This window comes from Oryza brachyantha, chromosome 2 (assembly GCF_000231095.2).
Source record: "Oryza brachyantha chromosome 2, ObraRS2, whole genome shotgun sequence".
In the NCBI taxonomy this organism is placed as follows: domain Eukaryota; kingdom Viridiplantae; phylum Streptophyta; class Magnoliopsida; order Poales; family Poaceae; genus Oryza; species Oryza brachyantha.
The window spans coordinates 19,359,597-19,431,685 of record NC_023164.2 but is presented as its reverse complement, the minus strand read 5'-3'; the positions used below and the strand labels follow the sequence as shown (position 1 = coordinate 19,431,685).

The window sequence follows — 72,089 nt, the reverse complement described above, 5'->3', positions numbered from 1 at the left end:
AAAATAGCAACGTCCAAGGTACTTCATATTGGTTTTTAATTCTTTAGTATATGAACAATAGGTTTGAAATAGTGTATCATTAAACTACATCTTTAGTAGTAAATTTATAACGAAAGTATTTGTGATAAAGTATCATAAAATTACAAATTTAATAAAAAAAGTGTCACAAAACTTTAAGTTTATGACCAATCACAAAACTACAATGTTTAGAGCAATTATTATTATTATTTGATTATTTTTATTTTTAAAACTAAAGCCTCATAAAACTTATTTCTAGATCCAAGTCACATGCCACCTCAGTTGAAGCCAAATAACATGTCACACGATGAGTAGTTGGTATCGTAGTATTTTGCTGTTGAGCTAATCTCACTAGCGTAGCCAAATAGCATTGCCATGCCAGCGAGTATCATGCCAGAAGAACACTATTGTGCCATCCAGACTAACGTGGTAGGGTTATTTGGCCACGTCAGACCGGGTGCACGACCAAAAAATTTATACGTGAAAACAAGTTGTTGAAGTTCAATTTTAAAATGGAAAAATAAAAAGGTTTAGCAAATAAAAAAAATCTCGAATATAACAACAGGGGTAGGGATTTAAGATTAAAACATATAGTTTTACAATAAGTGCAATATTATATCACTACACTGGACGTAGTCACCTGTAACGGGCTCAAACCCTCACCTGTGACGGTTTTGGCTATGGTCAGTAATCAATGGTCACTGGTGAGTGGAGTCACCTCTGACGGGTAGAAAGCCGTCAGAGGTGACTCCCATCTCTAACGGGTGTATATTTGTCCGCCCATCAGAGGTGTTGATCGTCGGTACCCTTAGACCAGTTAGGACCCGTCACAAGTAACTCACATGTGACGGGCCCAAAGGGTAGTACCCGTCATAGGTAACACACCTGTGACGGTCCGTTAGTGAGAACACGCCAGAGGAGTCACTACCTATGGCGGATTTTACCACAAACCCGTCAGTGATGAGTTAAATTAAAAAAAATAAAATAAATGCTAGCCATGCCCTCTGAATACACAGATACATGGCAGTAAAAAATTTACAAGCATAGCTAGTCGCAGACTTTCATTTGGCATTCATAAATCACAAAAAATAATCACATTCACAATCATTTAGACACAAAATAGAATCACAAGAAACATCACAATCATAATCATTTGGGCACAAAACAAAATAAAAAAATCATCACCACTATCAGATCTAGCGGTTGGGGCCCGGATCCGCCCAGGAGCTGCAAATCTGGCTGGCGCATGCAAGCTTGGGCCAGTCGAGGTGTAGGCAGAGGCACGGGCGGTAGTAGAGACGGTGGAGCCTGTGGGTGGTGGCGTAGGCAGCAACCGGAGCTCGAGCAGGCGGAGGTGGAGGGCGCCGCCATCAGGCCGCCACCGCCTCCCCTAGCTCCCATCATTGGCAGCCACCGCGCCACGGCTCCAGATCTGTCCGATCCCACCACGCTTCCCCTCCTGCCCCTGTCGGATTAGTGGAGGGGGGCGCCGGCGCCGCCCCTACTTGGCCGCCACTCACGCACATAGAGAGAGGGGGCAGAGATAGAGTGAAATGAGGAATGGGAGAGAGAACCGAGAGATCGGCCGACCTTATCTCCTCCTGTTGTGGGCCTGCTGGGAGAAAATAAAATCTCCTCCCTCACCTCAAACGGTTGAGAGCTTAAACCTGTTTGAGGTGAGTAAATCTCATCTCTGACGGGTCCCACTGGGACAAAATAAAATGTCCTCCCTCACTGTTATGACCTCATCTGTGACGGGCCGGAAAACAAATCCGTCACAGGTGGCGGCCCATCACCTGTGACAGCTTATAATGTCGTGGCTCGTCACAGGTGAGACGATACCAGTGACGGGTTGGTCTGAAAATCCGTCACTAAGTCATCTCTGACGGGTTGGCACGGCTATTCGAATAGGTTATACTCTGATCAGAGGTGTACTACTGTACCCACGAGACACGACTCCACTACACTAGAACGTGCGCCGACTACCACCATGGCATACCGGAAAGGAGACCGTGATAGGACCCATCACATAACCCTCCCTATTTAATCGCACCGCACTTCAGGTTTCACCCCCTTCTTCACACCAAGTCGGGCAGTCCCCTCTTGTGCCTTGGTAGATCCGGAAGCAGCAGAGGCTTTCATTACACCACGATTGTCCGTCCATACTCCATCACGCCTACCCTTGCCTTGGTACGTCAAATAGTTCGAAGCCATGCTTCAAATCCTACCTTACCCATTTCGGCATGTGGTTAGCACTAAATTACTTCCAGGGTTTCCCATGAACGGGTCCTTAATTGCCATGGGTGTGACTCTCAAAACCATGCACCCACAGCCCACCATTAGCAATGTTTTAATTGACATTAGCCCGAACCGGGTAATGAATCATTATTACAGCTATTCAGAACTAACCATGATTAAATGTGATCCCATGAACTACTTGTTCTAAGCACAGCTAAGCATTAACCTAGTTCTAACTCTAATCAAGTTACCCTTGGTCTAGCATTAAATAAAGTTGGATAATCAACGGCATAATAATAAGGATTACCCAAAAAAATAAATACAGTAAATACTTTAATTAAAACAATGCATATTTAAATAAAAAAGCGGGAATTTGCAATAATGGGTTCAATATGATCAAAGATGAGTGCCACTTGTCTTGCTTTGGCCCCTGGGGTACTTCGGCGACGATCTCGAAGTAAACCGGCTCTTCGGTGGGGTCCGAATCTAAGCGACAAAGCACGAAAATAAATAAAACAGGCACCAACTCTACTGCAACAGCAAAAGAAAGTATTTTTAATGGATTCTTGACAATTTTAGAAATTTAATGAAATTTGAATGGGCCTAAACGGAGACTAGATGAATTAGTTATGAATTTTAGAAGATTATCTGGGTTTTTAAACTAAACAGAAAAGTCCTAAATCAATTATTGTGCAATTAATGGGGCTGCTGACGTCAGCGGAGGAGAGAGGGGCTGACAGCTGACAGGTGGGGTCCACCTGTCGGCGGGTGAGAGAGGAGAAGGGGACTGACAGCTGGGCCCAAGGGGAGAGAGAGGAGGGGGGAGACCGGGCTGACGTCTGGGACCCGCCTGTCGGCGGCCTTGGAACAGAGAGGATGGGGAGCGGAGTTCGGCCGGGAGAGGAGGGAAGCAGCGGGCGGCCGAGCGGGCAGCGGTTGGTGGCGACGGCGGGAACAAGTTGCGCCGGCGGAGAGCGGCGACGGCGACGCGACAGCCGGCGACGGAGACGCCGACCGCGCCGAGAGGACGGCGGCTCGAGAAGGGCGATGTCGGCGGCGCGACAGGAGGGCGACGGCGCTCCGGCGACGATGGGGTTGCGTCGGCGACGGCGAGGCGGGGGCGACGGCAAGCGGAGGGGCAACGGCAATGGCCAAGGCGCGCACACACACGGCGGCAGCGGCGGCCTCGGTGGTATCCCGCGGAGAGGAAAAGAGGGAAGGAGGGGAGCGGAGAGGCTCACCAACGATGAGAACGACGGCGACGGGTCGGCGAGGTGGCGGGACAGGTGGCGACGTCCGACGGCGTGGACGGCGACGACCGAGCGATGGGATCGGGGGTGGCGGCGGTGAGACCGGGTGCGGCGGCGAACGAGTGGCGAGAGGAAGCGAGGGCGCTGGGGATGCCCGCCGGCGACGACAGGGGCGGCAGCAAGTCGGCGACGGTGAGGCGGAGGTGGTGACGGCACTCCGCGGTGGCGACCGGCGGCGTGACACGAGATTGGACGCGACGGCGACGGAGGTGGGGGGCGGCGGCGGAACGGGAACGAGTGCGGCGGCGCGCGGCGACTAGGCTTTATAGGGGACACGGCGCGGCTAGGGCGGAGGCGGTTGGAGACCGAGTCGGGCGCGACAAGGTCGGCGGCAGCCGTTGCGGGCGGCCGTTGCGGCGGCGCGGCGAAGGCGGGGCGGAGGCGGACTCGGTTTGGCCGGCGCAGGGAGGTTGACCGGACTTCGGCGGCGCGAGCGAGCGGGCGCGGAGGCTGTGCCGAGGCGGCCCGGCCCAAGAGGGAGGGAGGAGGCGCGCGCGGGAGAGGCCGGCTCGACTGGGCCGGCCTAGAGGGAGAGGTGGGCCGGCTCGGCTGGGCCGGCCTGGAAAGGAAGAGGGGAAAAAAGAAAAACTTCGGCCCAATTTGAGGAGAAAGGGAAAAGAAAGGAAAAAGGAGGGAAAAAAGGAAAGCCCCAATTTTGCCGAGTTTTAAATTAATTTGCTTGGCCAAATTTTATACTTCTTCAATTTGAGTTTAAATCCAGTTAATCGATTTGCAAACCTCGATTTAATTAAATTAATTTCTTTTAGAGGGATTTTCCTGAGTTAATTAAGCCAATTATTATTTACGAATTTCTTTTACAAATTTAGTCTTGGGACAAAACTCTGGGTGTGACAAACCTACCCCCTTAAACGGAGTCTCGACCCCGAGATTCGGAGGTACTGGCAAAGAGGTGCGGATGGGCGGCCTTGAGCTCATCTTCTCTTTCCCATGTCGCTTCTTCCTCTGAGTGGTGACTCCACTGAACTCTGCAGAATCTGATCACACGGTTCCGAGTCTTCCTTTCACCGGTTTCTAGAACCCGTGCTGGTTTCTCCACACACGTCAGATCTTCTTGTAAATCGATGTGCTCGGAGTTGGTCTGTTCTTCAGGCACGCGGAGACACTTCTTGAGCTGCGACACATGGAACACGTCATGGATTCCGGCCATGTTAGTAGGGAGTTCTAACTGATATGCAACTTCTCCCCTGTGTTCCACTATTCGGTATGGTCCCACGAAACATGGTGCCAACTTTCCTTTGGTTAGAAACCGGTGTACTCCTCGCAAAGGTGTGACGCGGAGGTACACATAGTCTCCTACTTCGAAGGCTAAGTCCCTTCGACGATTATCTGCATAACTTTTCTGTCTGGTTTGGGCTGTTTTCAACCTTTCACGGATTATTCTGACTTTTTATTCCGCCTGACTTAAAACTTCAGTCCCAAAAACTTGACGTTCTCTGGTTTGATCCCAGAAGAGGGGGATACGACACTTCCGACCATACAGAGCTTCAAAAGGTGGCATCTGCAAACTGGCTTGATAATTGTTGTTGTATGAGAACTTTGCATACGACAAATTCTTATCCCAAGTTCCACCAAAGTCAAGAGTGCAAGTTCTGAGCATGTCTTCAATAATCTAGTTTACCTTTTCCGTCTAACCATCTGTCTGCGGATGATAAGCTGTACTGAAATTCAGTCGGATTCCCAATTCTTCCTGCAGCTTCTGCCAAAATTTCGAAGTAAACTGACTACCTCGGTCCGAAACAATCTTTTTAGGTACTCCATGTAGACACATGGTCCTAACCAAGTAAATCTCAGCTAGTCTTTTCCCTGAGTAGGTTGTGTGAACTGGTATAAAATGGACGACCTTCGTCAAATGATCGACGATTACCCAAATCGAGTCATGACTGGCAGCGGTCCTCGGTAAACCAGTGATGAAATCCATCCCGATTTCTTCCCATTTCCATTCTGGAATCTGAAGGGGCTATAGCAGTCCTGCTGGCCTTTGGTGTTCCGCTTTGACTCGTTGACAAACATCGCACAAGGCGACATACTCTGCAATCTCTCTCTTCGTACCAACCCACCAAAACTTTTCTTTGAGGTCTTGATACATCTTGGTACTCCCGGGGTGAATAGAATACTAGGTTTGATGAGCTTCTTGGAGTATCAACTCCTTTAACTCCTTGTTATCCGGTATAGACAACCTGTTTCCCATCCAGATTGTCCCATGTTCATCTTTCGAAAAATCTCGAGCTTTACCAACTCGCATATTTTTCTTTAGCTCGGCTATCTCCGGATCATTTGCTTGGGATTGGCGAACTTGATCCACCAATGTTGGCTGCGCTTCTAGGGCTGCCACAAAACCTTCTTCGACTAAACCCAAATTTAGTCGTTCAAACTCCTATCGTAACTGCTCACAAACTTTCGTTGATACAACAGCATTACAGTAATTCTTTCGGCTCAAAGCATCTGCAACCACATTTGCTTTGCCTGGGTAATAATGGATACTCAGATCATAATCCTTGATTAACTCTAACCATCTTCGCTGGCGGAGGTTCAAATCCGGCTGTGTAAAGATATACTTTAGACTCTTATGATCCGTATACACTTCACACTTGTTACCAATTAAGTAGTGTCGCCAGATTTTTAGGGCATGCATTACAGCTGCTAGTTCCAAATCATGAGTCAGTTAGTTACCCTCATGCGGTCTCAACTGCAGAAAGGCATAAGCAACCACCTTTCCTTCTTGCATCAGCACACATCCAAGCCCTGACCCAGAGGTATCACAGTAAACCTGGAAGTCTTTCGTTTGATCTGGCAAAATCAACATGGGTGCTGACACCAATCTTTGCTTGAGCTCTTCAAAACTCTTGCCGCACTCGATAGACCATCTGAACTTCTCTTCCTTTTTCAACAGCTGTGTCATTGGTTTAGCAATCTTCGAGAAATTCTCAATGAACCGGCGGTAATAGCCCGCAAGTCCTAAGAAACTCCTGATCTGGGAAACCATCTTAGGCGGGGTCCACTTGATCACTGACTCCACATTACTGGGGTTCACAGCAACTCCTTGAGCATTGATCACATGACCTAAAAACTTCACTTCACGAAACCAGAAATCACACTTACTGAACTTGGTATACAACTGATGCTCTCTTAGCGTTTTTAGCACTATCCGTAGATGTTGCTCGTGCTCTTCTTCTGACTTGGAGTAGATAAGAATGTCATCAATGAAGACAACCACAAACTTATCCAGGTATTCCATGAACACCTTATTCATGAGATTCATGAAGAATGCTGGGGCATTAGTAAGTCAAACGACATTACCGTACATTCATACAAGCCATAGCGAGTAGTGAATGCCATCTTGGGAATATCTTCTTCCCGAATTCTCAACTGGTGATACCCTGATCTCAAATCGATCTTGGAGAAAACTTTGGCTCCCTTCAACTGATCAAACAGATCATCAATCCTTGGCAGAGGATACTTATTCTTGATGGTGACATCGTTCAAAGCACGATAGTCTACACACATTCTCTTAGTTTTGTCCTTCTTCTCAACAAAGATAACCGGGGCACCCCAAGGCGAGGTACTCAGTCGGATGTAACATTTCTGAAGCTGTTCATCCACTTGCTTCTTCACTTCTGCCATCTCATTAGCTGCCATCCTATAGGGTCTCTTATAGATCGGTGCAGTTCCTGGTACCAAGTCGATATGGAACTCGATCTCTCTTTCTGGCAGCATCGTTGTGAGATCATCTGGAAACACCTCCGGATACTCACAAACCACTGGTATGTCTTCCAACTTCTTCAGATCTTTGACTGTTTCCGAGGGTTGCTCTTCAGCTTCCATCTGATTCAAACTAGTCCTAATTATCACTGACTCCGGTGACTGATACGTCATGGCTTCACCACCTTCACTAGTTAGGGTGACGCTACGCTTGGCACAATCAATCACTCCTTGATACTTGGTAAGCCAGTCCATTCCCAAAATGACATCTAGGTTGTTGGATTCGAGAAGGATGAGATTGGCTAGAAAGGATGTCCCTTGGATCTCTATGGGCACATTAGGGCTATAGAGGTCCGAAATCATACTATGCCCTGGAGTACTAACCCGCATCGGGTTTCTTAACTCTTCCCTTCTTAACCCAAGCAATCCCACAAACTTTCTTGAAATAAAAGAGTGGGTAGCACCAGAATCAAAAAGTACTGTAGTAGGTACGGAGTTGACAGGAAACATACCCAGTATTACTTCTGGCGCAGCCTGTGCTTCTTCTGCGGTGATGTGGTTCACGCGAGCTTGCACGAACCTCTGCCCGCTACGCTTCGGCTTCGGGCACTTGTCGGCAAAGTGACCTGGGTCACCACAGTTGTAGCACACCCCAGGCTTAGAACCTGTATCCTTCCTAACGGGAGGAGGCTGAGCTATTGGTGGAGGTGCATTCTGTTGCCGAGGAGCTGGTGCAGGGAGAGCACGCTGAGGTGGAGCACGATGGGACGAGCCACCACTGTAGAAGTTATTGGGGTTGTAGGGACGGTGTTGGCGGACAATAAAGGTCGATTGCCCGTGCTACTGATTCTGAGGATGGGGGCCGGTGTGGAACTAGGGCTTCTGCGGGTGCGGCTGGTCCTCCTTTTCTTATCCGTCTGGAGGTGCTGGTCCTCCTGACGGATGGTCTTGTCGACCAGCCTCTCAAAGTCAATATAGTCGCCCGAAAGCAACTGCTTCTTCAACTCATCATCCAAACCTCTGAGGAATTTCTCTTGCCTTTCGGCGTCAGTGCGGACGTCCTCGGGGGCATATCGCGCTAGGCGATTGAACTCATGAAGGTACTCTGTCACCGTCTTGGTACCTTGCTGCAAAGCGCGGAACTCATGCTTCTTCTGTGTGACTACTCCATCAGGGATATGAGCTTTGCGGAAGTTAAGACAGAACTCCGCCCATGTCACTTCTATGGTAGCGGTGCGGGTAACCAGGAAGTTATCCCACCAAGCAGAGGCGGGACCCATCAGTTGATGTGTGGCGAAGGAGACCTTCTCTTGGTCAGTGCACTGCAGTAAGTTGAGCTTCTTTTCAATGGCATGGAGCCAATCATTTGCCTCCATGGGGTTGGTGGTGCTTGAGAAGGTTGGGGGACGGACGCGGAGGAACTCTGGTAACTTTGACTGCACAGGGGGTGGTCCATGCTGCTGTTGGTTGTTCTGGTGCTGGTTCAAGAGCTGTTGTAGCACTTGCTGGTGCTGCTGTTGCTGTTGTTGCATCTGCTGCATCATGAGGGTGAGCATCTGTGTCTAGCTAGCGTGATCTGAGCAAGCGACGGGTTCTCTGGTGGAGGAGGTGGAGGTCCTCCAGTGCTGGACTGGTCGGTGTCGCGGTTATCGTTTCGAGTGTTCCCCATCTGCAGGAGCGGGAAGGAACAGAAAGAGAAAGAAGAAAAAGAAATGCCTAAGCAAACGGGGGCTTTATTTAATTAATGAACTGTAATTGTCTTGCTTAAGAAACACGCTTAAAAACCACACAACTCCTGGCGGTACAACCATAACCCCACTACTGCTATGGTTCACCACTAGCCCCAAGTGAAGCAAACCTAACACACCAAAACTAGCACACAACGACTAAGAATGAAGCTAAAGGTGACGTCTAGTGCGCGGAGGGAGAGCGACGATTGACGGCAGGAGACGGGTCTTCTTCCTCGTCTTTGGATCGGCTCCTAGAGTTGTTGGGGAGACCGTCTTCATCTTCACCAGAGATGGACTCACTGTTGCTAGAGACTGAGACGGTGCCATTGCGGTTTCTTGCAGTGTTGAAAGGGGAGACACCTTCCTCAGGCACAGGGGTCGGAGAGGTTGGTATCATCTGCATCAGTGGTCTTGGTTCATCCGGGGCACCGGGGTAAGACTGAACTCTTGGTGGCTCACGGGTTCACTTCCTTGCCGTGGTGCGAAGCCTTGTACCACCGGGCTCTGAAAGTCCCTTGAGTCTGGCATTCTCCTTCTTCAAACGGTCGATCTCATCCTGCAGCCGAACGATCTGGGTGAGCTTGGCGTCGTTCAATGCCTTGGACGTTTCATGGAGGTCGTGATACATCTGGTCGAGGCCTTGCAGCACCGTGCACATCCTACCGAAGGTAGGGTCTTGCTCACTCCGGGCAGACCGAAACCTACTGACCATGGAATTGGGTCCACGACCAGGGTGATACCGGTAAGCCGAATGCCGAAACGTCAGGTCGTGCCTGGCCCTGAGCGTTGTCATCAGACTGTAGGCGGCCTCCTGGTAGGCATGCTCATGCGAGCCTCTAGCTCCTTCTGCTTCCAAGTTAGGGAGGTAATCGGGGATTCCGTGTAGCTCCAACCTGACACGGTGGGGAAACTCGCCTTCGAGAGGGTGGATTGTGGTGTACTCTGGCTCATAGGGGTATCCCGCCGTGAAGGATACTCTTGCCAACTCTGCCATAAATCCAGCCATTCCAAGTCCACGATCATACAAGGGGTGGTTGGCCATCTAAAGAATACAAAGATTTGGAATCAATGGATGCAAAATTTTGTTTCAAGATAAATAAATCCTAAAAGAAACAAAGTAAATAAGGTTTTACCCGTAAATCAACTTACTCACGCTTTTTAACCACAGGGGTTTTGTCTTTTTAAATAACTCACGCTTTTGAAAAGCACTAACCCATTTTCAAAGCAACTCTAACTTTCACAAGCTATGCACAAACATGAAAAGCAGAGGGCGCTTAGGGTTTCCATTGGGCTGATCCTACGGTCAAATCTGGCTCTGATACCAACTTGTCATGCCCAGAAATTGCTCACACGAATTTCTGAACTTAATTGTGTATTAAAAGCCCTGTCCAGGACCAGCCAGGGTACACAAAAAGACAATGTTGATTACATAACCATCGTTCTTAGAAACAACTGAAAATAACACTTATTCTAACGAAAATGTAGCAGAAAGAAAGGTAGACTAGCTCCAGCGGGTACGGCTCCAGTCCACAGGCAAAGCTTCAACGGTAGACCAGCTCACTCCTGAGAGTCACCTCCATCGGACTCAACTTCTAGCTCTGGAGGGGGAAATTGAGCAAGGCTGAGTACAAACCACCGTACTCAACAAGTAACACGGAAAAGAGGGTAATAAATGATGCATAAGGATCATCAAGGACAGGCTTAGGGTTAGTTGCAATAAAGCAGCACTTAAATAAATAACAGAGAATAAACCGAATAAAGGTAATTAAATACATTAAAGGATAAGTAAATAACAGTTGTAAAATACCACAATACTGTCAAACGTTACACCACGTTACGACAGGCCCAACCACTACTCAACGTTACACCACGTTGCAGTAGTCCCAAGTGAAAACCAGTTTACCCAAGTTATTAAAGGCTCAGTAATCATAGTGAAGCTGGGAGCTCGCCCTTAACCGTGGGCACGGCTATTCGAATAGGTTATACTCTGATCAGAGGTGTATTACTGTACCCACAAGACACGACTCCACTACACTAAAACGTGCGCCGACATACCACCATGGCATACCGGAAAGGAGACCGTGATAGGACCCGTCACATAACCCTCCCTATTTAATCGCACCGCACTTCAGGTTTCACCCACTCCTTTACACCAAGTCGGGCAGTCCCCTCTTGTGCCTTGGTAGATCTGGAAGCAGCAGAGGCTTTCGTTACACCACGATTGCCCGTTCATACTCCATCACGCCTACCCTTGCCTTGGTACGTCAAATAGTTCAAAGCCATGCTTCAAATCCCACCTTACCCATTTAGGCATGTGGTTAGCACTAAATTACTTCCAAGGTTTCCCGTGAACCGGTCCTTAATTGCCATGGGTGCGACTCTCAAAACCATGCACCCACAGCCCACCATTAGTAATGTTTTAGTTGACATTAGCCTGAACCGGGTAATGAATCATTATTACAGTTATTCAGAACTAACCATGATTAAATGTGATCACATGAGCTACTTGTTCTAAGCACGGCTAAACATTAACCTAGGCCTAACTCTAATCATGTTACCCTTGGTCTAGCATGAATAAAGTTGGATAATCAACGGCATAATAATAAGGATTACCCGAAAAAATAAATACAGTAAATACTTTAATTAAAACAATGCATATTTGAATAAACAAAGCGGGGAATTTATAATAATGGGTTCAATATGATCAAAGATGAGTGCCACTTGCCTTGCTCTGGCCCCTGGGGTACTTCAGCGACGATCTCGAAGTAAACCGGCTCTTCGGTGGGGTCCGAATCTAAGCGACAAATCACAAAAATAAATAAAACAGACACCAACTCTACTGCAACAACAAAAGAAAGTATTTTTAATGGATTCTTGACAATTTTATGAATTTAATGAAATTTGAATGGGCCTAAACGGAGACTAGATGAATTAGTTATGAATTTTAGAAGATTATCTGGGTTTTTTAAACTAAACGGAAAAGTCCTAAATCAATTATTGTGCAATTAATGGGGCTGCTGACGTCAGCGGAGGAGAGAGGGGCTGACAGCTGACAGGTGGGGTCCACCTGTCGGCGGGTGAGAGAGGAGAAGGGGACTGACAGCTGGGCCCGAGGGGAGAGAGAGGACGGGGGAGACCGGGCTGACGTCTGGGACCTGCCTGTCGGCGGCCTTGGAACAGAGAGGAGGGGGAGCGGAGTTTGGCCGGGAGAGGAGGGAAGCAGCGGCCGGCCGAGCGGGCGGCGGTGGGTGGCGATGGCGGGAACGAGCGGCGCCGGCGGAAAGCGACGATGGCGACGACCCGGCGAGCGACGACGCGACAGCCGGCGGCGGAGACGCCGACCGCGCCGAGAGGAGGGTGGCTTGGGAAGGGCGATGTCGGCGGCGCGACAGGAGGGCGGCGGTGCTCCGGCGATGATGGGGTTGCGTCGGCGACGGTGAGGCAGGGGCGACGACAACGTCTAAGGCGCGCACGCGCACGGCGGCAGCAGTGGCCTCGGCGGTATCCCGCGGAGAGGAAAAGAGGGAAGGAGGGGAGCGGAGAGGCTCACCGGCGATGGGAACCACGGCAACGAGTCGGCGAGGTGGCGGGACAGGTGGCGACGTCTGACGGCGCGGACGGCGACGACCGGGCGATGGGATCGGAGGTGGCGGTGGTGAGACCGGGTGCGGCGGCGAACGAGTGGCGAGAAGAAGCGAGGGCGCTGGGGATGCCCGCCGGCGACGACAGGGGCGGCAGCAAGTCGGTGACGGCGAGGCGGAGGTGGTGACGGCGCTCCGCGGTGGCGACCTGCGGCGAGACGCGAGATTGGACGCGACAGAACGAGAACGAGTGCGGCGGCGCGCGGCGACTACGCTTTATAGGGGACACGGCGCGGCTAGGGTGGAGGCGGTTGGAGACCGAGTCGGGCGCGGCAAGGTCGGCAGCGGCCGTTGCGGGCGGCGGTTGCGGCGGTCGTTGCGGTGGCGCGGCGAAGGCGGACTCGGTTCGGCCGACGCGGGGAGGGTGACCGGACTTCGGCGGCGTGAGCGAGCGGGCGCGGAGGCTGGGCCGAGGCGGCCCGGCCCAGGAGAGAGGGAGGAGGCGCGCGCGGGAGAGGCCGGCTCGGCTAGGCCAGCCTGGAGAGAGAGGTGGGCCAGCTCGGCTGGGCCGGCCCGGAAAGGAAGAGGGGAAAAAAAAAGAAAAAGAGAGAGAGGAGGAAAATTGGACTTCGGCCCAATTTAAGGAGGAAGGGAAAAGAAAGGAAAAAGGAGGGGAAAAAGGAAAGCCCCACTTTTGCCATTTTTAAATTAATTTGCTTGGCCAAATTTTATACTTCTTCAATTTGAGTTTAAATCCAGTTAATCAATTTGCGAACCTCGATTTAATTAAATTAATTTCTTTTAGAGGGATTTTTCCTGAGTTAATTAAGCCAATTATTATTTACGAATTTCTTTTACAAATTTAGGCTTGGGACAAAACTCCGGGTGTGACATCATCTCTGACCAATCCTTAGGTTTGTCGCTATTGTTCCGACATAGATGTAGGGTTCTGGCGTAGTGTATATGTAGTTATGAGATACTCCTTTCGTATTTTAGTATATAATGTCAATGTCTTTTTGTTGCTTAATTAATCATTCGTCTTAGAACTTAATTCCTTAATTATCAAATATTTGGTTGTGATTGAATTATTTCTAATTTTAATTATAACATGTATTTTCACATATTTAAAAAATAATAGGAAAAGTTGTTATATATGTGCCAAAAAATCAACATTGTCATCTATTAGAATACAGAGAAAACATTTAGTATTAATTATAGAGTTTTAGTATGATTGTAATTTTTATGAACAATGTTTTAAATCTATTTGTCTATATATCTATAGTTTTGAGAAAGTTACCCTTCATTTTCCTTCCCCGCTTGTTCTTGCGATCTTGCCAGATAGTCCAGATGCTTCTTCTTTTTTTTTGAAGGGAAATCCAGATGCTTCTCCTCTAATACATAAATGAACCTTCTTTTCTCGATGAGTATACACGAAGGATAACGAAACCATTTATATTGTTTTATTAATTCTTTGCAAAAAATCAAATGATTTATATTAGATTTTTTTGAAGTGATTTATATTCGATTTGGAGGGAGCGCAAATCAGTTTTCATCTGTCTGTTGAAAATGTTGGCTTAAGCACGTTAACAAAAAATTACAGAAAATAAATGTTTTTTTTAGAGATAGTGAATAGTTTATTCGTGTTTAACATTTTGTGTACTTAAATGATTCAGAATTAAGAGCAGCTCTAGCAGGCTCCTAAAGTCTCACTACGTAAATCCATATGTAAGCTTCTAAAATGATCTCTTTATATTTCTCTACTCAAAACCCACTTCAAAATCTCACACCCTATATTCCATTCCGTTTGATATCCTACAGTACTCGCCATACAACATCTTTCATAGAGTAAATTTTGACAAAACTATAGACATTTTAACACAATTATCATAGAACTATAAAATAAACCAATCTGTCATAAAACTACATATTTAGCACTAAATTTGTCATGGATTAATAATAAATTTAAGTAAAATTATAAAAGTATATATTTGATAAAAAAAAGATCACAAAACTATAGTCATGACCAAATAATTCACAAAACTATAATGCTTATAGCTCCGAAATAACAGTAGTGCTAGTGATTTGAACTTTAAAATCAAAAGTTTATGCAGTGTCGTGGAAAATGACCGACTCAGCCGTTAAGTCAACCATCTAATCGGTGACAGTAGGAAAAGTGTTGTATCTTGGTAATACATTCATCATTTTATGTTTATGAATATCAATTTTTTGTATTTAGCGATTAATCATCCATTTTTCCACTCAGTCATCTTCATAATCCCTTTAATTAGAAAAGTCCAACCCAACATATCTAGCATATCAAGACTCAGTGTATTTGTTTTTTGCCATTTTTGGCATATTTTTATCATCGACAACTAATTATACTTATATATGTGACTATGTTTAGTCCTATTTTATATTTTGTTACAAGTTATTTTTATGTTTCAACTATGAAAAATAAACTAAACTTATCACTATTTGGTGTGGAATTATAGCCTTCACACATCATGATTATTTTCATGGTTTTTCAAATTAATAATGGTATAAATATCATGCATATATATATTAATGTAAACATTAAAAAATTCCATATAATTCTACTTAATCATCTGTATTCCGAATAATCGTTTGGCGGCATCATCTCTGTCGTACACCCACATTCTATATTTCACAAAAAAAATTATAATAGCTTCAATATTAAATATATAGTTTTATGACACATGGCTTTAAGTCTATAGTTTTATGACAATTTCATGTTAAATGTGTAGTTATACAATACATCTTAAATATATGTAGTTTTGAGATAATTTGATTGAAGTATACATATTTTTTCAAAATTTACTTAAAAATAAAGATAGAGAGTGGGATGAAGGTTTTCTATATTTTAGGATTGGAATAAATACAAGGAACCCTTAATTGATGAGTGGGATAGAAAGGCCATTAGATTTGGTTGGTTGCAAATGAGTTAATGCTTTGGATTGGATTAGGTTAGAGTAACAAATGGATTGGTATGAGTTTAAAAAAATGGATTGTTATGAACTGGATTTGGTTAGGTGATTTCACTTTCTAAATGAATTTAATTCATGGAGGGCAAATGAATCTCTTTAATTGGATAACTAATGCATAAGAGAAGAGATATATGTGGGACCCACCTATAGAAATGGATCAAAATTTATATAATGTTGCTTTTGTACCTAATAAATTATCATATTAAATTTCAGTCAAATTTGATATTTTTTATAGTGAGAACGCAAGTTTAAAAATTTTAGATCCGAGTTTGTACATACTAGATGAGTGCATCCATTATTATAGAGTGGATTAGACTTATTTTAGCCAAATAATTTGGTGTGGATTAAGCTAAGTTTAAAGTTAGATTGGTTTGAGTTAGATTCTAATAAATATAATTAGTATGAGTTGGTTTAGTGTACTATCTTATAAAGAGGTGGATTAGATTAGATTTGGATTGGACTGAAGTCCGTTAGCAGGAGTTGTGCGTTCTGTCGTGTGCTTTTCGAAATAAAGGTCAATTCTATTGTCTGTATAAGGGGTTGTTTAGATGGGGCTAAACTTTTTAGCCCCATGTCATATCGGATGTTTAGATACTAATTTAAAGTATTAAATATAGACTAATAAAAAACTAATTTTATAAATGAGTGATAATCCGCGTGACAAATTTTTTAAGCCTAATGAATCCATAATTAGAGTATGTTACTGTAGCATCATATAGACTAATCATATATTAACTAGGCTCAATAGATTCATCTCGCGAATTAGTATAAGATTATGGATGATTTTTAGTAATAATCTATGTTTAATATTTATAATAAACGTCCAAACATTCAATAGGATAATAGACTGAAAATAAGTCCTTCTCCCAAACAAACTCTAGAGCTCTCTCCCTGACGGCGCCGGTGCAGCGCACAGTGAGCGTGATAGTCTGATAGAGCGAGATGCTCGATCTGCTAACCGCACGTCCACACCCCTTTAGCAGAAATAGTGCGTAAAAAAATATAAAATTTTTATAGTTTTAATAGTATAAACGATTGAATTAACTAATATAAAGTTTAAAATTTACTTCAGAATAATAAGATGATAAACTTCACTAGAAACCTTTTTTTAAAAAACACAAAGTTTAGCGTTCGAAAAACGTACGTAACAAAACCGAGAAATAATCTAAAAACAACAAATTATAAAAAAGAACGCAAAATGAACCTGCCTACATACTAAATTTTTTATTTTTTATATTATTTAATAAATAATTTACTAAATTATATTTTCATTTCAAAATTTACAAATATATCCTCCCGCCGCTCTCCTAGAGAACGGAAATGATAACGTGGCAGACAACGAGAGCACACCGGAGACAGCGCCATGCCAAATATGCGCTTTATCCGGCAAAGGGGCAAAATATAAAATACGCAAATACCCACCAAGGAAGACAGGGGACTGGCCAATTTTTATATTTTGGCCCCTTAGCATCCTGGCGGAAAGAGGGCCGAACGCAAATTGGCCTCAATGCACGCACAAAAAACAAAGCAATAAATGTCTCCATGCATAAGAAAAGTCCCACATGTTATACACATACTGTGTTTTAGAGTCCGTGTGCAGCTGGCTATAGATTAGTAGCCCACCTCTTTTCTCTCTCCTCTCTTATCCCTTTATCTCTTTAGTACCTGCTGTAAGTAATTCGACGGATGCATGTATAAAAAATATAGCGTCGGCTCTTGATTGACTAAATGAGGGGAAAAACTTATCATATTTTATTCGCATCTTATGAAACGACCAAATAATTTAATGGGCCACATATGCATGCATGCACAAAAATGAATCTGTTAAGGAGGGAGAAATCTCTCCACATGGATTGTCACGAAGAGACGACATGCAATTTTTTTTGCATTTGAATAATTAATACACATGCATGCATAAAAAGGAAACATGAAAATTTTCACATGCAATTTCTTTTGAACCTCACGGTCATGCACTAGCGCCGAAAATTTCGGATCTCATGGTCTTGCATTGAATACACAAGTAATTTTTCTGTTAATTTTTTCGCGCGCTCCGATTTTTGCCTTCGGCCCCCTTGCAAGGAGCTAAAACGCGTATTTGACACGACGCCGTTACCGACCGTCCCTGGAACGCTCCCCGCCGTCTACCGCATCATCAATCCGCTCTCTAGGATCTAGGAGGGTCTAGGAGGGTGGCAGGATGTTACATTTGAAAATTTTTAAAATGAAAATATAGTTTTATAAATTATTTATTAAATAAAATTAAACATAAAACAAATACCCCAAAACGGGCGCGATCTAAATGCAATACCACATAATTTGGCGATTTTGTCATCTCTAGTCAGAAGCAGCCCAGCATTCACCCCACCGGCCACAGCCCACAAGTGCAGGACCAAAGCTGAAGCACTAGGCTCCACACATGCAGCTCTACTATGTGATTAGACTTTACTTGAGCAAAGTGTTCTCTACGAGCAAACCCTACCGACTCATCCAAATTTCATTATCCATATTGTTATTTAAATAATCATCAAAAACATATTTCTATTCATATCATGCATCACTCCAACAAAACATCTATTTTACATCATTCATATGTATTTTATTAATATTTTATAATTACCTACTCTCGTGTTAATATTATTATTTTCTCTTATAATTAGATATTGAAATATGGATGGAGGAGAGAGCTTCTAAATTGGATGACTTCTTTTCAATTTGAATAACTATCTATTTTTACATGATAGGATGCATGATCTATATTTTTCTTTTTATATCTTCTATTTTTAATATGAATAATGGGATGTGTGAGCTGTTTGGTTTGCTCTAACGTGACCGACATACGAATTGGTGTGGAAATATGGTCCACCGTCCACATTTCAATCAGAAAATAGTAAGCTCGAGATTCTGCTCACAACTCGACGAGTGTTTGAAGCTTCGAACAAAAAGTCACTATGAAGTGGGCGGCACGGCATTCTGTAATTCTATCCACTGGCTACGGCCGCCTCCCTGTAAATCATACGGACAAATGATCGATGATGATTAGACGAACACCCCCCAAAATGCGAACAAAAGCTGTCATCACCATGGGCGGCCAGCCACCGAGTGCGTGTTGCCAAAGTCTAAAAACAAGGCCGCAAAAAGAAAAGAACGGGGGCCCCGGTGCGATTTGTTTGTCCCTTTTGTCCGCGGATTTCCCGGCTAACACGGACACGCCACACAGCTCCCACTCCACTCCACTCCACTCACCCAACCCAAAGGCCATTGCTTTAGCGCCCATCTCAAAGCCGACGCGCCATCGCCGGCTCGTCGTCTTGCCTCCCTCGCTCTCCCCCCTCCCATTGACCTCCCTCGCTTGATGCGACAATGGCTTCCATTCCTCCTCGGGTGCAGCTGCTGGAGTTGGTCGTCGTCGTCCTCCAACAAGCGGCCGCCGCGATGGTGGCCACATTCCCTGGGGACGCGGCGGCGCTCGCGTCGCTGAAGTCGGCCGTGGACGCGGCCTCCGTGCCGGCCTACTCCTGCCTCGCGTCGTGGGACTTCGCCCGCGACCCCTGCGCCGTGTTCCCCTGCGGCGTCCGCTGCTACGCGCCGCCCAACTCGTCCTACCACCGCGTCACCGGCGTGTCGCTCGACCCGGCGGGGTACTCCGGCACGCTCCCCACGACGGTCTTCGCCTCGCTCCCATTTCTCGCGTTCCTATCACTCGCCAGCAACCGCTTCCACGGCGCGCTCCCGGCGGGGGCCCCGCTGCAGCCGGGCCTCCGCGTCCTTGACCTCTCCGGGAACGCCTTCACCGGCGAGATACCAGCGTCGTTCTTCACCCCGGCGTCGTCTCTCGAGGAGCTCTACCTCTCCCGCAACGCGTTCTCCGGCGGCATTCCGCCGCAGGTCGCGTCCCTGGGGGCCCTGAAACGGATGGAGCTGCAGCACAACGGCCTCACCGGGAGCCTGCCGCTTATGGGCACGATGCGCTCGCTCGCCTACCTCGATCTGAGCGGCAACGCGCTGTCCGGCTCGCTCCTCGACGCGCCGGGACGGCTGCCGAGCTCGCTCGTCTCCGTCGTCGCGCGCAACAACAGCTTCGCCGGGCCGTTGCAGGCCGCGGCCCTGGCCGCGCTGCCGGCAATGCGGGTGCTCGACCTCACGGGCAATGCGGTGACCGGGGCAGTTCCCGGCGCCGCGTTCGCGCACCCGTCGCTGCAGCAGCTGCGGCTGGGTTCCAACCAGCTCGGCACTGTCGAGGAGGCGCCCGACGGCGGCGCGTCGAGCCAGCTCGTCGAGCTGGACCTCGGTGGCAACAGGCTCACCGGGCGGCTGCCCGGATGCGTCGCGGCGATGCCGCGGCTCGCGGTCGTCGGGCTTGACCGGAACCGGTTCACCGGCGGCGTACCGAACCAGTACGCCGCCCGGGCGACGGCGGATGGGCCCACCGACAAGTGGGTCCCATTTGTCAGGCTGATGCTGCAGGGGAACTATCTGTGTGGGGCCCTGCCGAGCCAGCTGAGGCAGCTGAAGGACGAAGGCGCGGTGGTGAGCTTGGCGGACAACTGCTTGCCGAGGTGTCCGCACAAGTTCTCCTTCTGCCAAGGGGCCCCGCAGAAAAGCAATGCCACGTGTCCGAAATGCTACCCATGAAATAATTTTTTTTTCTGTGAATAAGATATGCCATTGACTGTAGATAAATTCTTGTTTGTGTTTCAGTTTTAGAATTTCGATGTTATCGACGGGAAATAAATGTAATAACGTGGAAATGTGCCACAGTAACCCGCTTGAATGGATGTGTTGAATGGTTGTACTAAACCGCTCGAATATAATCATTTTCAAACTTTCTCTCTATTTTTCTGTGCCACTACTTATACTATGGCTCACAAAATCATTAGTTATTATTGTGATAACCGTGGTACTCAGTTTACCGCTAGGGCACGATGACGGGAACTGACGGTTTTGATTTGGATAACATTTACCAAACTCCCAATTTTCAGTCAAATCATGTGAAAACCGGGATAAAACCATGATGGTTTTTTACTCCAAACAATGTGGTTAGCATGAAAAAAACTATGATAAACCATACATACGGTTGATTTTGAATATTTGGAATATGATTTCATCATGATTTTTATAATTTTCATGATTATTGTGTGATAATTGTGGTACCACTGTAAGACGGTTTCGGTAGGTGTAATGGTTTCGTGATCCCTACTTGTACCTAGGCCCCGTTCGTTTGCCCCAGGTAAGATAACTTACCTCTTGTTTTCCGCGCACACGCTTATCAAATTGCTAAACGTTGTATTTTTTGTAAAAATTTTCTATAAGAAAGTAGTTTAAAAAAGTCATATTAATTTATTTTATATATTTTTAATAATTAATTAACCATGTACTAATCTATTACTATGTTTTTCGTGCCAGACATAAGTTACCTTACCCTTACCGGCCGAACAAGGCCCTAGTAATCCTTTGCAAGCCTCATGAGTCCTTAGGAAACTAGTATTCCTTGGGCTAAGTGGCCATCTGCCCGGATGAGCCCACACATTACATGTATCATTGAGCTTTGCAAGTAATACTCATTAGAGCACTAGACTATCCAGTTGCAGAGAAGCCCAGCTCCAAATGGCCGCACTAGCCGCACAGCTACGGAACTGTCGTTTAGTACCTAAAAATAACTCAAATTTCAATCTATTTTTATGGACAGCCAATCAGTATCTCTTTCTTCTCTCTGCGAGCACATTGATCTCTATATTGAGCGAAAGCATCACGCTGCCCTCCTTCCCCGTTGTGCCCTTGGCCTGTCTCACCTTCATTGTCTCTTTCACCGTCATATAAGTCCTTGTCCCCTACCTTCTAACCACATGGTCTTCCTTATAAGTCCTTGTTGTCAGCCTCCATCTTTGTGGCTTTGGTGACGCTCCTACCGACTCACCACTTGCCTGCCATCGTAGCATCCTGATGCCATAATGATAAAAAGCTTAACACCTATTATTTAATTTTTTTTCTATTTTGAAATATGAAATAAATCCAAATCCAAAATGCAAAGGTTGCCTTATTCTAAACCTCAATCATCATGTCCTACGGATCGAAAATGGATGGAAACTAGCCTGCCATATCCGTTTTTATATTTTATTTCAGAATCATAATCGGAATAAAAAATCTCGGATATGAAAAGGTAATTGAATGTTATTGAATATAGATACAGAACAAATATGAATTGGTACCAATACGACAACAAATATTTATCAGAATACAAAAGCCCTTAATAACATGCAAACTCCTTAAATCGGCGAAGAGTTATAAACTTCCTGTATAGCAAAGAATAGATCAAGGGTTTGTTTAAATTTGCAATCGTATTACATATGGATATGTCATATGGACGGGTAAAAACTAATAGTATTACATGGCTTCAATGAAAAATATATCTAGATACTATAAATATATTATATTATTATGATAAAATGTCATATTTAATAATTTATATTAAATGAAATAGGTAAATAACTTGAATTTTTATTTTTTTTTTAATTTTAGTTTTTTTGGGGGGAAAATGTATGTCTAGCCCCCTTAAATGTAGGGTTGGTCCACTTAATCCCCTGAAATATGAAACTGGGTATTCTACTCCCTAAAGTATTCAAACCAATTCAAATAACCCTTACGATAGTTTTACAAGTGGTTAACTTTCACTATGTGGATGATAATGTGGCCAAAGTATTGCTTATGTGACAGGTAGTATTGCTTATATAACACATGCATTAGTCCATTTGGTCTAAGTTAGGACGCAGATTCGGTGACATTGTCCCGTAACATTCTTGGTGACATAAGTCACTGATATGTGAGACCCACATGTGTCTGGACCCACGTGGGTTCCACACGTCAGTGACTCAATGTCACCGAGAATGTCATGGGACAATATCACTGAATACGGATCCTCTAAGTTAACCCCATCAATGCATTCTGATCATTGATTGGAAAGCCCCAAAATTACATATTATCAACATACCTATTTTCTAAGCCACTATGATAATTAACACGATATTGCCATATATATCATTGTCCAAATGTCCAAAACTACCTATAAAACCACTCTAGGAGGTTGTTTGAACCAGTTTGGATACTTTATGGGGATAGAAAATCTGGTTTTATATTTTACGTGTCAAGTGGACCAACCCCCATACTTCAGGGGTTTAAGTAGACCTTATTCTTATTTTTCCCAAAAAAATAATTTTGACTTTATAATTAAAAGTATGAAGTTGTCTCCGTACAAAATCTCATATAGTATTTATAATTCAATTCTAAAATAAAACAAGATAATTAATGCTAGTGTACCTCAAGTAGTTCCGGAGTAAGATACCATATTTTAAAATTAAAAAAGACAAATAAATTAGGCTAGACATATGGGCATAAAGTACAAATTAGTATGAAATTGATGTTTTTACCTGGAATTATTCAAGTAACTATTCGAACGAATATTCGAGTAGTTTATGATCGAAACTGGTTTCCACTTAATACTAGTCTTACCCTATCTATTTTGAATATCCAAATTAATATTTTTGTTTCCGAGACTATCAAGAAAATATCCACCCGATCGACACTATCGGTTTTCAAAAAATTATCTGAATTTCAGAATCTATCCAAACCAATTTCCGTAATTATAACCCACTACCAGAGTAGTCCTCAACCACAATCGTCCCTTTAAATCCGAAAAACACCCTCTTTCCTCTAACCTAACCCTCTCCCATCCCAATCCCCACCCGAAACCTAAACACTAAACATAGTACTGTACTCATCGCAGAGGTCCCTCCACTCCATCCAAATCGCTTTCTGACTGTTAGTTAGAAAATCCAACGATCAGGTCATAGGGTAGTTGTTTGGATGTTTCCTAAAAAATATCAAACACATATTTACCAACAAAAAATAATTTATGAATAAAATTTATATATACATATTCTTAATGATGTAAAAGCCAAGACATAAATATAAACTTTAGTGAACAAATTTAAAAATCAACCTTAAATTTAAAGTTAAATATTTAAATTTTTAGTTTATAAAAATAAGTATAAGAGAAAATATGTCGTGCATAATCTTAGCGTTATTTATTGAATCCGTTGCAAGGTCATCTCTTGCCCTTCGTAGACGTGGGACAGAGAGCACTGTGTGGAGTGGATCTCCCCAGATCATGTCACTGTATCTGACTTTTCCATAGACGAGGAGCTCAGACCACTCAACACATTTTAACACATGTGCATGGTTCTCACTCCCGCGCATTGTGGGCACGTAGGTAGCTTCTAGATCCCTCAAAACTTTTGCTCGTCGCACGCACGTCGATCGGAATGACCCAACCCAATCCCTGTTCCACCCGTGCAATGTCCCTTTACAACACGCACATGAATGGCGTAATTAATATGCTAATTAAACAATTAACCCTGACCCAGCACCATTGATGAACTACAGTGTGGGTGGCTTCAGCATCCCACTGCTATAAATTAAGAGCTACCCCGACAGATAATACAGCGCCACATATCCCCGCGAGCTCTGGCGGCTAACCAGTAGTGCGCGTTAATTAGCGAGCGAGCTAGACATGGAGGAGAAGCCGGGGCAGTATGGCAGCCTGGGCGGCTTGGTCGCCGGCGTGAGGGAGGCGTACGAGAGCGGGAGGACCAAGGAGGTGGAGTGGAGGCAGGCGCAGCTCCGGGGGCTCATCAGGATGGTCACGGAGGAGGAGGACGCCATCTTCGACGCGCTCCACGAGGACCTCGGCAAGCACCGCGTCGAGTCCTTCCGGGACGAGGTGATCGCCGTCGAACTCGCCGTGCCAAAACCCCGCTCTTTATCAGTTGGTCTACGTACTGCTGCACGCGTGCCTCGCCTCTAGCCTCGACTGTACATGCTTGCCTCCATGGTTGAAGCCCTGGTTTTGTGTGTTTTGTTCGTCCGCAGGTTGGGGTTCTTGTCAAGTCCTTGAGGAACACGCTGCAGAACCTCAAGAATTGGGCTGCACCCGAGAAGGCAAGCTCTTCCTGATTCATGCAAAATATTGATATCTAGCACTCCTTGCAAAGTGTGTGTTAGAATAACTGCAGTCAAATTTTAAAACCAAAATATATTTAAACTTTAGAGAAAGAACCTGGAGTCTTACCGGCTAGCACGACAAGTTGGTGGACTAGCCGGGCTAAATTCGAGATTCACCTTCTACCTAATTCCATTAATACGAAGATTATTTCTTTTATATCTAACTTTTTGAGAAAAAAAAACCTAGAGTCTTACTTTCTAGCACCATAAGTTGGTGGGTTAGTTTGGCTGGGTTCAAGACTCACCATTTACTTAAATTTATTATATATATATATATAAAATAATAGAAAAAATAAGCCTCTATGTTGTCTCTCACAGGCTAGAAATTATAAGATTAATCTAAGAAAAATAAGAGAAAAAAGAAAATATCATGTTTGTGTAATTATGTGGAATCAGACTAGGACTTTTAAGAAAAAAAACTGTGTAGATAATTTTTTTACAACCGTGTGAGAGGAGAATAAGAGATAAAAAAGAAAAAAAATGTTTGTGTGGAATCAGACAAGGATTTTTGTTAAAAAAAACAGTCTAACAGTTTGTTAAATCCGTGCTAGCAACAGAAATAGAAACGAGAAGAAGAGTCCTGGTAGAAATACTAATTATAAATGCAGGAAATTTGGATTAAAAATAATAATAAATACAATTTTGAAATAATATATTAATACTATGAGTCTACATATAAATACATCTTAATAAAGTGATAAAATAGGAGCCACCACATATAGAAATTTACACATTAGTCAAAAAATACAATCAAACCGGAAACAATTTAGAAGGAAATCTAAACTTTGAAACAAATAATAATAAATAATGAAATAAGAGTCTACGTAGATATACAAATTCAGTTCTAAAAAATCCAAAATTTGGTCAAAATGATGCCACCAATAGATAAAATTAAGAGAAAGAGTCAACATATAAATATAATTTAGAAGTATCTAAAAATTGAATTAAAAATTAAATATTATGCAGAAAAGAGTTTATGTAAAGTACTGTTTAGAATAAAGGTAAATGAGAAAATATCCAATTAGAAATACAATTTTGAAAATAAAAATAAAAAGATACTAAAAAGAGTATGTATGTAAATACAGTTTAGAATAAAGGTAAATGAGAAAATATCCAATTAGAAATACAGTTTAGAGAAATCCAAATCATGGATTAAAAATTTAAAATAATTGATATTGAGGGAAGAGTCCATCTATAAAGATAATTTGAAAGCATCGAAAATTCCGATTAAAACTAAGTAAAGTTAAGAGAAAGAGTCAACATATAAATACAATTTAGAATTATATCAAAATTGAATTACAAATTAAGTATTATGCAGAAAAGAGGTTATATAGCAGTACAGTCTAGAATATAAGCAAATGTGGTTCCATTAAAAATATAATTTAGAAAAAAAATAGATTTAATAAGTAAAAATAATTAGTATCAAGATAAGAAAACATATAGATACAATTTAATGATGCTAGCCACATAATATGTACGGGCCACCATGCTAGTTCGATTGATATACAAGTTCTTTCTTTCATATCTAGCTTTTCTAAAGTTTGAACTTTCAACCATAAATTAAGAGTTGATTTTGGGTTTTTCATACTAATTTATTTTTTTAGTCTTTGCTCTTAGATGGTTAAAAATATGTATATAAAAGTTTTATTCCTAAATTATTTTTTATTTGTAAATATATCGTTTGGCTTTTCCCTAAAAAAGTACTATATTTATAATTTTAAATCACTGTGTTTTAATGTTTTTGAATAATATAAACTTTGAAAAGTAGTGATGAAAACAAGCACAACTAACCTTATGACAAGAAAAACAGAAGGGCCAATTATGCAGATCCAATATACATGTGCGGATGCACGATTTGGATGGAGGGAGCTTATCGTTTTCTCTTTCCTTGAGCCCCTCTCTTCCTCTTCCTTTCTCTCTTCCTCACTCTCATTTCTCCCCTATTCCTCCACGGCCCCATATTGTTATTCACCCCTGTAATATATGCTTCTGCAAAAATTGAGATTCGGGCACATACATTTGTTGCTCTGACTGAATGGTGAATGCTTGCGGCATTTCGTGGGTGCAGGCTCAAGTTCCGCTTATTTCATTTCCATGCAAGGCGCTGGTCGTGCCGGAACCAGTCGGGGTTGTGCTCATCTTCTCATGCTGGAATCTCCCAATAGGTGAACTCACACCGCTTTGGTCATTATATTATTCATTCTGGTCGGCGTGGTGATCTTTCTTTACTTCAATATCCGCCCCTCACTTTACAAAATAAGTCTACTATTTGCAAAGTAAATCAGGGATCAAAATCAGCCTTAGCCGTACGTTATCTAGTGAGCACTGATAGTGATGCAATATGAAGTAACAACATCTACGGTGATCACTATTAGTGGTAGAAATAATCCGTAACCCTTCTATCTTTCTCTTAAGTGCTTTGCATAGAAATGAATATGAACCATCGGTCTAATTAATTAGTTCAGATCTATTTCTACTAACAGATCACTTGCAGAGAAACATAATAATCCTAAAAATATGTGATGGAGGGGTAAAATTGTATATTTTTTCTCTATGAAAGGACTTGTCATCAAATATATGGTAGAAAGCGGTAAGATCTCCCAAATAGATTAAAAATCTCATATGAATAGACATGCTAATGGGTTGAATGGAAATGGATTAAATGGGGTGGGTTTTAATTTGGATTGTCTTTGTTGGGTGCAAATGGTTTGAATTGGATTGAGTTATAGAGACAAATGGATTGGTATGGACTGGATTTGGTTAGGTGATTTTAGTTTTTAAATGGATTTGATCCGTGGAGAGCAAATGAATCATTTAATTGGGTGGCTAATAGATAAGAGCCCACATGTAGAAATTGATCAAAATTTGCACAAAATTGCTCTTATACATAATAAATCACCCCACCAAATTTTAGTCAAATTTAATAAATTTGTATAGTGTGAACGTGAGTTTTAAAATTTTAGGTCCAAATTTATACATACTAAATGGGCACATTTATTCTGCTAGAGTGGATTGGATCTATTTTAACTAAATGATTTGGTACAGGTTAGCCTAAAATTGAAGTTGGATTGGTTTGGATTAAATCCTAATAAAGAATAATTAGTACATGTTGGTTTGGTAGACTAATTAGTAAATAGATGGATTGAAGTGGATTTGGATTGGATTCTAATCCAGTAGCAGGCTTGCTTATAAAGAATTGATAAAATCTTAAATACCAATATTACCCCTAATCACAAAGTTAATAAACTACTGATATGCCCTGGTAAACCAACTGTCCATATCGAGTATTAGCACCATAGCGTTTCTTTTTTTTTTTTGAAAGGAATGCACCATAGCGTTTCAAAATTTAATTATAATGGAACATATGGTTTTTCAGCCACATAATTACATAACCCAGCAAAGGCTTTAAGAAAACAACTCTGGGCGCAATTTGTGACAGCTTTAAAGTTGACACTGAAAATGAAATTTCAGCGAGCGTAAAGAACCGACGCGATGTGGTTTTCAGATATCTGGTCCACATGCTTCATGTGTACGAGCATCAGAATCGTGAGTTAACCACGAACTACCTATTCCACTCGTGAGTTGAGGGCAACATTGATATTTTCGTCTAATGTAATACGTGCAAGTTAATGCAGAAAAATTCCATCGGTCTCAGGTTGGTTGGTCAAGTCCTTGATAGCAAAGATCATAAATGCACATTGCCTGTAATTTTCGAACGACAGGATAACTTTATTTTTGAGATTTTCTTCGGTCCAACAAAAAGTATCTCGAGATACCAAATCATTTTTTACCATTGGATCTAACTAAGTAGGATGTACGTTGTTAGATCTAACGATTAGAAATAATTTAGTACCACGAGATACTTTTTATTATTTTTTGTTAGACTGTAAAATTACTCTTATTCTTGACACGTGTACACTCGATGGTAAAAACTACACTACTAGTATTTCCACTGCGTCTATATCTTTCCGTAAGTATGTGAATGGTGTAATAGTCAAGAAAATTTCCGAAATGAGAAAATCAATTTTTTTCTTAGAACCATGTTCATTACCATAATTCATAACCAGGCCAAAGTATTCAGATGGAAAAATCGATCAAAATTGTGGGTTTCAGATTATCTTCATAATTCACATAAACCGATACTTTTACTATGCATTTTCCTTAAGAGAAAAACACTCGAGATGCGTTTCAGTTGCCGCGTGTGTGTAGACAGTTTGCACGATCGCTGTGCTCACCATTTCGTGGCATCGATGCCGTCTGCAGGCTTAGCTCTGGAGCCGCTCTCCGGGGCCCTGGCGGCCGGCAACGCCGTTGTTCTGAAGCCCTCGGAGCTCGCTCCGTCCACCGCGGCGTTCCTCGCCGCCAACATACCGAGGTATCTGGACGCCAAAGCCGTGAAGATCGTACAGGGCGGGCCGGAGGTTGGAGAGGAGCTCATGGAGCACAGATGGGACAAGATCCTTTTCACCGGTAACTGACAGACACAACCAATCACCTCACCTCGGTTCTGAACATCAATTTACAGTTATTGACTGTATTTATTATGGTGGCCATCTTTTCTGTCTTCAGGGAATGCTCGTGTAGGACGCATCATCATGACGAAAGCGGCGAAACACCTGACACCGGTCGCGCTTGAACTCGGCTCGAAGTGCCCGTGCATCGTCGACTTTCTGTACAGTAAGAGGGACTGCCAGGTAACCTTCTGTTCTTCACGGACCAGTTTTCAGTTTTGATGAAAATCGGAGAGACAAGAACGGCATTAGCTGATTACGCCCTTGATCACACCAGGTTGCTGTGAATCGGATAATTGGAGCGAAATGGTCCACCTGTGCAGGCCAAGCTTGCATTGCCATAGATTACATACTTGTGGAGGAACGGTTTGCACCGATTCTGGTCTGGCTCACTCTGAATCCTTTGCCGATTCTACTGCCATTTCGCCAAATGACTCTTGTGCGTAGTAGCACGTGCCTGACAAAATACTGTTGTTCCGTATGTTTCCTCTCCGAAGATTGAGCTGCTTAAATCAACACTCAAGAGGTTCTTGACCGAACCGGGGTTCATGGCTCGCATCCTGAATGAGAAGCATTTCCATAGGTTGAGAGGCCTTCTGGAGGGCCATGAGGTGAAATCTTCCATTGTTCATGGCGGCCACGCTGACCTCAAGACACTGTAAATGAACCCCAACTTCTTCTGCATATTAGCCAATCGTGTATACAGAACTTCAGTGCCTCACCGTCGTGGCTGTAACCATGTTGCAGGAGGATCGAGCCGACCATTCTGCTGAATCCGCCGCTGGACTCCGACATCATGACGGAGGAGATATTCGGCCCTCTGCTCCCGATCATAACGGTACGAGTCGACAGAGATCGCAGCAGTTCCGGACGGAATCAAAGCACGCTCACAGAGGCAGTGATCGTTTGACTTATGAATAAAATTTTTATATACATGTTCTCAGCGATCTAAAATATAAATTACGATAGAAAAAAATCGAAAAAACGATTTTAAATTTAAGCTTAAAAATTTAAATTTTATCTTATAAGTATAAACAGAATCGAAAAAATGGATAATAATTGCATATATGAACAGAAAACGGCACTCCTGCTTGCAGGTAAAGAAGACGGAGGACTGCATTGCGTTTCTGAAACCGAAGCCCAAACCGCTCGCCATCTACGCCTTCACCAATGACGAGAAGCTGAAGCAGCGGATCGTTGCAGAGACGTCCTCCGGCAGCGTCACGTTCAACGACGCGATCGTCCAGGTAAAAGCATGAACACAACCACCAGAGAGAGAGAGAGAGCGCGCGCGCGCACGTTCCGGAGGTCTGATGCTAACCCGTCGCTGCGATTCCCTGTCGCGCAGTACGGGCTGGACAGCGTGCCGTTCGGCGGGATCGGGCAGAGCGGGTTCGGGCAGTACCACGGCAAGTACACGTTCGAGCTGTTCAGCCACAGGAAGACGGTGTTGAGGAGGAGCCTCCTGCTCGAGTTCATGTTCAGGTACCCGCCGTGGGACGAGCACAAGATGCGGATGCTGCGCCGCGTCTTCAGGTTCGACTACGTCTCGCTCGTCATCGCGCTGCTCGCCTTCTGGCTGCTCGGCCTGAGGCGATGAAGGAAGGAGGATCTGATCGATCGGTCGTTCGTTCGCTCGCGAGGTGTCGTTTGGCTGCTCAGCACAAGGCGATGGAGGATCAATCAATCGTTCGCACCGTTGGTTTTTATAGCTTAATAAATGTGTAATCGTGCCAAAATGCCATGGGCACGCCGCAACCACTTGCTGTCTGTCATACTACCGTTCTTACTGTTTTCCTTTTTCTTTTCTCCGATGAAACGTGCTTACTGCTCTCTCTGTTCCGAAATACGTCCATATACATAACATCATAGATACTCTCGGTTGATGTTATTAACTTTTTATTTACTTTTGACCATTTGTCCTATTTATTTTTTAAAAATATAAAATTATGAGTCAGATATATTTAGTAATAAATTGAATCATAATACAACAATAATTATGTAAATTTTTTAAATAAGACAAATGATAAAAATAGAATTCAAAGTTAACCGCGTCAAATAAAAAGTGCTGGGGAGGATACTTGTTAGGGGTCATCTTTTCGTTTTTTTGAGAGAAAAAACTAAATGATATATTTGCAAATGGAAAAATAATTTGTGAATAAAACTTTTATATACATGTTCGTAGCGACCTAAAAATAAAGGCTAAAAAATCAAGTACGATAAAAAAAAACCTTAAAATCAACTCTAAACTTAAAGTCGAAAATTCATATTTTGGCTTATAAGCATAAACAGGAGCTGGTGGTGTTACTGTGTTCCAACATTGGATCAACAATTGTATCATTTAATGCATTCCGATCATGTCTCATGATTTGTTCTAGTCCACCTATTTTTCTTCCGGCCACTGTTACAGAACGGGGCAAACAGGTGTCGAGTCCCAAATTAGGTTTTATCAAACTTTAAATCATAATTTTAATGAGTCTGCTTATGCTTTAAGCCAAAAATTAAATTTTCAACCTTAAATTTAAAATTAATTTTGGGATTTTTCATCAAAGTTTATTTTCTAGCTTTGGCTTTTAAATTGCTATGAATAAATAAATAAAAGTTTTATTCATAAATTATTTTTTATTTGTAAATATGCCGTTTGACTTTTTCAATCGATTACCCCCCTTAGACAGGTTTACATGAGTTATATTTCAGATTCAAAATTCATCACTAAGTCAACTAACTAATGATAAACATTATAAAATACAAGAACAATTAAGCACTCACAAACACAATGTCGCGAACAGTACTCCTTTCAAAAAACAAATCACAAACAGTACAGAGCGGGCACAGCAGTAAATAGAATATGACCTTGGCAAATCATACAAATCGCAAGCATAGAAACTGTTGTCACAACACTTCCACGCAAAAAAAACTGCTGGCTTGAGCTGCAACATTCTGTTCAGATACCTGTGTAGAGATAAACGACGGCCCCCTTCTCATTATCTCATAAGGAATACCGCATGCTAGCCATTCACGACTTTTTGATAGTAGCAATCTTCACTACAGATCACCTCTGTGATTGACTATTTCCAAGAAGTTTCTGAAGCTGTCCATTAGAAAGAGCATTTGCTGTATCTGTAATATTCAGCATGCAGGATTGTTGATATTTATGAAAGTTGTATATGCTTACAGAGAAACAAGAGTACAGCATAAAACACTAACCATCTGAGCCACCGACGTGCTGGCCATTCACAAACACCTGTGGCACAGTATGACGGCCAACTAGGTCTAGAAGGACACTTTGAATTTCTCTACCATCCTCTGCATAGCATGTATAGAAAACTATTACCTTCAATGTCAAAATGACTGACAAATTCAATTTGATTCAAGCTCCATGAGATCAGAATGATTACCTCGGAGATCGAGTTCAACAATATAAGGACTCTCCTTGAGATCTCTAAATAAACGCTTAGCGCGCATTGAATACCTAGAAGAACAAGCATAAAGATGGATTCGGCAACAAGATGTCAGGAGCGGTAGAGTTACAGGAGAACTCATTAATCAGACCATATAGAAATGTTTATAATATTTCAAGGAGAACAAAAAATAACTCAAGACTATTCAGTGAAATTAAATTGCATCCTTGTATCCACCTTCTGTGATCTTACAGTTAAATATGTGTTTTAGTTTTGTTATATAAAATTGAATATCTTAACATTGATATTCATAATTTTTCATGTCCACCAGATGATTTATTTCAATAATAGGAAGGAACCATGTTACAGCTAAATATGATGGGGTAACACATGTACAGTGCATATAAATTCATTTGTCAAGACAGCTGAGATAGAAACTGGCAACGCTGATATCACTTGCCACTTACCTTACCCTTTTCAACAGTAAGACAGTTATAGCAACAGTATTTAAACATGAATTCCACATTTATCTGATTCGTGGATTAGGAGTTAGGAGACAAATATGTAGGTATTATTCTAGCGCGTATCTGCTCACATGTGTAGACAGGGCCTGTAAACTACTATCAGAACCAACCCGTTGCTACCCAAGTAACAAGCCAATTAATGCCGGTTGATTTGGGAGTAGTAGTTTAACCACAGGGTACAATAGTACATAGATACTTTATGAGTCCACGATTGCTGTTCCTAGCAATCAGTAGGATAATTCTGAACCTATAGGTTATCTTAAACCATATGTTAGAAGCACAATCTGAAGTCTGCAGACAGCGATTCAGGTAGGATAGCCCGCATTATATCATTAAGTCATCGTTACAGTTCGGATCAACCCCTTTTCTTTCATTAAGTCATCGTTACAGTTCGGATCAACCCCTTTTCTTTTCTTTTGAAGACTCGACGAAAAAGCTGTAAAGATCTTCCCAAAAAACGTAAAGAAAACTCATCTGAATCCAAAATTCACCGAGCGCAGTATGTGTGGTCCGGTGCCGTGGGGACTGTACTACGTCCGAATTAAATCTAGCAAACCAATGCATAAGCTGGAACGATTCAAGAGCTTGAGTGACAGCTAGAGTCCAGAGAAGAAAAAACTAGCTAAATGTTCGATTTCCGTCAAATAAAACTATTTGACAATAGTTCGCAAGCTCGGTTTAACCTAAATTGAGCTATTTCAGAACAACCAGGGGTTCAATTGCATGGCAAAATTTTCCAATTCGCACAATACCATCTACAGGACAACAAATCCACCCAATTCACGTTACATGAAACCCCAATTTCGGTAGCAAAGCTGCACCCAGGCAGCCACCACGACAGCACTACAGGAGGAATCTCCAAGCTGCGGCGTCTACCATGGTGCTCACCATCACCTCGCACACGCACAAACCCAAAAAAAGCTCCCCAAAATCCAAACAACCCCAAAGAAAACAGGCGGAAGGGGGGCCTGTCCAGGAGGAGGCCTTACGGGCAGTAGGTTTTGGAGAAGATGGTGATGCGGTTGGAGTAGATGGCGTTCTGCACGAAGGCCGACGGAGACCGCGTCCCCGCCGCGAGGTCGGCCACGCCGAGGACGAGGATGAGGAGCAGGAGGAAGACGGCGGAGACCGCCGCTCTCGCCGCAGCCATCTCTCGATCTCGCCGTCCGGAGTGGTGGGGAGATCTTTCCGTGGTGGCTTTGCTCGCTCGCTCGCTTCCGGTCCGGGTGCTAAATTGCCGTGCAACGGCCCACTTCTTTTCGGATCTTTGGGCGCTGTGGCGGTGCCTTTCCGCTTGGGCCCATTGGGTTTCCTGGACCACTTATCAGTGCTGGGATTTGGGAACTTCTTTCAAACGAAGGTCAAACAAATCAATTGTGAAATTCCAAGTCTGATGATATAGGAGTAGTTCTGAATTCTGATAGTTGTGGACTGATTCGTTTAATAGTTAGATTCTTTACTGTTCCCTGCTCTAATTTTGATAATTCATGTCGCTATAGATAACTACACGATCACGATCTTCAAAACCTACATTAATCATTAGGGGCTAACTCCGGTGTATTCTACTTGCAGTAAAATTTAATCCACACCGATGATCTATTTTTATCGGATAGTTATGACTAGATTATACTACCAACAATATTATGTGTAGTAGAAATTTAAAGAGATAATATTGTCCTTTTCATTGTGATCTTATTGCCAAAATACAAAATTACAAAATACTACTAATCAATTAATTAAAAAAATACAAAAGTATCATTTTAAATCAACTAGTTCTACTGGTAGTATAATACTATATTTTAAAATGTACTGGAGAGACCCTAATCATTAACTTTGATTTATGTGTGTATGCACACACAGACCCTATTAATAAAGTACAGGTTGTCCTATTGTCTTCAAACTAAATATTTTAAAATTTATTAATAATGAAAGTTTTAAAAATTTAACCACAATCTCCTTAAAAACAATATGAGTTATGAAATTGGAGTACATTGACAATAATCCCCTTTTCCCGCCACCAACTTAAACCAAGTCCCTTCTTCCGGTTGTTCCGCCTGTACCTTTCTTCATATGCTGGTAGAATGGTAGTGACCAGCCTATTTCATATGACACCGTTGTTTGTCCAAAGCAATAGTGGTTGAGCGATATTTGAATGCTATTTCCCTCATGCGGTTTCCTTTTGAAATGCGTACAAGCACCACCACGCGTCCACGCGTATAAATACGAAAACTCATGAACATTCTCTGGAATCTATGCACACGCGTGAATATAGTGTGGCCGTGTGGTACATGTACACCCAATGAATGTGCATGCATATGTGTACTCAAAACATTGATGGAGAATAAGGATTTGAACATGGTATGTTGGGTACAACAACACCGCCTAGTCATCTTTTCCTTTCTCAAATTTTTGGATGATGCAGTGATTTCCTAGCTACTAAGTGAAACAATGGGATTGTTAATGTCTGGAACACTAAGGTAGGCATGATTATTGTCGAACACTTGTTGGAGCTCAAGAAACATACATGTTTTAGATGAAGAAGTAGAGGAGGAGGAGAGAAATTTAAACAATGGAGTAAGATCTTAAAATATGAAATATGAAGTAAATCTCATATAGTGCCACCTTTTTTCCACTAGTGTAGTTTGGATTACGAGTGTGTTGCCATTTTCACATTTAACCAACAAAATTTACTCTCTTCCCTGAACACCAATGAGCAAGTCCAGCGAGCAGGTTGGGCAATCACAACCACCGGAATGCTCACGCCAATGCTCCGCAGGGCACCATGCGCTTGCACTGCATCTCACCCAATATCCCCTACCCTTGCGCTTGAGCTAAGAAGTAGAAAAGACAAGAAATTCCCCAATTGAGGGAGTAGATATGGAACACGATCTCAAGTGCCACGTCAGCACCGGAGGAGCCTGAGGCGGAGCTCGACGCGAGCCGGTCAAACACTCAAGCTCAAGCTCCGGCCCTAAAGACACCGGGGCTTGAGGTGTTGGTAGACACTGTGTGAGTAGTGGTAGATACTAAGAGCAGTGGCGCCTCCTATGGCCCCGAGGTCGAGTGCATCACTGGTGTTGGCTAGGCTTGAGGTTGATCATGGCGCAGGCGGAGATCGAGATGGAATGTGCGGTGGCGCTAGGTTGGCTGGAGGTCATGACAACAATGGTATGACTCGAGGTTGAGCCCCCATGTTGATGCTAGCTACTATCTTCGTTTTATATTAAAATTATTTTTCAGATTTTAGATAGAATGTTTTGACTCTTCGTCTTATTTGAAATATTTTTACGATTAAAAATTTTATTGTTACTAGATGGTAAAACATGAATAATACTTTATGACTAATTTTTTTAAGTTTTTATGTAAATTTTTTAAATAAGACGAATGGTCAAAACATTGAACACGGACATCGAAAAATAAAGTTATTATGGGACGGAGATAGTAGATTCGATGTCGGGTACTGCACTGGCGCTGTATATGGTCTTCACTTGGACATAACGTGATAGCATGCAAGTTAGTACCAAGATTTTTTATGGTCAACTTGTGAGTTAAAACATATGATTGGATTGGACCGCGGAAAAGGAGTAGAAAGGTGGGTCCAAAATAAAACAAAATAGAAGAATAAGGGGTTTAAAGTGAAAAGATTTACGTAAGGAAAAAACAAAATAGAAGAATAAGGGGTTCAAAGTGAAAAGATTTACGTAAGGAAAGTTCAAGGTGAAACATAGGTAAGACTATATGGACGAAATGCAATTAATTCCGAAATATTAACACATATTGGCTTGGATTAAAACATGTTGTCAAGGAGTGAAACATAACATTTCGGATGCCTACATTTTAGGGCCTATGCGATTGCTTATCCTGCACATTTCCATGCACGGGCCTGGTAACTTGTACGAAGTGCTTAAGAACGAAATGATTAGAGTAAATTTCTAGTGTTATTTTAGTGAAATAGGAACAAATTGATGTGCGAACTCTAATATGATTGATATTTTATTTTAATATACTAGAACATAGTTGTTTTTTTTAAATATTCTTAACTATTTACAACCTTGCACCCGCTCAAGGCGTGTCTTAAAGATGGAATTATACATTTTATAATACCTATGGGTAATATGTCTGAGCCCACGAAACAAAGTGATGCATTTGTAATTACGATCCAGTATGGTAGATTCATTTTAGGCCCCCTTTGATTCAAAAGAATTTCATAGAAATTTCATAAGATTTTATTTTCTATAGGAATTTTTTTTACAGAGCCCTTTGAATCAAAGGAATGAATCCTATGAAATCCTATAAAATTAGGCTCCCTTTGATTCAAAGAAAATTTATAGGAATTTTAGAGAATTTTATTCCTATAGGAATTTTTCTACAAAGCCCTTTGAATCAAAGGAATAAATCCTATAGAATTCTATGAAATTCCTATGGAATACCTCTTTCCATACAAGTTTTGGAGAAAATTTAGCAAGAGGTAGAACCTCTTGGAAAAAATCCTTTATGTCTTTATCTCTCTTCAAATTCCTGTGTTTTTCCTGTGGTCCAATCAAACGTCATTCCTACGGTTTCTCATGTGTTTTGCAATCCTCTGTTTTACACTTAAATTTCTATCAGAATCCTATATTTTTCCTATTCCTCCATTTTTTTCATTTCTGTCATTCAAAGGGGGCTCTTACTATGGAATGCATCCTCCTACACAAGTTTTTGAGGAAATTTACCAAGAGGTTGAACCTCTTGGAAAAAATCCTTTGAGTCTATATCTCTTCTTAAATTCCTGTGTTTTTCCTGTGGTCCAATCAAACGGTTATTCCTACGTTTTTTCTCTGTTTTGTAATTCTCTGTTTTACACCTACATTCCTGTCAGAATCCTATGTTTTTTCTATTTCTCTATTTTTTTATTCCTGTGATTCAAAGGAGCACTTAGGATTTTAGCAAGTCTCTTCTTCAGTTACATTCAACTAAGCTAAGTATAGGTAGCATGGTCTAATACTTCGGAAATGGTTCACCGGTATTTCGTTTTTTAGTGGTGGTTCACCAGTACTATTTCTAAACTCTTTCATTCGGATTGATAATTGCCGCTGTAAACAGCCAGGTTGACAAAAACCGATCGGTTTTCGTTGAATCGATGCTTAGAGGTTTGCAGAAACCGATCAGTTTTCGGTGGGTTACGCACGCACACAGTTGATTGAAAAACGTCGGTTTGCACGGTTTCAATTTAAAAACGAAAAGGTAATAAACACAGTAAATGGCACCGATCAAAGCCATTAAGGTGGGAATGGGAATCTGGGATCACAAGTTCCATGTTAAACTACTGTACACGCATCATTATCCATCCAATTCTTTTCATGAATGCTTCGGATCATTAACAACAATATCGATGCTATAGCAGTATACCGTACAAGCTACAATACCAAATGGATTCCAGCCCTCAGATTTTCATCCAATAGCCGGCAGGGGACTGCAAAAGTTGCTCATACTACAGACTGTGTATCAGATCCGAATCCGTGTGCATGTCCTCACCTCTACTCGGTTATCCTCTTTGAACCAGCTTCCAACCAATTAGTGCTAGTTTAATTGAGGTATCGCTACTTTTGAATTTTTGTTCGTAATGTCATCAGCTCATTAATTAGAAGATAACATATAGGAGTACATATATTATTTTCTCTAATACAATGTAACTATTTGTTTTATTATTTCCTTCTAGTATAATTGGTGTTTGTGTGGAGGCTGTGTTTTAATTGCATGAGAAACAATTACTTATCTCTTCACTCCGCCGCCTTAATTATTATCTAACTATATGCACATCTTAAGACTAATGTTTATGGATTATGGTACTTGCTATTAGAATAGCAATATTTTAGGGCAAAATAAATCTCATTCTGTCTAACAACGCTAGTATCATAGCCTATACAGCTTTTTTCCATTATATCCGAGTTCAGTGCATATGATGTATAGTATGACGATGATTATAGATATAAAAATCCTTCATATACTGAATTAAACTAGATAAAAGGTAAATTGGAATCATTGGATAGTATACACCTACGTGGCTAAGTAGAGGTAAAAAAGAATACCTTCATCCCGTAATATAAGGATTATTTCCCTTTTTGCAAAAATTGAGTATAGAAAAGTAGTACAAATCATGTAAAAATATGGTAGGTAAGAAAGTTAAATAGTACAAAAGTTGATTGATGTGAAATAAAATGGTATAAAAGTTAGAAGGTAAAAAATAAATTAGTATATAAGAGTTGATTGGTATGAAATAAACTATTGTCTTGGGATCATAAAATTATTTATATTGTGTAATAAATTTGAATAGAAAAATAACTTATATTATGAAACAGAGTGAGTAGTCAGAAAAATATGTACGATGTGCTTCTTTGTTAGAAAAAAACTTTGATCAATAATTACTATTCCCTCCATCCCTAAATGTTTGACGCCGTTCACTTTTTTATATACGTTTGATTATTCGTCTTATTCAGAAATTTTATAAAATATGTAAAGTTATATATATGCATAAAAGTATATTTAACAATAAATGAAATGATATAAAAATAATTAATAATTATTTAAATTTTTTGAATAAGACGAATAGTCAAACATTTATAAAAAAAGTCAATGGTGTCAAACATTTAGGGGTGGAAGGAGTATATCATAACGCATTTTTGTTACATGATATTGTTGACACTAGATTTATATTGAAAAGCGTTTTTCCACTAATACACTTTTATGTCGCATGATATTGTTTTTCTATCATTGCACTTTTACTCAACATCCGGCAACAGTGGCGGCCACCAGCTCACAAGCAATAAGCCACGGAAGCATGAGGCCCAAGCAGCAAGCCAGGCAAGATAGGCCTTCGTGCCCTGCAAAGTTGGCCCAATGACTAAGTCCCCCTGTCACGATATACTACTATTTTTTTTTTGCCGGGTAGGCTAAGAACGATCTACTATTATTAACACCCGAAATGATTTCGGTTCACCGGTGCAACTGAACTCTTGCTCGGGCATTGACAAATGACAATTGCCGGTGTAAACGGCATCAATGAAAGCCAACGAGGTGATAGCTTTCTACTTTGCAACATATTAATTGCACATGTACAAAGCCCTACTTCGGTTGACCCCTTCGCACCCGGTTCCAATCGATTAGACCCGACCCAACAACGATACTCAACCACACGCGATAAGTCCAAGCAATCCCAGATAACCAGGTTCTTAATTACATAAAAAGAGGGAAAATTCTCGTTATTGCGTAGTTGAAGGAAAAAAAAAACATACAGATGTGACGAGCAAAAAAGGATACAAAAGGCTCAGAGATTTCCTTCTTCGCCTCAAAAAAGCATAAACACTCCCGCGCGGAAGCGCAAAATGCAAGTCATTTAAGCCCGAAACAGCATCATATCTACTGTACGTACAACCATGGCGGCGCACAGCGCTGCCACGGCCTTTAGTTGCTTTAGTTTCACCGGTAGTAGGAGGAAGTGGATGTCCTGGATCTCTTGCTGCCGGCGGCAAGCTGGTCGGTGTACATCTGCGGCACCCACCGCTCCCGGATTGCCACCGCGTCGCCGGCGACGAGGCTGTCGCAGCACGGCTGCTGCTGCGCCATCCATGCAGGGTAGGCGGCGGATTCTTGCAGCCCACCGATCCGGTTTACTCCCTGTCCAGACGTTCAGAGCCATATCAGTCACGAGTCCTCCAAATGGCGATGCATTTGATGAGTTTAAAATTGTGTCCAGAAGTGAAGGATTCATCATTTATGAATTTTGCTTGTGTCCAAAATGATCCATCTAAGTGGCCCCCAAGATATTATCGATACATCCTGGGCCATGGTGCAGGCTGCGAGCGTAACTACGAACTACCCCCCATAATGGAATTGCTGGACTGGATGCAGTAATGTCAGATGCAGACATGGACGGGAGACATGCGCTAGTGTGCTCAATTGATGCAGGATCGTGCCATTGATTAGATGGTTAGCAATTAGCAGTTGGACCACTCAAGATTGACTGGTACTGCGACATGGCTATGGGGTCGATCAGTGGCACCAACCTGACACGGCCCGTTCGCAGAGATGCCGGAAGAGGTAGCGGCGGCGGCCTCGGCAGTGGCGTCATCGACGAGGAAGTCCTCGACGTGCCACCCGGGGAGCGTCTTGGTGAGGTACTCGGAGATGCTGCTGCTGCCGCTGCTCCCGCCGTGGCTCGTGGCGGGCGCCGGGGCCTGGACGGCGTCGTCGGCGCTGCAGCAGAAGCTGCTGCTGTTCTCCTCCTCCGACGGCGGCGCCGGGGACGCGGCTGGCTCCGATGAGAGCCGCACGCCGGTGAGGAGGTACCGGCTGTGGCGCATGGTGAGCTCGCTCGTCGAGTGCACCGGCGCGTCGCACTCCCGGCACAGGATCGCCCGGTCCTCCTTGCAGAACAGGAAACCCCTCTTCTCCTGCAGCACGGAAACCAAATTGAGCTCTCCACCATACGGAATCCAGACCGAAGCGATCGACCGTTTTCTAGCTCAGCCGCCTCACCTGGCAGATGTCGCAGAGCGGCGCCGGCGGCGAGCGCCCCGACGCCGACGGGTTGACCAGCGAGAACCGGCGGTGCTTCCCGGCGAGCTTGTTGGCCCGGTGCACCCGGCGGTCGCACGCGTCGCACAGCGCGGCCTCGTCGGCGCAGCAGAACACCGACGCCGCCTCGGCCGCGCACACGTCGCACTGCACCTTCATCCTGCCCGCGCGCTCCGCCGTCCAACCCTTGCTCCTCCGTTGCTCAGTTCAATGGCCCTCGGCGAGAGCACGGCGATTGGCTGAGCCGTAATGCCCCGTATGCAAAAGATATGTGGGGGCTAGCTACGCGCGCGCTTTTTATACACAGTCGTGCCGAGACAGAGAGCTGCGAGGCGGCTTGTGCGTTAAGCACGGGCGGTTAAGGTCAGCCGATCACGTTGCTAAATTACGCCAACTGCGCGCATCCAAAATCAATCTAAGCTACAGCGAAATCGCGATGAGGTCAAGAGGGCGAGGCGAGGTGCCGACCTGACCGACGTGTTTGGCGCAGCGTCTCCCTCGCTTCGGTGAGGTGTAGCCGAGGCGAAGCCGCCATGTGTGATGTGTGCGAGATTTTTGCATGGCTTGCCGCGTTATCGCGCGGGGCCGGGGGCCGTTCTCTTCAACGCCTTTTTTACACCTGCGTTGCGTTGCGTTGCGTGTGCGGCGCCCGAGTTCGGGTAGCTTTCTCGACGGTTATTTGACAGTACGGACGGTTAACCATGTCTTTTCACTTATACTCATTTGTAAGTTAAAATTTAAATTTTAACTTTATAGTTAATTTTAGATTTTTTTTATTAAAGTTTATTTCTCAGTTTTATTTTTAGATCGCTAAAATACATATATAAAAATTTTATTTATAAATTATTTATTCTTTGTGAATATGACTTTCAACCAATATAATTTATCGTGACTCATTAAAATAGAAATGATTTAAACAGTATTTCATTGAAATAGAATAGACTAATACCTAAGTATCAAAACTGATATATATGTATCAGACGTGATAACTAAGTATCATATTTATTCTGTTTTAAAAGAGTTTTACTTTCATCCTTCCTTTGGTATCTCGAGGTACCGGTGCCTCGAGATACCAAATCGTTTTTCATCATTGAATCTAACTGAGTAGGATGTACACTGTTAGATCCAATGATCAAACACAATTTACACAATTTGATACCTCAAGATACCAGTACCCCGCGGTATCAAAAGGAGGACGGAAGCATTGATCGTTTTAAAATGGGATGTCGTTCTACCGTCTTCGTGGAATTGAAAAGGGGAGCTGAGCTGACTTTTATCCATCTCCCCTGTTTTGGCGATGGCTCTGGTGTTGACCGTCATCAGAAGATCACCCGTTCCTCTGCAGTTATCTGTGCTTAGATAATCCATCGTCCTCATCCTCCGTATGAGTGCGACCTAGTAGCTGCTAGCCGTGCACGAGGTAGATGGTATCTTCATAGAATAACGTGTCATGTAATCTGAGATTCTGATATAGTAATTACTAGTCAAAAACAAACACTAGTTAAATATTTGCTTTGCTACGTATATTACCTGTCTAATTCTGTTGCACACGAACTGTAAAACTAGCACACTGGAGGCCACGAATCTGAAATTCGTGCCTTTTCAGATTTATGCATATCTTTCCCAATGTTCCTCCGAGAAAACTCTCGTCGGATTGGAAGGAGATTATGGGCATGAAATGGGCGGGTGATGGGGTCAGAAGACCAGGGCATTGCAGCATGGGCGCCATCAGCTCCACATAATAAAGGCCAGGGCATTGCCAACTTGATGCCTCCTCCTCTTATCTCCTCCTTCCCTTCCACTTGCTCTCTTCTTGCACTCTTGACAGTGCGTTCGCATCAACCACCATCGAATATATTACTACCATGCTAGTAGCAGCTCACTTCTGTTCAATCTTACAAGATCCGGGTACCAGACCGAACATGCATGGCAGCCAAAAACAATCAAAACAGCTTACAGAGTCTGTGGGTGGTTTATATCAAGCAGGGTTTTGTTACTCATATAATTTTGTGCCATGCTGTAGTACGACACGAGGCCGTTTTTTTTTTAATCGGCTAGTATAGTAGTAGCACGTGTGGAGATGCATTAGCAGACAATCCCTATATGCCACGTACGTTGGCTAACATGCAACAACTATGTTGCGATGTGATGCTCTGCTGGCATGAAAAATGTGTCATTGCGCACTAATGAAATAATACAAAAAATCTATCGCTTATATTCGTTCGGTCTGTACTGCCCATGGCACGCCGAATTTAACCAATGGTGTTCTACGGACGAGACGGCTAGAAATTTAAATACCCAACAGTATTATGTTTTGACCGTTTTAACATTATTCACATGCAACATGTATCCGAATATATATATTTTTAGGTCACTGCTAGAAGCTTCTCATATGGTGGATAAAGTTTCTAGCTAATCATGGACAACTAGAGGGCATAGCAAAATGCTGCTGTAATCGTGCAAGATTTTTTCACCTCAAAAGGAATTCGCATGATCAATCAATATTTATGTGCTTCTTGATCTCTCCTTCTCAGCACACTTGCACATTCAACGTGTTCCTCCGAGAACATGTTGGCGACGAATCCAAAACGAGTACGTAGGGCGGCAACAATAATAGAGTGAGAGAGATAGATCGGTCCACTCGATCGGGAGGTCTTGCTGAAATAATAGAATGAGCAATTTTATATTTCAACAAAAAGTAATAAAAATATCTCGAGATATTAATACCTTATGGTATTAAATTATTTTTAATCATTGATCTACCTGCACATATCCTACTCTAAATCCAATGATAATAAATAATTTAATATTTTAGAATACTTTTTATTAAACCAAAACAAATCAAATGCTGCGTTTTCCATCGTGGAAGCCAGCGGTGGCCGCGCTGCCTGGGGAGGGGGATCCACCGAATCGCGGCCTGGCATTCGCCCGCGGAGTCGAGGAGGGGTGGAAAAGGTGGACCAAAAAGGCCAGTTTTGGCAGCATCGTCATCCTTCCCTGCCACGACGTCCCGCTTGCTCCGCGGGCGAAACGGCACGGCGCCCGCTGCTCGCGCGCGCACGGGCACGGGCACCGGCGCGGGGGCGGGAGCCGGGGGAAGCGTGCGCGCGCGCGTCTCGGCCTCGGCCCGGCCGCTCCCGTCGTGCCGCGGCGCCCACCCGTGTTGCCTCTCGCGCTTCTTTTTTTTTTCTTCCGCGGTTAGCCGCTCGCCCGCTCCGCGCGTACCGGCGTACGTCCTGTGGTTTGGCTCGGATTGGTTCGGCGTATTGATTTGGTCAACTCGCGGCCTTGTAGGGCGGTGAGGGATGAGTGGGACTTTTTTAGGTCGATCCGGTGGATTAATTAATCTGGGTTTTCTGTGAGGACGTACGGTTGTAAAGGACGCGACATGCGGGTCAATGCGCCACGTTTTAGGGAAGCTAGGTGAGATTGGTACGAATCCCTATAGAATCGCTGTGTGCAATACCGTCTCGAATGGATTTTCTGCTCCTGGATTTGATAGTCACTGACCGCGGAATAGTCTCGGTAGCTTGAAGGTGGATTAGACGTGCAACTAGTCACGAGGGATTAGCTAGCTGTACAATACAGTGTGTATCTGGGATTACAATTTTGGATTGTTCAATTTATATAAATTTTTAAATATAATAAATGTACCACATCAAATATACCAATCAAGTTTAAAATTGAAGAAAAAAATCACTATCACATATTATTAAGCACTATTCTCTTTTTCCCCAAGTTATTTTCTTTTTTTTCACATATGTATATGTCTTAGATTATATTTATTTATGGCCCCAGGCCTAGTGGGATCACCCTTAGTGTAGAATTATTTATTGGATTCATACTCAACTTTAATTATTGGGTCTATACGTAGCATACTGAAATTGACGTGGCTTAAACGTAAAAAGTTTTATGATAATCTTATAGAAGAGTCTGGACTAATACCGAATAAATTGTGCTTCTCTAAATGGTTGGCAGGTTCGAAAGGATAGTTATGGGAACAAATCATTTAACCTCATGCATGGCGTGAAAGATGGATGTTGCTAGTTGGGTTAGAGGAGCTTGCAACGTTGAGTTCGAACATGGATTCCTCGATTGGTCTTGCAACTTTGATAAGTTTGGCTATCTCTAAAAAGTCTCATCCATCGTAATCAATACAATTGTATTTTACACTCTAATTCTATATGTTGTTTTCTTTATCTTCCTCATGAATTTGTTGTGCAGCTTATGATGCTTGCGTCAAACAACGTTGTCTTCTTCAAGGTTGTGTTTTGGCTTATAGTTCATAGGGTTGGTTAAATATATGACCTTAGAGTTAAGTTGTAAGTTGAAATTTTGAGATAACTCAAGTGGCCTGATGTACTCCAATAATCTCTTCTGGTCCTTACCAAGGAATGGTCTATTGCCTGGGCCACAGTTACTATAGAGTCCTTTTAGCTGGTGATAAATCGTTGTAGCACTAATGGTGCTGACTTAGGAGATAGGTAAGTGCTATTCCTCTATAACAATTCTTTATAAGCTCATTTAATTAAGGTGATAGTGTATACTCGATATAAATTAGACAGGCTCCATCCAGATATAGTCAAAGGCTATGTTAATGTATTTCTTTATAAATATTGTTTAAGAGTGTTTTCAAGATGTAGCTAGATATAACTGTCAATTGTCATTTCAATCGTTTTACCTTCTACAAATGGAGAGGTTGGAATCATAAAACCTTTTTTTTAAAAAAAAGAAGAAAGATATAATAGACCCACATGGCTGTCCAACTTGGCGTAATTGGCCAAGCGGTATGTACTATACTAACCATAACAAATAGACAAATAGATTGATATTTTTTAGTTGTTTTGATCAATTTGCAGTAATTTAGACTAGATTGAATTCATATTACAAATGGTACCAACATGTACTACTGTGCGCTTGACGGCTAAGCACTTTTGAGCTTTTGGCACAAATAATATCCTATTCCCAGCTTGACATGCCCACATCAAGACATTGAAATCTTTAGGAATAGCTCACATATTTCCTTTATCATTCTATTTTATTTGTGCGGCCATAGCTTGACTATGTATGCAACTAGTGTGTGTACGCCGGAAACATAGCTTTCAAGGTTAATACGGTATCAACATCTTCAATGCCTCTAATTTTGCACAGGTACAGGGAATTGATGCCACTCCACTATTTTCCAACTTTCTTGGGATAAAAAGGAAATAAGCAGAAAACGACTCCAAGAAACTGGGGTGGGGAGGGATAGCTTTTCTTCTATCTACTTGAATAGGTCGAATTAATGCTATTCATCTTTCGTTTATATTTATATCTATAATACAAAGTGTGAATTTTAAACCTAATTTTGGAATTGATTTCGTGGGTTTTTCTTTCACTATAATTTTTTTCCAGTATTTCATTTTAGATTATTAAGAATACATATATATAAAATCTTACCCATAAATTATTTTTAATTGCTAATACGTGTGACCATAGCAGTAGTGCTATGGCATGGTCAATCCACAATAATAACATGAAACTAAGCAAGTTTTGTCATTTTTGCAATTCATGACCATGGGAAAAGAATTGCGCCAGCAGCCTCAAACCTACTTAATCGGTGACCAATAATCACGTCGAGCGAAGTTAAATGACGCGGAATTTTCAGCTTATGCGACAAGCTCGCTAGCATTTCGTCGATGCATTTATCCACAAAATAACATGAACTGCACAGCGGGCATGCCGTCCCTTTTTGATCGTGGTGCCAAACATGTCTGATTAGTTGTGAAGAAAGGTATCGGAAGAACAAGCTCAGCCACAAAACCCTTGCAAATAAGAACACACATTGAAGAGGAAAGGCACTGCCGCAAGCGAGTCAAAGGGGGAAGAGGTGCATTCGGCTTTAAAAGGTGTTGTTTTCATGTGCTGCGCGCACTTTTCAGCCAAGCATGGGCATGCATTGCACTTTACTGCTGATAAGGCAGCGCAAGTTGGCGCAGCGCAACCAAAAATATTTATGGTTATAAGCTAAAATTTTAAATTTTATTCTTAAATTTAGATAGATTTAAAGGTTTTTTATCGTAATTTCTTTTTTAATTTGACTTTATATCAATAAGAACACGTGTATATATATATAATTTATATATTATTTTATATTTGTTATTCGTAAATATATCGTTTATTTTTTTAATAAACCAAACAATCACCTCATGTTAGCTCCACAAAACACTTTCTGCAACCTTATTGATGAGATATACTAGAGCTGATGGAGAAGCCCCTGCTTTGTTTATACCTCAAATTGCCGAGATTGCATCGAATCGTCACGAGCTGAAGAAAGCATAAAAATAATGTTGCCGCTTGCAAGGACAGCGATCGTTTTGCTTCTCTTTCGCTTTGCGTGCTCTGCTGAGGAATCAACTCAAAAAGGTTGTAGTACAATCATAGTAGGAGAGCAGGAGGTAATCTAATCGCACGAGGGCACGCTCCTTCCCTTCACAAATTCAGAATTAGCGTCCTTAAGCCCTGATTCTTTTTTTTCTTGTTCGAGGAAGCTCAAGTTAATCACGTACTTAGTAGACAATAATATACAAAGCAAGAATTATTGGTGAGAGCGGAATCTTTGCGTTGAGATCGCGGCATGTGCTCCTATTGCACGGAATCGATCACAAAAAAGTTAACGTTTGTCCTGTTCCTCTCTCTGATCATCGCGATTTTCTTTAAGATATCTCGCGATCTCAATCGCGTCCGGTGGGATTCTGTTCTGGAGTTCTCGTTCTTTTTTTTAGACCATGTGCGGCTAGAAACAATGGCGGCAACCTAACGAGACCCAAGTTGGACCTTCATCAAAAGTTCTCCCCCGAATAGAGCTCTCGTGCCACGCCCACGCCGCTTGTTTGTGCAGCATTTGCTTTTTTTTTTAAAGAAAACGTCGCACGAGATGGCCTGTGCACTCCTGGGTTTTCAACGGCAAATTGGACAGTTGGTAATAGCCTAATAGGCGGCTGATGCATCTACTTTTTTCTTTTTCATTTCGAGATGGAGTCTGCAGAGATGTGCTACCAATATGTGAGTATATATTTGGTCAATCTCCACTGCAAATGTTCGTGTGCTACAACCCCATGGCCCATATGGACCTATCAAAAATGAACACTGAGCACAGTGTGGCTTGTCGAATGTGAAGTCTTCCTCAGATGGACCTAAATCTGGCCCATCATACGGAGGGCAGAACCATGTGGGCCAGAGAGAGCTTGCAGTTATATGAACTGGGCCAAGTGATCACATCGGATGGGCCGGTTCATTGCGGGAGAGATTGTAGCTCTCTGCACACATCCTTAGCAACTACCCTTGCTCACTCCTGTATTCTGGTCTTACGCAACGAGCGAGAAGCCAACAACAATATGCAGGTACACGATAACATGAGTAAAAAGTCAATTGTGGTGATGGTCCCTAAACCTGTGTCGTGGTTTCATCAAAATTCATTAACACACAATGCACTAGTTTATGCAACTAAATATGTCAAATGTATAATTGCCGGTCCAAAAATACGACGTGACATGTCATAGGGATGGTAATTTGGCATCACTACTAATATTATTTTGATTGGTGAGGCTGACTCAATTATTATTTTGCCTCTCCCTTTTCTTTTCCATCCCCTATTATCTCCGTTTTCTTTTCTTCCACAAAATCATCCATGAGCTTGACCTACTAAAGATGGTAATAGATACCCATTATCTGAAATTCGGTGGGTATTTACACTATTAGAGTGGATAAATATGTTACGTTTTGTATCAATGGATACCTTAATAAGAAATTTTTGTATTCAATAGATTAATGGGTTTGGGTATGAGTAGGTAATATCCATATCCCTTATCCAATAGATACCCATTAAAATAAATTATACCTTTGACCCATGAAAACTAGGCCCAACACCTAAAAATAGCCCACCTAAGTCCAGCCCACTAAAAACCCTAGCAACCATATTTAGTTCTTTCCGCACCGGATGACCGAACTCAGGCTCACAGTCACAGGCAGCCGCACTGCCTAGCAAACGCCGCTGCCACTACATTTCTCCAACCCTAGCAGATCACGCCGCCACTACACAAGCGGACAAGCCGAACGCCGCCACCACCGCCAGCGCCCAGGCACCACCACGAGCCGCCTCTAGCCACATCGTCGGCTTTACCATTAAATTTACAAGTCATATTGATATTGATAATGCATTGTTATTTCTATGGTATCTGTGGACACTATTTGGATGTGGATTATCCGTTGGTAAAAATTACCCATGTGGGTATGGATATGGGAAAAATTATACCTATCAATGTAATTGTATAATCCATTTGGTGAATTTTGATTTCATGAAGGTGAGTCTGAGAATGTGATATTCAGTGGGTATCTATCTACCCACTGCCATTTTTATGGCAAGGCCACCGCCTTCAAGCTCCCCATACCCCCACCCTCGGCATCAACCTCGTCCTCACTCCCAGTTTACCATACAAATCATCATTACAGTTTCTATCGTATCCTCATGCTCTTCAGGCTTTCAATGGGCAAAGTCATAAGCTCTCTGTTGCCAGATCTAGACGCAATGAGCTCTAACTTAGCCAAATCTGCGAGCGGAAGGCCACGAGGAAGAAGGAAGAGGAGTCATTAAAGAAACTATTGTCTTCATCCTCTACTCCCTGCTGCCCTCTCATCCTTCTTCAATCGTTGGACTGCTGCTTGTGACAATGTAGCGCGAAGGGAGAGAACGCATGACAAAAACGACAACGATCTCAATGTTGAGTTGTCCAACAAACGTTTTAGAAAGAAGAACAAGAAAAACAAGTGAAATAGAAGGAAAAGTAAATGGAAAGGATAAAAGAAAAATAAATTTTATGTAATCAGTATAGGAAAGATGATGATATCACCTGAAAGTCCTTGCGATCTGCCATGTCGAATTTTGAACAGAGATGACACATTTTGTTGGGATCTAAAGATACATTTTTAACTCTATAGACTCAAATGAAACATACCTGCAATTTTTACGGTGGTGTAATTTACTCACGAGTAAACAAATTCACAAGGAAAAGGGCCGGGGGTTTGAAGGCAGTACTAGCCAGGGTTCATGAAACCATTGGTTACTGAGCTTACGCCGAGTTGTTGTTGTAGTGGTAACCGGTGGTTTCATTTATATAAAGTTTATCCAAATTCAAATTTTCCTTAGTTCAACGAGCAGCGATTCTCACTTCAAACCACTCGGTTACTATGGTGAACTGTGACAAAACCGTACCTACTACATATTTTCAATCTTTTCTCGGTTCAACAGGCGTCGGTTTTCACTTCGACCCATGTGTTTAGAGCGACAAAACTGTCTCTGTCATGGAGTTTGAATTCAAACTTTTGAAGGTCGAATTTATTGCTGTCTCCCATTACTGCTAAGTGGTAGCTTCGGCTCGATAAACAGTTTGATGAACCGTAGCAGCTCTACTCGGTCTGACCTTCCCATGGTTGCAGCCTTGCAGGACGCCCAGGACAAAAGGCTAGTCGCCGAGCTGAAGCTGGGAGTGGGGGTGGCTGGCTTTCCTCCAGCTCCAGGGAGAGTGACCTCACTGCTGGTGCAGGTGAGCTACCCTGCACTGCACTGCACAGCCGATCAAGCTCACCTAGCTATGACGACTAGTTAACTGAAAGACTGATGGCAGTTGACCCCCCAATTGAGACGTTGTTTAGTTCCTAAAATATTTTCTAAAAACATCTCATCGAATTTTTAGACATTTAAATGGAGCATTAAACATAGATGAACATAAAATTAATTGCATAATTATGGGAGAAATCTTGAGACAAACCTTTTGAGCCTAATTAGTCCATGATTAGCCATAAGTGGTACAGTAACCATCATGTGCTAATAACGGTTTAATTAGGCTCAAAACATTCGTCTCGCAGTTTCCAGCTGAGCTGTGAAATTCGTTTTTTCATTCGTATCTGAAAACTCCTTTCAGTTCCGCATGAAAACCACGAGACGAATCTTTTGAGTCTAATTAATCCGTCATTAGTACATGTTGGTTACTGTAGCACTTATGGCTAATTACGTTCTAATTAGGCTTAAAAGATTCATCTCACGATTTTCCGCATAACTGTGTAATTAGTTTTAATGTTCATATATATTTAATCCTTTATTTAGATGTCCAAATATTCGATATAATATTTTTTAAAAAGTTTTTACAAACTAAACAAGGCCTATGCAGTGTGCAGATCAGAAGTTGTGCGGTTGAGCAGGCAAGAGCCGAGGTTGTCATTCATCACTGCCTCCATTCCTTCGCGGGACTTTGGATGATTTGCCATCCTTCCGGGAGGCGCATTCCTAAATATCACTTTCTTCGTAAACTTTAACTATTTATCACTGGTCTCATAGGTTTTATTGATTCAATATCACTTTTGTCTAGTTTTATAGGATTATAACTATATATGATCTTTTATCTTGATAATAATTACTTTTTAATTGTTAATTTGAATTTAAAATTTTCTAAATTATGTTTTTACATGGAACTCATTTACCTATATTCTAAATTATACTTGTTCATAAAATCTTTTCTACATAATATTTAATTTATAATTTAAATTCTAGATACTTCTAAATTATATTTATATATTGACCTTTTCTCTTAATTTACACATAGACCCTTTTTTATTTTTAAATCTTAAATTATATTTCTAATCTGATTCACTGAAATTTTAGTTGTTTATAAATTGTATTTATAGATGGAGTCTTCCCTCAATATCAATTTTAATATCAATTGTTTTATTTGTAATAATTTTTAATATATAAATATAATTTAGAAGTATCTGAAATTTGAATTATAAATTAAATATTATGTAGAAAAGAGTTTATAAACAAGTACAATTTAGAATATAGGTAAATGGTTTCCATGTAAAAATATAATTATAAAATTTTAAATTCAAATTAACAATTAAAAAATAATTATTATCAAGATAAGAGATCATGTATACCTATAATCCTATAACACTAGATAAAAATAGCACTGAATCAACAAAACCTATAGGACGAGTGATAAATAGTTAAAAGTTCACGAAAAAAATGCCATTTAAAAACGCGCCATCCAAATCATCCAAAGACCCTTCCTTCGCAGTTCACAGCCATCAGGCATGGCTCACCGTTCGTGCAAGGGGCCAAACTTGATTTGATAAAATCATAAATAAAACAATAAAGTAGATGATAATCCTACCACACCCAAAATCAGTTCTATCCCCTTGACCTCTTCGTTAAATCCATGAAAACCATACTGTTAAACTACGCAAAGTAGCACACCACTGGTCCACTTGATAATATTTCACTTGGGTTGTTTTCTTCTATAGATGAAATATAATTCTAATTTTTAATAGCTATTTAATGGCGTAAATGATGAAATTAACTACTATAAAGTTAGAAATTTATTTCAAAAATATGAGATGATGAGCTTGTATATATATATTTTTTGTTTTGTCAAAAAGCATACTAAAGTTTAATAATTCGGAAAGATTGCCAGTAAAAACCGTTGGAATAAAAAGTGAATAATATGTACTCTAGTATAAGAGCAAGTTCAATAGTATAGCCAACTACTAGCTCCAAATTATCTATAGTAAATCTAATAATCAATTCATACAATAGTTACCTAAAAACATCAATACATGGTCCTACATGTGATACACACATTTTGTCTCGCCCATGTACAGCTGGCTACAAATTAGTAGTACATCTATTTTCTTTCTTCTTTTATCTCTTTAAAATATGCTTATAGCTGGCTTATAGCCTTGCTATCGTAGCTGCTCTAAACGAAGACTCTTTCCAGTCTGTGCCATATGGAGCAAGATTAGACTGGTCAGGTGTACTTATTGAGCAATAATGATATCCAAAGAATACGTGGGCCTGGTCGATTGGCCGGCCCCAGGTGACTGTGCAGTCAATCAAATTGATGCATAAGAGCAGGTACAATAGCATAAGCCAGCTATAAACATATTTTAAATACATAAGAGGGAAAAGAGAAAAGAGGTGGGCTACTAATTTATAGCCAGCTACACACTGGCTCTAAAACAAAATATATGTATGATATGTAAGACCATGTATTAATATTTTGTAGCTCACTGTTATATAAATTGTCTATTAAATTGATTATAATGAACTAGAGTTAGTGGTTGCCTGTACTATTGAACTTGCGCTAATAGCAGTATACGGCTCTCTATGTTCTAGGAGTGAATTAGAGCCACATCTTTCAGAATCTCCTTTTCTTTTTCTTCGGTGGTTTATATGATTAAGCGATTTAAGCCTTTCCAAGTGCTTGTATTGAAATTATTGATCTGATTGACGCCACGTATGAATGTTGTGCAGATTTTAGGGGTTGTTTAGTTTGCAAAATTTTTTTTATAAAAACATCACATCAATTTTTTAACACACATTTAAAGTATTAAACATAGTCTAATTACAAAGCAAATTTCAGATTCCGCCTGGAAACCGCGAGACGAATCTTTTGAGTCTAATTAATTCATCATTAGCACATGTTAGTTACTGTAACATTTATGACTAATCATGCACTAATTAGTCTTAAAAAATCCGTCTCCCGATTTCTTACATAACTGTGCAATTAATTTTTTGATTCATCTATGTTTACTGTTTTATTTAAATGTCTAAAAATTCGATGCAATGTTTTTGGATAAACTTTTTGGAACTAAACAAGGGCTTATACTCGCGTGAAAGCTCATCACCTCACACGTAGACGGGCATAGGTAGTCGGTGTAATGGAATCTGATTTTTGCCGTCGGCGTCATGTCAAATTCGTCATGTGCAAAACCTTTTAATATTAGCCTATCACATTACCAACGAAGGGCACAACGAAGATCACCTCGGGCGTCCTGCTAGTTCGTTAACGAGTCAACAACAGGGTATATGAAACCATGATAACTGTGACGACTATCGCAATAAACGTGTGAGCCATCGGGTACGGATTCGATAAGCGCGCTAGAATTTGTCAAATTTCATGAGATTTGAAAAAATTAAATAAACTTGGTACAAGATATAAAAATCATAGTGATAGTTCTTTCTTTAGAAACTCGTGATGAACAAAATTATCAAAAATAACACTTGTGCATTGAATTATGGTCAAAAGCAAATTGAATTTAATAAATTAATAAAAACTAGAGAGGTTGGAACTGTTCATCCTGACCAATTGGTTAACTGGCCACGAAAACCGCATTTATCAGGATATTACATTAAAAACATGTGATTATGTATGGACTTTTTTGCTATTATCTATATTGATCGTACCACCGGGATTATTACCATATATATCATGGTAATTGTGCGATATCACGATCATTTTCACGACTCTATTGAAACTTTTTGATTCAAATTTAAATGTTTTTTTTTGCGATAATCGCCATGCTGGGCATCGTTTTCAGCCTGGGAAACGATTTTATATACCCTCGTCAACACACCAAGGGACCATAAGAGCAAGACTAATAATATAGCCAACAAGCTGACTATAAGACTTTTTTAGTCTTCTCTTAATTCATTCAGCAGACCCATATGTCTGTATCACATATTTTTTTGGTTCTTGTGTTTAAATTGACTATAAGATTATAGCCTACTACCCCTTCTCTCCTCCTCTCTCTCTTCTCCATATAAGCATTTTGAGGTTTGACAGCATGTAGCGTGCTATTAATCTATTATACTTGCTCTGAGCAGAGTCTCTCTCTGCTAGTCCTCAAAAGCAAAAATCGCGAGAAACAGAGCAGAGAAAGAAGAACAGCGAGAGGCAGCCAAGTAAAGGAGATGCAGCCTGAAGCTCAGTGACTAATTTACAGTGGTCCATGACTGTCTTTCTGCCATTATGCATTGATGCGTATGTTTCTTTGTTTTTTTGTTTTTTCAGTTTACGCAGTTTAAGTGGTTGTTTGGATAGGGATTTTGTTTAGTCCCCTGTCACATCAGATGTTCGGATGTTAATTAGGAATATTAAATATAGACCGATAACAAAACTGGTTGCATAAATAAAGACTATTTTATTAGACAAATAGCATAATTAATCCACGATTAACAAATGTTTACTGTAATATCATATTTATTAATCATGGACTAATTAGGCTCAATAGATTCGTCTCGTTAAATACTCCAGAGTATGAGATGAGTTTTGTTAATAATCTATATTTAATGTTTTTAATTAATATCTAAACATTCGATATGATATGAACTTAAAAAAGTCCTTACAGATCCCAACAGGGTCTAAGAGAGAGGGTAAATACTATAAAGAAAACACAGTTAAAAGAAAAAGGAAAGACAAAGAAACCTCACTTGTGATAAACAAATTCGCTACTCCAACTCAAATGATGATTACGACCAAGGAAAGGGCAAGTGCGATGATTTGGGATGACATCTATCATTGTAGCTAGCAGCACGGCGTGTTCTACTCTGCACAGGGTGCTTCAACTTTACAGAGCGAAAAAGGTGACGAGTAGCTGACAGGTGGGACCAGTGTCGCCAATCGATCAAAATTCCGCCTAAAATTATCGAGAAGATTTTTTTCTACAGTGCATCAACTTTGTATTAACCGTCCATTCTGTACTAATTCAAGGGCTGATGTTTCTTTCACCTCCTATGATGTATTGTATCGTTCATTGCCATTCAAATCTTATTAAAGACAGTTAATGTAGTCTAATAGGAAATGCATCAAACTTTCCTTAATTCCATACTAAAATTAATATCATTAGACGAAAAACATTCTTCAGATTTAAATTAAGATTTCAATATCCAAACTATAATTTGAAAAAGATAACTTCAATTTACATTAACGTGTAATTTGGGACTATTGAATTATACATAATTTATGTTTCACACGATAGCATGAAGTTTGAGTATTTATAATGCCAACGAATACATGATAATTTCTTGTGTGAATATTTTTTAAACGAAAAATAATTTGCGAATTAAATTTTTATATACGTATTCTTAGCGATCTAAAAGACAAGATTAGAAAATCATAAAAAAACCTTATAATCAACTTCAAATTTAAAGTTAAAAATTGAATTTTGATTTATAAATATAAACAGAAGCCAAAAGATATGTGTCTGACATGAGTGAACAGAGGCAAGTCCAACTTCACATAACTGTCGTGAAGCTCGGAACAAACTAATCTCTACCTGATGGCGCCAAGACCTTGTTTGGATACCTAGAGACTTTTTAGTCTCTGTCCGAATATTTGGACACTAATTAGAAGTATTAAATATAGACTATTAATAAAACCTACCTCATACTCTGGACTATTTTGTGAGACGAATCTACTGAGCCTAATTAGTCCATAATTAGCGAATATGATGGTATAGTAAACATTTGCTAATGGTGACTTAATTAGGCTTAAAAAATTTGTCTAATGAAATAGCCTTTACAAATAGTTTTATTATCAGTCTATATTTAATACTCCTAATTAATATTCAAACATTCAATGTGACAAGTGACGAAAAAAGTCCGTGGATCCAAACAGCCCATGAAAATAATCTCACGGTAAGACCGACCTGTGCGCAGGCACCGGTTAGCCGGGTCATCTCTTGGTCTTTGAGAGAAAAAGCTATATTTGTAAATAAAAATTATTTTATTAATAAAATTTTTATATAGATGTTTTTAGCGATCTAAAAATAAAAAGGTAAGATAAAACTATACTACGAAAAAAAAAACTCTTAAATTAAATTTAAATTTAAGATTAAAAAATTAAAATTTACCTTATAAATATAAATATAAACTAAAAGATGACATATGAGGTTTGAGTACATCTTTCGTGCGTACCGACATATAAGGTCGAGTTGATTACACCTTGAATTGCAAATTCCGTTTTACGATCTGGCAGATCGAGTTGATTTGTGATCCGTAGAAAATAGAAGGTGCGGCCTGCATCCTGAGCTGCTGACCTATAAATGCAGAAGGCAGACATCACGCAACGAACCTGATGGGACGTTTTCATTTGTCGTGCTCAACGCAGAATCTGCTGCCGATGGAGCGGGTTTGTGTACTAGTTCATGTTTTCAGTTTTCTGATTTTGATTTTTTGTTTTATTTAAATTTTTTATGATAATATTTTTATTTTTACTGGATGATAAAACATAAATAGTATTTTATGCGTGACTATTTTTTTATGTTTTTTTACAAAATTTTCAAATAAGACGAATAGTCAAACGTTGGATACGGAAAAACGAAAAATAAAGTTATTATGGTACAAGATAGTACTGTAGTAAACATAAATTTTGCTACAGGAGTAAGTCAACGTCATTTTAATTAGTTTTCTGAACATTAAGTTCCTTTCAGTTTTGTCCACCGGTCAGGGTATGATCGAGTCCAAAGACAAAACTTTTAAAATTTGACTAAATAAGAAAAAAATACTTCTAACGAAAAAGACTTCGGATATATTCTTATATGTCCAATATTCTTATCTTTTACACATACACTTTACTCCAGCTAAATGTATGTGTTTTATGAAAAGCTTTTGTATAAAAATTTGTCTATCGTCTCATATCTGTAGAAGTTATTTTTAACTTTATATTAGTTAATTTTATCTTTTATAAAATCAAATAATATTTCATCGCTTTTTATCACATAAATAAGATGACCGTCACATTTCTTCTATCTACATATAAAAATATCCAAACAAGAGGCTAAACGTTCTTCATTTTTTTCAAAGTCATTTGTCCCTGTTTTCTCCAACCTCAAATATGGGGTGTTTAGTTGGCAAAATGAAAATTTTTTCTACTCACATCGAACGTTTGATCGGATACCAGAAGGAGTTTTCGAACACGAATGAAAAAACAAATTTTATAGCTCGCCTGGAAACCTTGAGACGAATCTTTTGCACCTAATTAGTCCATCATTAGCACATGTGGATTATTGTATTACTTATGGCTAATCATGGAATAATTAGGCTCAAAAGATTCGTCTCACGATTTCTTTCATAACTGTGCAATTAGTTTTTTTGTTTCATTCATAGTTGCGACTCCAGCTTTGTCCTCCCCTCCTCCTCTACTCTCCCGACCCCACGTTGGCACCGCTAGATTTACATGCCGACAAGGTAGATGAAAGAGGAGCTTGGCATGTGGACATGACGGGGTTGACAGGGCCGCTAGCACCACCTTTCTCTCCCCCTACATGGACTAACCCCATTCACCTTAACATGGTCTCATACTTGTTGCGAAAGAAAACTAGTTCGACATGGGATGGAGATGAAAATAACGGTGGTGGCCAGCCAGCAAACATCATTGCTTTCTCCTTCCCATCCATGCCCTCCACACAACAGATCTTGTGTTGCCTCTCCCTCCCCTCCACATAACAAAGTTGGCACCGTCCCTCTGCCCCTCATTGCGAAAGTCCGCAGGGCGGCAATGATGGTGATGGCTAGGACAGTGCCTTCATCCTTTGTGTCGCATCCTTGTACTCTTTCTCTTTGTATTATGGATAAGTGGCTAGGAAGGGACTAAGGTGAGATTTCCTTCTATAGGGGAGACTACATGTTCCTCTTATAGGGAACATGTGACATGCAGGAGGCACGCCTCCCTACTCCCTCTCTCGACGGAAGCGTTTGTCCAACATGACATGACAAGACCACTCAACACATCACGTTAGGCATAACCTAATAAGCCACCTATGCCCTTTAGCAAATCAAGTTGGTGTAGCTGACATGTATTTATGATCGTAAAGGGACTTTTCGCTCCAAAGTATACCCACTAAAGTGAAAGGTTCCCCTACTTATATGTTAGGTTCCTAGCAAATGAGCCATTGGCACATTGGTGTCTCTCCGTCATTCACCACTCCTTCATCATACACCAATAGTCTCTCAAGTATAGGAGTCTCACAGGGACTCACGGTCCATTAGGTTTTCACACCCTAATGTTCTTCGAGCCGAAGATATTGAACTAGTCAAGCTTGATACTAATTGTTACTCCCTCCAATTTTATTTGTTTGATGTTGGTTAGTTTAAAATTAAACTAACCAACGTTATACATTTGCATATGGAGGGAGTATATCCTAAAGAGCATTTATCATCTCAAAAGATAACAAAGGAAGTAAGAAGTTTCCCTATTTATATATTAGTTTTTTTTGCCCTTATATAATTAATATGGAATTATTTAACAACAATTGCGACTATATTTTTACCGACTCCAAAAGCAGAAACAAAGAGGAAAATCACATATATGGCTTCATCTTCACCGGTCACTACTAATCACCTCAATTCCGCATTAACCTGAGGTGATTATTATGATGGGCTATATAGGTGGCACTCTTGTATAAGATTGGAATCTAACACGTACAGCTCGATTGCAAAGCTGCAACATTGTATGATCTCTCATCAAAAGTTAAAAAATAAAAATGTAATGCAATGCTGATTCCTTGTAAACGCCGCAAGTGTGAATGTGTGATGACTATTATGTATAGCCGTGAACGGGTCAAGTAACGACCTGACATTGCTGTCTAAAATAACGTAGTACTCCATCCGAATTTTGTCAATGCATTTGTTTATCTCACTTGCTATTCAAAATCCGTCTCATTTTATCGTCACCTTAGAGCATCTCTAAAAGGCTTGTCATCTCACTTATCATACTTAAATTTGATAATTTTGCACAAAAATTACCCTCCAAGAGAGTAGCTATTTGACTTGTCATGTCATTTGAATAACTAAACTTGAATTCTCAATGGCCAAATCCAGCAACCCATTTCCCTACTAGCACAATTGCTATCCATAGGTCTCACGTGGATGGGACCCTGTTATCATCATCCCTTTGTCAGGGTTTAGAGAGTGGGAATGTATAGTATCTTGGAGATGCTCTATGAATTCGAGTTGCCAAAACTAAAATGAATAGCCAAATTTTAATTTAGAGAGTCAAAATTTAGCTATTCTTTTAGAGATGCTCTTACGTCTTATCTTCATTTAATTTTTATTTATTAAATGATACTTTATTCTCTTATTTTTTTAACCTTAATCTATAATATTTTAAACTGAAACTAAAAAATTTTAAACCGAGCTACTAGCGTGTAAAATTGTTAATCTTCCATATTCCATTTATCTCCAAACAATTGTTAATCTATGCTATACTAGTCGTTATTCTAGACTTCTAGTAGTACTAGTAGTAGCTTTGACGCAAGAAACCCAGAGCTCGCCGCCTCCTGTCTCGTGTCCCAAACTTCCATGATCAGAAGCAGCAGGTTCCTATCATCTCGATGGCTAGACAGAGAATCTCTAGGCACTTTTTCTCGTGGAAACTACTCAGAATTTTAACATTTTAGTTCTTTTAAAAAACTTATTTTATAAATAGATCTTTAAAAAAATTTATTGTACAAATAGATCTTTTTGACCGCGCCAACGTCATTCGCGCCGTTGTTGTATAGGACAGCGCCAATGACACTTATCACATAAACACAACATCATCACTTGGAGGACGGCGTCAATGTCATTGGCACCGTCCTATATAACGACGGCGCCAATGATATTGGCGCGGTCAAAACGATCCATTTTGTATAATAAGTTTTTTTAGAGGTCTATTTATAAAATAAGTTTTTCAAAAGAACCAAAATCTAGCAGGTAGTACAGTACTACTAGGACATACAGGTATATGATATGCTTGGTTGTCACTCCATCCGTTTAAAATATAAATATTGTTAGTAGATTTTAAATCTTATACCACAATATAAGCATTTCTATATTGATTTTTATAATTTAGTTATTCTAATAATTTGAAAGCCAATCAGATGTTTAGAAAAAAATTCAATCAATTTAAAATTTAAAACCTGACCATGGAAGTGACTAGAATAAAATCTTTTGACATCTTCTTGCTCTAAGCTCAGAAGGACTGTCTAACTCTGTTGGGATAGATTGGACAATTGGAGCAAATGATAAACCAACCACAGCAGAAACAGAATGACTAGTTTCAACGAGGCGAGCTGGAGAAGCTACTCTCTTTTTAGACGCATCCGTGGAAGGAAAGGATTATTATATCGCATACCGAACTGGTGAAGACAAAATAAAATACTCCCTTCGATTACTAATAAATAACGTTTTGGATAATCAAATGAACTAAATTTTACCTAAGATCGTTTGTCCAAACGTCAAATATTAAAGATCGGAGGGAGTAGAATGTTTATATTTGGACCGATGCAGTAGCTAACATTATTACATTGTTGACTAAGGTAGGTAACTTAAGTCTTATCATATTTTTTGGCAAATGAAAGTATAAACTAAGCTTAGATAAAATTAAACGAGAGAACATAAAGATCAAGCAGCATATAGTTACGTAAGTTAAGAGTTATAACACAAACCAAACAATATCCAATAAAAATATGATTTGCCTAAGATTAGGTGTGCCAAAAAAATTACTTGGCAATCAAACATGCCCGTAACATTTCCTAACCCACGGCTTGTGGCTTTCGGTTACGACTTAGGACGGTCTTTAGGGTCAAAAAGTCATGAAGCCCAACGACATATACAACGTCTTATGTTTAAGCCGTCTGTATATTACAAAATTTGCAAAAAAAAAACCCCTCTCCATCTAACCAACGATCATAGCGCGAGGAGACGGCAGGGGAGAGGTGCGTGCTCCAATACCAATCCGACGCCGCTAGCACTGTTGTACGTTGCGTATTGTCTATTCGTTAGTACTATTGATTACTTTGATTTATGTGTCAAAGGATAAATTGAATATTTTGCAGGCAAACAAATAAACAAGTTATTATATAAGCTGCCTATTTAGCAGTCTATATGTGTCAAATAGACAACAACCGTTTGTACGTAGTTGCCAGCAAATCGGGTTTCCATTGAAACTAGTAGTAGCTCTGTAATCAACAGCTAAATGTTAGGCATGCAGGCATGCATGCGCTGTTTTGCACCAACAGAAAGCGTCCCTTGTCCTATCATAGGCCAGCATGCTAACGGCTCGATCTAATCAAGTTGGAGAGGAGGCAGAGAGCTCGGCTGCCCCCAGAATTTCCGGGTTATCTTTGGTAGATGCTTGTTGCCGCATGCACCAGCCCCAGCTCGCCAACTTGTGTAGTTGATGGCTTTCCAACCAATGCTAACGGAAAAAATGAGTCACTCTTGCACGGGAAACTTTATGCTAACGAATTGAAAGCGAAGCCAAGCACGTAGCGCCCAACCCAGAAAAGTCTCGGCCATTGGAGCCATGGAATTAGGCCATTCCCAACCCAATAACTAGGATAATATCCATAGTATTAAATAAGTTGTCATCTAGGATGAAAAATGATGTGGCAAGTGAATAAATAATAAAAGAAAATGAAATCATGTCTTGCATAAGACATGATTTCTACATAACATCCAAGATATCAAGATAAATAGTATTAAATTAAAGTATGAAATAGTGGTGTTTGCATTGGAAGAGTAGTGTCTACTGCTAGTTTCTTGATGATGGGGATTTTATAGAATCTATATCTAGTGTTATGGGTTGGAATGCCCTTACACTTCACCACTAGCTCTGTAAGATGTCTCTTGCTCTCTATCCCAAAATATAAAATATAAGCATCGATAGAATTCAAGTTTTATACCATAATATAATTATTACTATATTGACTTATACGATTCTAATTATCCAATAATTTCTAAACTAATCAAGTGGTTAGAAAGTGAATCTAATCAATTCAAATTCAAAACATAACCACTAAAGTGACTGCAAGAAATCTTTTGATATCTTCTTATTATATACTAAACAATCTAGAAATGTTTATATTTTAAAGCATATGTAGTATATAGAGTGATACACATTCATTGATTAACGTAATCTCAGTACATACTGCATGCGTTCTGTAGCATAGACTGCAAAGATATCAAAAGATTCACTTTAGTTATTTTAATGGTTAATTTTTTATTTCTAAGCATCTCATTGTTCTAGAATAATTAAAATGATCGAAATCGTGGAATCATTATAGAGACACAAAATTTAAATTCTATAGAGGGTTATTATTAGATTGATTAAGTATCGAAAATCACTTTATGTACCATGAAAACGTACTACAACATACTATGCCAGCCGGTGTTAAACCACCGCCGTTGTTTCAAACGGATAGATGCACTACTGTTGCGCTTCAAACGGAACAGCTGAGGCTGCCGTTTCATCGTACGAAAATCGTACAATTGTATCTTACGTATAGCACTGCTGATTAGATGGGAGTAGCTATATTTTGAAATGAGTAGAGTAGCGATTAGTAACACATAACAAGCAGGGAGTACGGTACGGCCACTCGTCGCCAGTACACGGGTTTCAAGTCGCCAACACCAAACGGGCGCTTCATCCATCCATCCACCGGTGGGGTCTGCGGCCCACATGAGGAGCGGAGTAGCGGGGAGGCGCAGTCGGCACCGCCACCGCGCGCGCGGCGATGCATCATGCATGTGCCTCCTCGCCGCGGCAAAAGCTATCTGCTGCATCCGGCACTCATCACCCGCGGTCGCGTGGTCCGGTGGTCGACTCCGTTGCTTGCTTGGTTGGTTGGTTGGATTAGGCCCCGCGGCATGGCGTCTCGATCCGCATCTCGGCCCATGCCGCCATGCGGCGGCTCTGTCGTGGTTCACTGCAATGATCGCGATGAGTGTGCGGCTAGGTGTCGTGCATGCATTTGCCCCCGGCGCTCTCGGCCGCTTTGGCACTTCAGTTTCTGGCAGGCGTCCCCATCTCGGATTTTTATTCACAGTAGTAGGGAGTAGGGTAGTGTGTAGTTGCACACTAACAAATCGAGGCTACCAGCCGGATGGAGAGAAGATGATACGCTACGTTCGTCCTAAGATATAGGGGGCTGCTATGTTATGTTATAAGTATTGTTTTGGAACAGAATGATTCTTATGTGGAGCTAAATACTATAATATTTCACTGGTACAAAATACTATAATATTTCACTGGTACATGATACCATATCAATAGCAGCTGATACTAAGTCTGTACCGGTTTATATTGGGGTGGTATCAGTTGATACCCCATCGTAATCACTAATGACTAACACTAATATAGTACCGGCAATACTCGCCGATTCTAAGGTGATACTCTAAATATAAATGACAAGGTAACGGATGATGGATTGTATTCTAGCATCTTTGATATTTATAATATGAAGATTTTAGCAATGCAAATATATAGCCAAAATAAAGTTTGGAGCATTTGATGATTATAGTTTAATGAGCATGCATGTATAATATTCTATTGTCTTAGTAATTATTATATAAACTAACCTTCAACCGATGAAAATTACCCACTACCATAAGCTACACTTGCTATTTATAGGCCTCGAGTGGACAAGGACGGTGTTTTCTTTCCTTTTCTTGTTTTTTCTGAAAACAGCATGAAGGCCATGTCAGATGTTTCTTGTGTATACAGATGGAGCAAACATCCCAACAATAAAAACTACTAAGTTAATTTGCCCCATTATTAATTATATCAGACATAACGTAGAAGACTATGTCGTTGTAACGGTATGGAATTTGCCCACTGTTAATTATGTTAGGCACAATGTAGAAGACTATACCGTTGGAACGGTGTAGTAACGCATAGCATTTTCCTAAAATATAGCATCTGAAATATGTAAATAGTATTTTAAAAAGTTATATTTTAGAGGAAAGGAACAAACCAAGGGACACGGAACTCGAAGGGAATAGAAAAGTGTGGCAAACGAAGCAACTAAGCAAGCACACACGCGGATGTGCAATGCAACTTTTATGTTTTTTGAGAGGTAAAGCAAATTACAACAAATATATTGTCTTGCTTCCTTTAGAAAAAATAAACTCTAATAAACAGGTATTGATTTCACTGTATCCAAATAGCTCTATCTTTTTTATCCGACCCTCAAGTTATATAGTACATACAACTTTAAAATAAAACATGAACGTATTTCGAATCAAAGAAAATATTAATTATCATATGGAGCACCATAAAATAGTAAGACATGTCACGTATATACTTTATTGTAATGTTTTTTGAGCTATATACTTCTCTCTCTTCATCCTAAAATATATTTATTTCATATCAAAATATAAGCATTTATAGTATTTAAATCTTGTCTTAAATATAAACATTTCTAACACTATTTATAGTATTACTTATTACATAAATCACTTCTTATTTAATATTTTTCTATTCTATCCGCATCTACCCTCCCACACCTATTCGATTCTCGTTATTAAACGACACTATCATGTTTTTTCAACACTAATTTCTGCTAAACAGCCTAAAATACATATACTAGATAAGAAGATAACACTATTTATATGAAATGAGATAACTGATAGAACTATAAATCTGATTCATATAGTATTAAGAACTTTTTGTTCTATTTTAAGCAGTGGTATCTTAGGACGGGCGAGTTAGGCAAAAGAATTTGGGACTGAGTGATATTTTTATTTGGGACAGCGTGGACGGCGAGGAAATGGCGCAAAGCCAAGAATCCAATTGCAAAAATTTCCACCGGTCACGCGTGCACGCGGACGTAAGCGCCAGCCACATGACGACGGGGAACCGGGAAGCGGCTGCACCTCTCTGCTGCGCCACTGCTGCTGCAACCAAAGAACGTCGTACGTGGATTGGATGGGGTATTTAAAATGAGTCACCTGATCAAAACCGAAAAAGAACCCCGACTTTACAATTTTGAGAAATTATTAAAACGTTGATATTTTATAATTCTGAAAAAGTTAGCTACTCTAGCGTTTGTTTTCGAGTTTATTTTCCAATTCGACGACTTTAGGTTTTAGATAATAGGTGTTATTTAAAAGAGATTACGTGAGAACATACGGTTGCGCTCGCAGCTGCCTATGCCGGTGGGTTTAATCAGCTCGTACAAAACGAGAAAAGCCAATAATACCTGATTAATTGAGTACTAGCTATTATCAACTTGAAAAGTACACTAACCTAATCTGTAAGCAACTTTTATATACTTTTATTATACAAATATATCGTGTAACAGTTTAAAAATTGCGTACAGAAAAAAAAAGAAATTAATTAGCTTCCTTGTTCGTTTAGAACGTGCCCTACGCCCACCAAAGTATCTCCACACAGGGCCTAAACCTAGGGTCTCCCCCCACGATCATCTGCACAAAATACACCAAAAATGGTATATGCAGGAAAACTTTTACGGTTGAGTTCTAGAAGCTTAAACGGCTAAAAACAAACTGCTATAAATAAAATATGAGAAAACAATCAAAAATGAAGTTTTAAAATTTAAATTTTGATAATGACCTATGTGTGTTAGCTAAAAGATGGGAGCTCTAGTCGTTTTAGCTTGCTACTCATAAAGCATAAATCAAAATTTAAATTTTAGAATTAATTTTAGAGTTAATTCAAGTTTTTTCATTAGAGATTATTTTATAGCATTTACTCTTAGAATGATAAGAACATTTATACAAAATATTTACACATACATTATTTTTTAGTTCTTAATAAACTATTTCACTTATACTTATTACTACTTATGTTTCATATTATAAGATGTTTTAATGTTTTTATATATTCACTATTCTAATTTAGTGTTGTATATGTTGTTATATCTTTCTATAAATTTCGTTAAACTTTGAAATGTTTGACTTTTTTAAAGAAGTAATGATCTAGGAATAGTGAAACGAATAGAGCATAAAGAAAAACGAGGAGGCTAAGGTTGTGTTTGTTTATAGGATTATTCTTAGGTTATTCTACGGCTTTTGCATACAAACATTCGAATGATTAAACGATGTATGATTTGCAAAAAGATTCTATATAAATATTCATTGTCACACCTTCCTAGAATAGATTTTTAACATTATATTAGTTAATTCTTTATTTATACCATTAAATAAATATCAAAATTAGATAAATTTTCATCATTCATCACAAAAGGTACCCCAACCTAAATAGCTGGGCAAGTGAAATTTTCTCCCACGCAGAAATTTACAACTATTCCGAAATTGAACTGGACTATCGAAATACTCCACCCATATGCCGTGCATCGATGAAACATGGGAAGAACATTGGGTGGCATTAAGATTCTCTGGAATACTTCTGCTACTTTACTGCCCCACGTATTGTTGCAACTATGTTAATGGATAGTAGTTACGGAGATTTGAACCTAGTACGGTGCGTCTATTGTATACTTGGAAGCTCTCTGTTCCATCCATAGTACACGTCACCATAGCTGGATTTGTAACTGCCCAATTTCTTAGTAAAACTTTAAGAAAATCTAAAAAATACCATTAACAAACATCTAAGTCTAAGAAATGCCATTGACAAGTGCGAGTTCTAGGAAATGACATCGTACAAAGAATTTGTTTGAGAAATGATATCACCGTTAGGTTTCATCTATTTTTGTCATTAAATACATTGTTCACACTATAGAACTTAATGACGAAATGCTGACAGAACCCTAACGGTGATGGCATTTCTTAGAATTAAGTGTTTATCAATAGAATTCGTTAGAATTTCTCTAAAGTTTTATAAACAATGCTCGAAGCCCTTTAATTTGATTAGTTCTGAGTTCAAGAAAATTAAAACTCAAAGACTGCTTTGCACTAACGCTCGAAGCCCTTTGCACTAAACTGTTGGAGGAGCCGAATCCACAGCGAAACTAGAGCAAAATAGAGGGGTGTCACGGGTATCTGAATTTGGATCGGAGGAATGAATATATGGTAAAAATTTATAAACTTTAATTAAAAATTTGTTCGAGGAGGATTCTGAGAACCCCCTTCGTACACGCAGCTTTGCTATTGTAGCGGTGGATCGGTTGTAAAACACAACAACCGTGAAAATCGCCGGAAACGCGTGCTTGAAACAATTGAGTTCAAATCTGCGACTTCCACGGACTCGTTGCAGTAACCGTGCGGTTTTTGAGCGAAACTGACATCACGTTCTTTCCTTGAAAAATAAAAATTAGAAAAATGCTCAAATGTATAAGAAAATATGAAAGAAATTTATTTAAATACTATAATATATTTTGCGCAGGTAGGACATACCAATTACTAATAGAAAAATTTAGTATGACCTTTTACTAAATGATTCACATTCAAACCATTAGAAATCGGTATTTCTCAATTATCTTTTTAAATAGAAACAAATAAAACTTTTTCTATATATTAGAATCAAAATTCAATCACAACAGCGGTGCGTCATGCGAGTAGCACGATCTGGCACAAAACATCGTTGGAACAGCGACAACGATATCAAGATAACGAAGTTTTTGTTCAACACCATGCCATAATTGCGCCCATCATAAGATCAATCAAGACTCTAGACCACTATCTTTTTATGCCTACATAGTCAAATCACTAGCAATAACATCGTAAATAAATCTTTAGTAAATAGGAATGAGTATTTGAGGTTTTAGAAATATCTCATTAGCACATCTTTTTATGTGGAATAAGTAAATTCATTGATCTATCGAATGATGCATCACTGCAGATTCTTTTTAATCATTGAAAGATTTGTGCACATCCTGATAATAATGATCGGGAAACACAACTAACAGAAACACCAATAGTAATTTTATTTGGTTTAAAATTGTCATATATTTTTTAAAACTACGAAGAACCCGCAAGATAAGTATTTGATATGAATTGTACGATAAATTGATATTTGATATAAATATTTATGTAATAAAAAGTTACAGCAAAATTTATTTCTAAACTCATAAAAAAATTAGACTTTAAATTACGTGTTATTTTAAAGCTACGCAATTGTGTTATTCATTTGATATATGCAAAATACATAAATTTTATTTTATTATAAGAAGATGAAAAAGGTGTATGGGATGCAACTCATATTTGTACAATGTACCTTTATCCAATTTAGCTTTATAGAGTTTAAATATTATGTTAATATTACATAATGTCAATAAATGTTTTCATTATTTTTTTCTTGTAATATGTGTACTTGATATTGTTGTGATTTTAAAATTAGTGTATCAATTTGTTGTTGCAATATTTCTACAGTTAGTGTGTAAACATGGTCTTTTAAGTCCTGTAATTATAAACCTATAACTGTAATGTATGACAATGTATAATTTATTATGCAAAGCATTAATAGTCCTTATTAATATGTGGTTTACTGATATTTTGTCAGAGTTTGTTTAAATATTCATAAATTTTAGTGTATTGATAGCTCAAAAACAAACTTACTTTAGGACAAACAAGTGAAGGCAAAAATAAAGTAATTTTAAGAACAGAGAACGTACTAACGGAGATCATAAATACTTTATTCGTGCAAGCAAGGTTAAACTAAGGTAAAACAGACCTTACAACGGTACTTTGCCTACGTGATATGCATAGTAAAAGAAAATTGACATCAAGGTGAATGTTGACTTTGTGTGAAATTCATATGAAAATATATCCGTTGGAAAAGTTTCCATCACACGCGTCTATTCGCTTATGCTTATAAGCCTAAATTTAAATTTTCAATCTTAAATTTAAAACTGCTTTTAGGTTTTTTCATAGAAGTTTATTTTCAGGTTTTGACTTTTAGATCGCTAATAATACATATATAAAATATGTATTCACAAATTGATTTTTTTACAAATATGTAGTTCGCAATCAACCCGCATGATTTTCCTTTGTCCCATTCCTACAACTCAATGTGATGAACAATGTCAATTCCTATAGGGTTCTTGTTCGTACGTTGTTCTTCCATTTTCCTAGAAATCAAGGGGGCTTAATATTCAAACGGATAGAATTTTTCTCCTTTTCCCAATAGTGTGACAATTGAGAGTACATAAGACACGTTCGAAATGAGGTTTCTTTTCGGTGCTCTCTACCAGTAGAATTAATCTGAGTCATTGATTAAAACTGATATTTTAGTACTTTATTTGTTAATTGATTAGTATTATCTTGTTAGATATTTTTGGCAAACAAAAAGGTAATACATATGTGACTTTGGCATCGGCAGTGGTGAGGTTGCGATCTACAGTGGTACGTGCTCAAATATCCTAGGTTTTCCATACCCATAATTAAAAAGACGATAATACCCCTCTAAATTTCTTCTACTCCTAATGGCGTTGGTATTATAATTTAATTGTAGCCATTCAATAAAAATATATCAACGATATTGATTAAATTCTACTGTCAATGGAGAGCACCGAAAAGGGACCCTTGAAATGAAGGATTGGCAAAGGATATTTTGATGATCCCCTTTGATCTATTGGAAGAAAATAGGAAATTTTTCATAGGATTAGGTGTTTATGGCTAATTATATAGGAAAATAAGAATGAGACTAAACCTCGTACAAATCTTTCTTTCGTTGAATTTTTGTCATGATGCAATCAAAGGGTTTCTCGTTCCATTTCCCTCTTTTCAATTCCTATAGAATTTTGGAAAAACATGCTGGTAGTGGCATGAAATAATCTCACTCTCACTGGTGTTATTGACTACAACCTCCTCCGTCCCAAAATAAAGAACTTTTTTGTTTTTTAAAAATTTTTGACTCTTCGTCTTATTTGAAATTTTTTATGATTAATATTTTTATTATTACTAAAACATGAATAAAATATGAATAATACTTTACGTGTGACTATTTTTTTTAATTTTTTAATAAATTTTTCAAATAAGACGGATGGTTAAACGATCTGACTTAAAAAACTCATCTTTTTTTTTAAGACAGAGTAGTACTGACCCTGGAGGCTGGGGATGAGAGATCACTTCAGGAGACCATCTACAGTGATGTGCGATGACCTCGACATAGCACCAATGTTCTCGATGTGGTCATGTGGAGTGCCCATGGACAAGATGGGTTTGGCACCAGCAAGGCCGATGTGATGATGCAGGCCAAGGCACACCACGGTGCTTTCACCAGATACTCCATTCTTTCTGACCCCTCTCGGTTAAAACAAGGCAGCCCAGTTTCTTGTTTTCACTCCGATGGCAACCCTAGACATCTACTTCAGGCTCCCAGCCATTCTGCTGGACAGAGTGAAGAGCTGGAGTTACGTATACTAGAGCCACTACAGCTATGGCGGTACACTAACAATCTATAAATGCTAAAACATGCAAATGTTGATCACTAAACCTAACACAATCTCTAATAAAGACCTCTAATTTCCTACTAAATTAATTCTAGCAGTACAACGCAACTAAATAGATAAAGGGAGGGAAGTTCAGGTACGGTACAGCAAACTAATGATACGGCCGGGAAAAATGTACAGCCACCTCGACGGAGGTGCTAGCTAGAACGAGGCGACGGCCGGCGCGGCGGACGGCACGATGACCGTCTCCTTCTTGCGGCGCATCTCGAGCACCTTGCGGTGGGAGTTGGAGTGCAGGCTGCTCACGAAGGTTGGGCTGCAGGCCGGGCGGTACTCCGGGAGGAGGCGGCCGGACTTGTAGCGGACGCCGCAGGCGTTGCAGAGCGTCTTGGCGCCCTCGGGGCCGGCGCGCCACTGGGGCGTCTTCTGGACGCCGCAGTGGCTGCAGCGGCGGTCGCCCGGGCCGGGATGGGTGGCGCCGCCGGCGGCGCTGGCGGC

The 72,089-nt window shown here is 40.5% G+C and overlaps 5 protein-coding genes across 5 annotated transcripts in view; 2 read left to right on the top strand and 3 right to left on the bottom strand.

The window, feature by feature from the left end:
- The first annotated feature begins 18,962 nt into the window (after positions 1-18,962).
- Positions 18,963-20,400, top strand: LOC102700870 (probable inactive leucine-rich repeat receptor kinase XIAO). The gene has a single exon (XM_040520633.1). The coding sequence runs from the start codon at positions 18,963-18,965 to the stop codon at positions 20,232-20,234; it is 1,272 nt and encodes a 423-aa protein (XP_040376567.1). The 3' UTR covers positions 20,235-20,400.
- A 3,647-nt stretch (positions 20,401-24,047) lies between these two features.
- On the top strand, positions 24,048-31,077 carry LOC102711774 (aldehyde dehydrogenase family 3 member F1-like). The gene is made up of 10 exons (XM_006647542.2): positions 24,048-24,375; positions 24,525-24,593; positions 26,725-26,821; positions 28,920-29,126; positions 29,226-29,350; positions 29,445-29,549; positions 29,665-29,825; positions 29,915-30,005; positions 30,265-30,414; positions 30,516-31,077. The coding sequence occupies exons 1-10, from the start codon at positions 24,166-24,168 to the stop codon at positions 30,765-30,767; spliced, it is 1,467 nt and encodes a 488-aa protein (XP_006647605.1). The 5' UTR covers positions 24,048-24,165; the 3' UTR covers positions 30,768-31,077.
- An 867-nt stretch (positions 31,078-31,944) lies between these two features.
- On the bottom strand, positions 31,945-34,317 carry LOC102711501 (monothiol glutaredoxin-S6). Its single transcript, XM_006647541.3, has 4 exons — positions 34,082-34,317; positions 32,566-32,639; positions 32,375-32,473; positions 31,945-32,287 (listed from the first exon to the last, which is right to left on the bottom strand). Exons 1-4 carry the CDS (start codon positions 34,240-34,242, stop codon positions 32,220-32,222), a joined length of 402 nt encoding a protein of 133 aa, XP_006647604.1. The 5' UTR covers positions 34,243-34,317; the 3' UTR covers positions 31,945-32,219.
- A 5,792-nt stretch (positions 34,318-40,109) lies between these two features.
- Positions 40,110-42,005, bottom strand: LOC102700596 (B-box zinc finger protein 20-like). The gene is made up of 3 exons (XM_040521041.1): positions 41,607-42,005; positions 41,135-41,521; positions 40,110-40,745 (listed from the first exon to the last, which is right to left on the bottom strand). The coding sequence occupies exons 1-3, from the start codon at positions 41,802-41,804 to the stop codon at positions 40,548-40,550; spliced, it is 783 nt and encodes a 260-aa protein (XP_040376975.1). The 5' UTR covers positions 41,805-42,005; the 3' UTR covers positions 40,110-40,547.
- A 29,183-nt stretch (positions 42,006-71,188) lies between these two features.
- LOC102700310 (GATA transcription factor 5-like) overlaps positions 71,189-72,089 on the bottom strand; it is a 2,238-nt gene continuing 1,337 nt past the window's right edge. Inside the window, exon 3 of the mRNA XM_015833191.2 lies at positions 71,189-72,089. This exon is cut by the window's right edge and continues 480 nt beyond it. Within this exon, the coding sequence (XP_015688677.2) occupies positions 71,793-72,089 (297 nt within the window). The 3' untranslated portion in view covers positions 71,189-71,792.

Excerpts from the sequence above, each read along its gene's own strand:
- LOC102711774 (XM_006647542.2), top strand. The coding sequence starts at position 24,166 with ATGGAGGAGAAGCCGGGGCAGTATGGCAGCCTGGGCGGCTTGGTCGCC. Across the intron at positions 29,127-29,225 it reads GGACAAGATCCTTTTCACCG|GGAATGCTCGTGTAGGACGC; the intron begins GTAACTGACAGA and ends TTCTGTCTTCAG. Across the intron at positions 30,006-30,264 it reads CTCTGCTCCCGATCATAACG|GTAAAGAAGACGGAGGACTG; the intron begins GTACGAGTCGAC and ends TCCTGCTTGCAG.
- LOC102711501 (XM_006647541.3), bottom strand. The coding sequence starts at position 34,242 with ATGGCTGCGGCGAGAGCGGCGGTCTCCGCCGTCTTCCTCCTGCTCCTC. Across the intron at positions 32,640-34,081 it reads TTCTCCAAAACCTACTGCCC|GTATTCAATGCGCGCTAAGC; the intron begins GTAAGGCCTCCT and ends TTGTTCTTCTAG. Across the intron at positions 32,288-32,374 it reads GCACGTCGGTGGCTCAGATG|ATACAGCAAATGCTCTTTCT; the intron begins GTTAGTGTTTTA and ends TGAATATTACAG.
- LOC102700870 (XM_040520633.1), top strand. The coding sequence starts at position 18,963 with ATGGCTTCCATTCCTCCTCGGGTGCAGCTGCTGGAGTTGGTCGTCGTC.
- LOC102700596 (XM_040521041.1), bottom strand. The coding sequence starts at position 41,804 with ATGAAGGTGCAGTGCGACGTGTGCGCGGCCGAGGCGGCGTCGGTGTTC. Across the intron at positions 41,522-41,606 it reads CGCTCTGCGACATCTGCCAG|GAGAAGAGGGGTTTCCTGTT; the intron begins GTGAGGCGGCTG and ends TCCGTGCTGCAG. Across the intron at positions 40,746-41,134 it reads CTGCGAACGGGCCGTGTCAG|GGAGTAAACCGGATCGGTGG; the intron begins GTTGGTGCCACT and ends ACGTCTGGACAG.